Below are 72,089 nucleotides of genomic sequence, written 5' to 3'. Positions count from 1 at the left end.
CGAGTGCTCTATGTAAGAACTCGTACTGGTTCTAGACAGTAACATGCACAACTGTTTGTTAAAGAACAATTAAATACAACGAAAGCAATCGATATAATACTACATAAGTGCAAACCTATTTTCATCATACATAGTATACAAATCATTTGTATTTAAAATGTTATGGATATGTAGGATACATTAAACGACTCGTATAAAGATTATACTACTATAATCACAATTATTATTACTTGAGCTAAGTACACTATATAAACCACTAGGGCATTTAAATTACCCCTGATAATAACTTGCTACTAACGCACCATGGTTTGTATCATGTTAGCCCTATCGAGCCTCATGTTAATCACACAGCCAGGGATGTGTATTGACCCCTCACTCTCTCCCTCCTTTGTCAAAATATCTAGAGCAATGTATGTTCCTGTTCTTCCAACACCAGCACTGAAAGATTAATGACAAATAGTTTGAAATGCGTAAATGCAAATGAGCAAGCCTTATTGTTTCATAGAAATGATGAACAGACTAGAGGAGTGCCATTTTTGTGTAAAATAAATAAATTCCAATGTTGAATGTACTAGTCATGCGTATAATAACAAAACCTTATCAACCGTAGTCAAACGCCCAAAAAATGTTTTATCACAGTTTTGTTTAAATTTGGTTAGCATTTTTATAGGAACCACAATTGACCATATTTATTTTTCAAAATTTCCAAATCTATCTAATCAATGCTGGTGATTTATTTTTCAATTAGAAACAGTTGAATAAGAAAGCCAAAACTAGTGACTAAAATTCACCTTCTGGTCACTGAATTGCAAATATATGTTTATAGAAACAATCTCCACAATGCATTGTTGATTATATAGGTAGAATGTTTTATCTACTGGAACCTTGCCTCATATTGCAACACTGTTGCGTCAAGACGCAAATGCTTTTTGGACAAAACGCTGATATTTTATTCGGTAAATAGACGTTAACATGTATTTTGCTCACTTGATATGGCACTAGTGTTTGAAAATCGGACTCCATTTGCTTTCGGTAATCGAATCGAATCGGACCAAGCATTTCGATTCACTATCGGACAATAATCGAAAGTTCATAATATCAGTAAGGAATACATTCTTTATACATAGTATAATCATGATCATTGAAATGTTTAATGCTTTTTGCAACAGTATGTAAATTTCCATCTTTAATAACTTAACTTAAGCTTTAAACTTGAGTTTTTAAGCAAAAGGTTTTTACATTCACCGCATTTGTGTAAGAGAGTGATCTCCCCTGTTCAAATGAATTCAACGATAATTTACCGGAAAGAAAAATTGATATTTACTCGACTTTTATCACAAAGCAAAAAAAATACGTAGTTTCCGGAAGTAACATTAGCGACAACCACTATCGATTGTCGCCGACATAGAATTGTCAGCGACGATTTATCGATTGTACTCGATAATCATTTCATCACTATATGGCACCATTAAAAGAAATTGAAAATATTGTGTTTTGATCCTATAAAAAAGCGTTTTAAGAATGTACATTCCTTTAAAAAAGTTAAAAAGAGGTCTAATAGACTATTGTATGACCTGTGATCCATTATACTTTAATGTTAATATGTTTGTATACCATCTCAAGCAATTCTGTTTCTATCAACGTTATACGTTTTGCCGTTACACGACGTACCGTCATTATACAGTGTATGACGTTGACGTTACTTCTTTTCTATGATTGATTATTTATATTATTATGAAGGCGTAACGCCAAAACGTTTTGATATATTTCAAGCTCTTGAAAACACGTGACGTGTTCGATTTTTTAAAAATATTAAAAACAAAGACGACATTTGAAGGTCAATGTGATTGTATTTAGAAATCTGAAGAGTTTATGTTATGCGACTTTTATATGCTAACAAAATGCACTAAATGTACCTGCAGTGAACAAGTACAGGACAATCAAATTGGTCAGGTGTGTTCGGAACTCTCTGTCTGAACTCAATTATTCCTGTGACATCATCCGGTATATCTTTGTCTGGCCAGCAGGTAAAATGAAGATGGTGAAGCTGTCTGGTTTCATTTCCCTGTGAAATAGAGCAATGCTTAAAACTAATAATACTTGTTACCCGTAGTTGTGTCATGATAAATTATGAAGGAATTATATGTACCATATATCTTCAAGTACAAATAAATACACCGGCTGTGAAAGCCTGGTTTATTAAATAATTGAAATTCATACAATCATCTTAGTTTAAAACTACTTTTTGCGTACACATTAACATATTCCGTGGTGAAATCATTTTCTGTGTTTAATGTATGTTTGTTATCATAGGACCTACGTTGGATATCAATATTGAAACAAAGAATATATAAACAAACAGTATAAATCTAATCTTTTTTGTGGGGCCTTGATCTACATACCTTTAAAGAATTTACCTTAAGACCGATATAGGGCTTGTTTCTACATCTAGTATTTCAATAAGCATTGAAACAATAACGTCATTTTTGCATTGTTTAGAAAATAAAAATGTTGTTCAATTTAAAGTAATAACTTGAAAATAGTTTTACTAAAAAACATAAACATTAAACAAGAAAGTTTTTATTCCGCCTTAAATACTACACCGATCTCCGATGACCTTGTATTTTATGAAACTGAAGTACACTTTATTGCGTGCCAAATAAACAAGGAAGGTTTTTGAATTCTGAAAATCGTAAACATGAAATAAAACTAAACGAAATAAAAGCAGACGTGCGGTTTATCTGTTCATATGAAATAACCAGGTTAAACTTTAATACGTCTGTTTAAGGTATACGATCGTCCTCACAAAACAAAAAAAACATGATTCAAAGTTAAATATTAAAAAGAAAATAACAAGCGAAAGAGAAGTGTGTTTGACTATCGACGTGTTTTACATGCTTATCCCTTAAAACAAAAACAAATATATTAAAAAAGTGCATAGTACAAATAGAATTCATAAACCAGTTGCTTAAGACGTTTTCGTGACTTTAATGTTGTTGGTACAGTGATCATACCCACATAAATATTTGTAAAGCAATTTAGCTAGTTCATATATTCACATTTACTTCTACAGTTTGCATAAATATATGTGTTCCTCTAAACTAATTCATGGTATTGAAATTAGATTTTTTACAAAATTATATGAGCTTTGCAAGGTTAAATTTAAAGATATTCATCTTTTTTTGCCAGGGTGATATACACAAAAAATGATATACCATTTAGAAATCCATTATCATACATGGGAAGTTAGTTTCTACATCTACAGTAGTTATATTTTGATGTCAAAAATGGTTAAAGCGGCGAATACTGACAAAACATATTGTCCTACAGGAAGTATTCCTTGATTTTAATAAAAACAAACCGCGTTTTGAATATAAGAAAATAATTTTGCAGATTTGTCTATATTAATTATGTGTTATTTAACAACCGAAATATGTCTACAAACAAGTTTGTTATACGTAAAATGTTCCTTTAAAGAAATGTGTTGAATTCTAGTCGTGGTTTTACGTTATGGTATCGTTGAGATATTTTCGAAGAAAGAAAATCTAGTTCTCAAAAAGTGTCGAAATATTCTTTTTTATCTTTGCATTAAATGCCTTCTGATAAAAAAGAAGTTATGTTATTGTAGATATTCTTGGAAACCTCTCGTATCATTATGTTTATTTCCGCCAAAAAAGACAGCACAGCTACTTTCCAATGCCTATGCATTGTTCCAATGATTACAGCAACTAATACAATTTCAAACGGGTTTCATATAACACCATTGCATCTGTACAAATGTATGTGTTGTGAGTGACTGTGAATATCTATAAGTTTGATTTACCATTTTTGTGTACGGTACGCTGTTAACTAATAAAGAAGCAGTCTAACCAAAACTTAAAATTCTAATCACGCGAACATTGAAATTGTGTATGATTTTATCATTTTTAGTGCAAAATTCGATGCGAACAAATAATGCGTCCGCATTTTTGTCATAACTTATGAATTTAATATCACTGTTTATTTGAAATCATAAATCAAATCAGACTTTTTTTCTACAAGCATGACAGTTAAATTGAACAAGGAAATATTTATTTGAAAATTCCTATTTGCATTTAACAACTGCGCCTGTGTTTTATGTCACTAAATGTAATCATAAATACGGTCTCGTGTTAAAGATCGTTTGTTCAAATAAAAGAGGTGTAAACATTGCTCACAAAGTAATCTGTAGACCTTGACAAGGTACATTGTATTGATCATTCCTATACAGATCATGCAGGAAGATATAAGATGAATGCTTGTCATAAAATTTAAAATAGAATACTACCGGTGAACAGAATATTATTCAGTAGATTCAGGGTTTTTCATAAAGACCAATCTGTTTTAGGTACAATATAATGTTAATAGGAAGTTATACGTAATTGAAATAAATTGTTCATATACGTAACAGATTCATCAATAAATGAATGTCTACAAAATGCTATAAAATATGTCATTTAACTAAAGAATATTTAAGACGATAGAAACATATTTGAATCACGACACCTTTGTAATTGTGAATTCTCTCCTCGTAAACTCGGTGTATTCATCCTCGCTCTGGGATAAAACATGGACTTTGCCGTAGTTTTTACTTGTCCCAAGGCCAGGCCAATATTACTCGCACTTGTCTTTCTACAATTGTGTATATAGAACGAGGGTGGGTGTAACACATAAAGTATATCTCATTGATTCTTTCTTATCATAAGACTAAAACGATATGATTGCAAACAATCTACAAATTGTACGTATTGTGAATATAACTGTATTTACCCCATCTTCAACAAGGTTGGTCAGCATGACAATTTCCTCAACTTTCTTTTGCCATATCATCTGCCAAAATGGACTGAAATCCTCGAGCTGCTTTGACATGGGACCTACAAGTATAATTACAACTGAAAATATTTAAAGTATTTATCTTTAATTGTGAGATCGTTTAGATAAGTATCCTCAAATAGTTTATCTTAGTTAGTAATTCTCTGACTACGTTGGTGACATGTTACTATCAATTTGTTTAGCTATTAACAATATCATTATTAAAATAGTTGAAGACGAATGTATTACCTAGTGCTGCAAGGTACGCATGTTGTTTTTTATAACCCTGTAATAAACATATATTGTATGAGTTTAGTACATGTCCATCTCTTTATCAGAAGAATGCTGGTCTGATCGCTATTATAGAAAAACATTTTTCTGTACCTTATTATTTTATAGTAATAATAGTATTTGAAAGCTGTGTCGTCCACTAAATCTTAATTTAACGCTTAATTCCAACATACTACGCTAACTTAGTCTATGAAACTAGCATTTATGTAGTCCGTCTCACGGTCGCGAAGCTTGACCCTTGTATCGTCGTCTGAATAGTCTACAATATATCCAGCAATGTACATTTCCCTGAAGAATATGTGTTTTTCATCAATAAGGGGCATGACTTAAAACTGAAACCAGAGTTTTGAACCTTTCTGTTCTGGTAGTATTTTCTATTGATACGTATGTATATAGTTTCCCAAAAGCCACTACAATACTCCGATAAGTTTTTTTTTAAATATAGACGAATTTAAACTATCATTTCAAATTAATAATGAATAACAATAATCTTAACGTTGATAAGTACTAAAAGAAAAAAAAACATACACGGATATATTTCTTTATATCTATTCCGTTCAATATTTCCTTGCTTTTGGGAGTCGTCGTATGATTTTGTCAAGCCGTATGGAAATTTCTGCAAAACATATTGTACTATCATATCATCTGTCTTTTTTTTCAATTACAGACACTCTTGTTCATTCTACAATTGTATTCACTTCACATTGTTTACAATTAGGAAACCGTACTAAAAAAGGTGGGTAATTATTACTACAAAGAACGGTAAAATGTTTTTACCTCGAATTCTTCTTCAATATCTATGTCATTCATCCCGATCACGTATTTCGTTAAGTTGTTGACAACGACCTTTTGATTATTGATTTTATCAGCGTTGTTGTAATATATACCGCTTTTCTCTTCAAATTTGATTGCAGTTGTTCGAGCTATTTTGTCGTCATCGTCTGAAAGATGTTTATGGTATTATTATAACAGTGGACAGTACACATTTAAATTATTGTAAATTGTACAATTATAGTGTATACTTATTGTTTTCGTCATTTTAACGCATTCCAAATTTGGATTAATAAACACGCACATAAAATAATAACCATTAAAAACATGAAGCATATCTTATGACAATGCAATATGAGATGAAATATAGTGCATTCAAACGTATACCAATTTCAAGCCCATCATCTTCAATAGTTTCGTCTGTCATCACCAGTTCAACGTGTTGTGTTTGTATGTTTACTCTGTGCCCTGCTTCTTGTTTGACGTTCGCTTGAATGATGCCTGAATGATCAGTTCCATTTGATATGTCTTCGTTTAGTTTGTTTCCTTTAAGGCAAATAAATGTTGCTCATACATTAAACATATATTTATGAATATGTAGTTGTCAAAAAATACTTGTTATCACATAACAGGTCATTCATATCTAGGCTGAAACTGTTCTACTGATTTGGTGTCCACTTCTTCTCAAAAGGGTCTTGAGTTCAAGCACCACCAAGGTTCATGATCAAAATGGCCACACATACATACATGGTTTATATTGTCTAACCAGAACCCTGACTCAAAAATGATGTTTAACAGCGTTTAATTGTCTTTATAATGAAGCTAAACAGCAAACGTCAACGTTTGATTATTTTACCAGTTTCAAAGTGGTGCTCGGTTACTGAAGTGTTAGGGTGATTTGCCTGATTGCCACGACTGGACTCCATTATAGTATACACCAACCAAGTTCTTAAATTATGTTTATGAAAATCTTAACTTAAAAACATAAATATGTCTATGATGAGATGAAGTGGTATCACAGATACAACAATATTGCATTACTGTTTTTCTCCACTGTAGCGTAGACAACTGGCTGAGGTGTATATATTTGTTCGACGTGCTGTTCTGCTCCTCGTGGCTTTTTCCAGCATAACTCATTTCTTTGAAATGCAAACATGATAAAAATGATATTAAATCTTAAATAATAATTGTATACTTAGTATATTTTTAGATGAATTATTTTGTTAATTTAAAATATGAATGTCTTAGTTACCAAAGTTGTAAAGTTGTTATAAATTATTATCTGTACATTATAACTTCGTTTGAGATTGATGACAGCAACGACAACAATTACAACTACAAGAACAGCACCAAGTACCCCACCGACAACCACATTAATGTTTGGTTTATCTGTTCCTGTCTGTTCATTCCTTGCTGCTAAATAGATATGTAATTGAACATGTTGAATTTCATCAGGTTAGTCATAATGTATTCTGATTAATTAATACATATGATATAACTCTCGAATAGTTACAAAACATTTAGTTCTTCTTATGACTTTAATTTACAGAAACAATACAGTAAGCGAGGTATGTTATAGGGTGTCTTTATTATCACATTTTCATTCGACTGTATAATTTAAAAAAAAATATAAGAAATGCAATAAGATCACATGATTACCTTAGCGTCTGTGTTTTAAACAAAATAAATGTATGTTTGCCTTATGTTCATTGCTTAAACGAACCTCCTTGTCTTAAAATATATAAATATCAAAATTATATGATATCATAAGATATTGTAGGATATAATTAGCTCTTTACTTAATATGTATTATGGAAGAATAGATCTCAAATGCATTCAAACAACCGTCCCCGTGAGGCCCATCTACACAAACTTCACATGTTTCTCCTGTGTAAAGGTCTCGACACTCACACTTCCCATCGGTTGATGAGCGAGTGCTGGTAAAGCAGCGAATACTACATGTTTTTAAACAGTCTTCACCATACCGGCTTGCAGTACAGTTTTCACATTGTTCCCCACTATAATTGCTCCTGCAGCTGCATGTTCCGTCTTGTGAGCTGCAAGTGTTCCCCTCGCAACCTCGGCTGCATTTCATAGAGCAGTTTGCTCCATACTTCCCAACATCACAAGAGTCACATGAATTTCCAGTAAAATCAGGCTTACATATAGACGATCCGTCAGGATTACATGATGTGTTACTGCAACCAAAAGAACATTTCTGATTACAGTTCTTTTCGCCGTACTGCCCGTCTTTACAAACGTCATATTTATTTCCTGTTTAAAATACTTTGCAATCACACTTTCCATCAGTAGGGGAGCAAGTGTTCTCTAAACAACCAAGACTACATGGTTTTGAACAGTATTACGCGAACCGATCTGCGGTACAGTTTTCCCATTGTTCACCACTATAATATTCACTACAGGTGCATGATCCATCGCTTGAGCTGCAATTATTTCCCTCACAACCTCGGCTACATTGCATTGAGCAATTAACTCCATACTTGCCATCCACACACAAGTCACATGTACTTCCTGTAAAATTAGGCTTACACAAACACGTTCCATCGCTGTAACATGGTTGGCCACCGCAACTAGAAGAGCAATTGCGATCACAGTAAGTTTCAGTACCGTAATATCCGTATTTACAAGAGATACAATCAAAATGGTGGGTACACGAACACGTTGGTCTAAAACATGTATAACCACACACCCAGTTACGTCCCAAAATCCTACTTTGCACTTAACACAAATCGACTGCGTATTGCAATTTTCACAGCGGCCACCATATTTAGTTGGACATGTTTTACAAACCACGAAATTAATTATAAATAATAGTATATACATGACATCCATTGTAGTAATACTTTCATGTTCAAGTAAACCATAAGATATTATTCAAAATAACACACACCTGAAACATTCTTCATTCAGTACCGCGCATTAGATTGTTGCTACTTAAACTGACTATCGAAACCAATAGTTAGCTTAGCTGTAAAGAAACGGAAGTAAAATAATCAGAAATACCAAAAAAACTGAATTCAAAATCAGATATAAATCAGTTGTTTGTTTTGAAGAATAGGATTTACTCAAATATAGTGGTATAAAATGTCTTTATACTTTGGTTTAAAGGTCAACAATTTATAAATTGATATATTTAGAACATCATTATAACAGTCAAAACAGTCAATGGCAAAAAGAAAAAAAGACTGCATATGATTGTATCATCACGTCAAGATTATTCTTGTCACTTTTAATAATGTATCCGTGTGAACAATTGGATAGGGCAGAACACTTTTGTTTAATAAATGGGCATGCCCAACCTGTTTCAGAGAATGTCTCGGCACCTTTCCACCCAGTGCTACGCCAAAGAGTAATAGTATATGCGGAAGTAAGATTTAGGCGTTTAACATTGTCAAAACCATGCAGTATTGCAATTCCAAACTGCGTGTTGTATACTTTACATTTATACAGTACATGGGTGTTTGAACGAGTTCATATCAGTGAGTCTACAACTCATATGTTTGCGACTTATTTTCTTTAAGAATTTGTTGGCCTACGGTACAAAAACCTACTCATATCATCATTATTTTAACGAGAGCCTTAAGAGAGTGTTTTCTTAAGTGTCATTAAAGGTGCGTTTCTGTTAGTGAAGTAGCGAGACCTTAGAGTCACCTACAATCGACCTTAAAAGACAATGTTAGCAAACAACATACGACATATTCGAGTACGTTGGCCGAATATTCAAATATTAAAGCATGTCGTTCAAGAAACAACTATCCTAAACGTGAAATATTTGCTTTAACATTTTTCATTAGTAATGACAGCACTCCATGCAAGCGAAAAAAAGAAGCCTGGATTGATTTTGCGTTTATTTATTTAATGTAAGCCTATCGTACATAATGGAAGGTCTCAAAATGTTTCATAGTACAGGGAGTCATATTATGGTCATTTATAGTATCACTGCTAACAGCTATTTTTCTTTTTGGTCTAGCGTCTCATTTTATACATCCCTTCGCAAATAAAGATAAACGAGACGTTACATGAATAGGTTGTTGAATCCTGTAAGCTCTCCGGATCGATCCTGTCACGATTTTGTGCACAACATAATCCAGGTGTGTGTGTGTGTGTTGTACAATATTATAATGAAATATACGAAAGTAAGTGAAATTATTTTATGCGAATATAACGATGCCAATAGGTACAGGTATGAACCACCCTTAAACTATATTGCCACTTAAACGTCTAAGTGTTCGCAGCCTCTCTATTCACTCAAACAGTACTGTCGTAATATAATAACGTTTTTAACTCTTACACACCAACGGGACACAGGTCCTAAAGCTAGCTGCTTAATACTTATTTATTTGAGCTCAGTCAGTTCCCTCTATATAACCTGTTCTGGGGTCACTTGGGTAAGAAGCAAACAACTATACATGTTGACCACTTGAATTATTACAAATGCATTATGGGCAATGTACATGTTATGTCGGCGTTTTTGTTATAGCATTTTTAAGCCGTATATAAATTTTCATTGCATAATTTAGAAAAAGTTATGATAAGATACCTTTAATGTCGTTTTTTTTTCTTCGTCAAACCTTAGCATATTTACTTCATAATTATTACACAATGTGGGCTTAAAGCAGCATAATATTGTGTAAATCCTAATGAGTTATCTTTAAAGAGTTTTATTTGTGACGAACTATTGTTCCAATAGGTGAACTTTTGCGAATTCAAAGCAAATAATTAAAAATCAAATGAAAATGAAAGAAACAACATACACTTAATATTCATGAAACAATTACAATTTGGCAAATTCTAATCAATTTTGTATTTTATTCAATTTTGTGTAATTTTCCTTGTGTACTTTCGTTTAGCCAATCCGTCATAAAACTTGCATGCATGCTAATAATTGAGGCTAGCAAATCTAGCGGAATGAAGTTTTAAGACGTAATAAAATTATTTCAAAGAAAACAATGTTAAAATGAGAGCTTCTTAGGAGAATTTTGTAAATCAATTTAGTTTACTTGTACACTTTCTACCATTATCTGATTTACAGGTACTTGATTTACCAAGACACACATGTTTTAAGTAGACGCTTAGTAATGATAGGCTTAGGGTTTGATATAAAGCTGTAGACGATGTTACAGTGATGTATGCACTCAATGTGCTTTTAAAAAAATGTATAAACTTTCAGACATGCTAGATCGTCTTCAACTTTATCATTTAAAAAACAAAGAAAGTTTATATATGATTACAAAAGTAAAAACAAACTTGTAGTCTGCACGGAAACAGTCAATACCATTACGTCTACATAGTTTTTATTGCAATTTCATATCCACGCCTCTTTTGTTTTGTTACAAGATTCGTTTAAGCAGCTGAAATGTTTTTGAAAAACATTTTCAGTATTTGCAGTTCGAAGCAGCATGTCATAGAAATATGTTACACATCACTTAAGTTTCGCTAGCGACAGTCCTTGCACTAATGATTTGTTAAACAAATAAATGGTCACAATAAGCTTGATAAAAGCTGAATAGAAATTTACACGACTTTCACAGATATTTTGTGACCTGCCTATATGTATTTTATTGACATTAGGATATAAAAAAGAAAACAAACACACTATTATTCGTGGTCATTAAGTATTTGTTTATCACCGATAGTTGGCTTCCACTACTGTAATACATATTTCTGCTGTGACAAACCAGGAAGTAAATATCAAGGAATTCAGAAGATTTGATTATTGACTTTTAATGTTAAACAATGCGGTTGGGCTAACTAAACAAATAAGTATTTTGGTATGTTAAACTCGTTTTGGAGTGGTACGGTAACCCCCGGCCTTCCTCTTTTCCTTAACCAATGCGTTATCATTAAAACGGAAGTAACATAAGTAGAACTTGTTTTGATAAACATTCCTAAACATAGTATACAGTATTTGTTCAAATATTTGTAAAGATAATTTGATAATTTAGTTTGGGGTTAATAAGAAATGTATTTCGATGAACATAGTAAATGTACTTACATGATAACCTGTATTGTCAATTGCAAAAAGTTTGCCAATTATCAAGTAGGATCGAAGTCATCAATTTAGCATACATTGTATATCATCTAAAGAAAACTTGAGGGAAAAGAGGGTCGGTGTGGAAATCGAACCCACAATCGCCGAATCTCTAGAATAGCGATCTACCATACTGAGTAACCGGGTGGCTGGTTCTTACCCACACAAACCGTACCCCCCCCCCCCCACACACACACACACAGTAACATTGATGTACGTAAACCAGTTTGTCCTGCTCGTGATTTTAACAATGACATTATTTTATAAAGATACTACATTAAGGTACTTGCTTAAATTGTTAACAATGAAGTAGTCACGTGTGACAAAATGTGGACTATACTTGGTTTTTGGATTTACAATTTTTATATGGAAACAGCACAAACATTCAATTATTATGACCAGCAATCGTCATATTGCAACTGCCAGACATTCATCATTAAAATATGAGCATTTTCAATTCGGGAAATATACTAAATTGTGTATAGAATCATCAGACAAGAGGTAAATACAGGATTTGTTCTGACAAAAAAGTTTAAACAATTGATATGAATACGTTTGAGAAAAACTACAGAAACAAGTTTAAAAAATCAACCCGGTTTAATGGCACTGGGTAAACGCCAAAGACATAGAACACAAAAAAAAAATCACAAATAAGAAACATGGAAGAACAGCACAAAACTTCACAAACAGCACAGTGCATATATACTTTATAACAAAAACTAGGTATGTTTATCAAGGATTGTTAGGTACTGCCTTGGAACGATCAGTAAATTATAAATTTACTGGGGGTTTAAACCAGTTTACGTGCACAAACCTCACCCTAATCCCAACAATCGTAAAAGGTAAATCTTATCAAAGCATGTATTACTTGAGGAAACTTAATAAAAAAACAAATTATATTAATAAACGAATAGGTAAACCCCAAGTACTGTTATGATTACTCTAACTCAACTCTATCTGCAGACTGAGGAATACAATTCAGAGCACCTAATGCCTAAAACTTTCAAAGATACGATGCAGTCATTGTTTGAAACTATGAGCATCACACACAGTCTACCTCATAAAATAAAGGTTTAAAATTGTGTGATCACAGAGTTTCATAATAAAAAGCATCATTGTACCAAAACTGTTAACAAATAAAGAAAACATAATTAAAAATAAAAGAAACCTATATTAGCTGATCTTTTTTCCAAATGATAACCTATGAAAAATAATTGAAGAAAATGAGGTCACATGCCAAACACTCCGAGCAAGCCGGAGCATAAATTAAAATGAATATTGTTGCATAACGGTTGCTTGTGTACCATTACTTTTGACATATTGCAATGTAGATTTTGTCACCATCAACTTACACATTGCCTATAGCTGGAACGAAAAACATGATACATATGTATTTCAGGAACAAGAATACCATGATTAACAAGATCGAAAGCTTTACGAATATCTGGAAAAAACAGTTTCAACAATATTGCCACAGTCGACAGCTATCTACCAAAAATCCACTATTATATAAATTAATGTCACTGTGACTGTATGATACTCGGTTCCAGAAAATAAGTGTTTCTTTAAATTAAATTATAGTGCTTCAAAACATAAACACCTTAAACAATAAACTAATAGTGTTTTATGTCTTGACCTGTGTTGTCGTTTCTTGAACGGTGTTGTGATTTCTTCAACTATGATTTCATATTTTGGCTTGTTTTTTAATATCCTCGATGATGTTGTCATTGCCTTATCATCGTGTTTGCGTATGAGTGAGAATCCAGACTTATTGTAAGATTATCCATTGAAATATTTTCGGAATTGTCATTGTCTGTTCCTCCAGCTTGTCCTGTCGTGAAAAGCCTTTTGTAGGTATCACTTCCCTCATTTTCTTTAAAAAGGGTTGCATTTAATATTTCATACGATCCAGATTTGTCTCTTTCATCACCTACGACATTCAAAAGATCTACTGTGGTTCTATTAGGGCTTGCACCTTTCGTCATTTTAACTTGTCCTGCCGAGAACAACCTGGTGTAGATATCTCTGTCATTTTTCTCCATGCGGCTGCTATTTAATGTTTCGTATGGTCCTGGTTGAGTTGCATTTCCGCCTATAACAATTATTAAAACGGCATTCTACTAAAGTGTTAAGTGATAAATCAAAACAGCTTCTAAAATGTTCATCCGAGCTTATTGACGTGATAAATACTGATGTTACTGTTTAGCTATTTTAAGAATTATTGCTAATAAAATATATTTTTTACCAGAAGTTGTAGTCTCTCGCTTGTTTTCATAGTCTTGTGCTTCCTTTCGTGATAATCTGAAGTGTTATTTTAAACAAGTTCGAAGAAATAGGGATGTGGCATTTGCAATTAACAGCATCGAACGTATAAACTTCTTACGATAATTTCAACAATAAAAAAGAAGAAAAATCTACTTTAGGAAAAATAGAGTTAAAAAAAACACTTGATATATCTGCAAATGATAATTTAGGTATATGACCGGACATGATCAATGGAAATCTCATGTGAGCGAATGGCATCAACAAAGTGGGAAATTCAAACGCTTAATATAGCTACATATCATTATTATGACAAACCTTCGTTTGACAAAAACAGTTATAGCTACAGCAGACACTAGCACTACTACACCACCAATAACGCCCCCTGTAAGTGCACCAGTTTTAAAGTTGTCTGTTTCTTCAGGATGATTCTGCTCAGCTAAAATATAGATATAGTTTTAAACGAAAACATTATTGCAATCATTTCGTGATGGTAGCACCTCAGTGAGTTCATTGCGGGAGGTCTTCAAGCAATATTGTGAATCTGATATTTAATAAATGATTTTCATTTTGGTGTTTTACTAAAAAAAGCGAATTATTGCAACTTGATAAACAAACGATGTGAAAGAGTGAACTTATAAAAATATCATTTCACATGTTCTGACATTTTAAGTGTTTGCTTGACTGTAAGCAGCAAAAGAAGTCATACTCGGTGCTAGGTATAACATATGCCATCATAACGTCACAATAAGGAGCATTTTCTCAATTAAATAGCAGGTAGGTCTCATTTTTATTAATAACAAGCATAGAATAAAATGAGCAGTTGTATTTTTGCGTCAACAATTGCATTATATTTCATATTGTGACAACAAAACATTTATAGTTCACTTATTATCTAGTCCAATTTTGGTTGGTGTCTAGCGAGATATATATTTAACTTTAACAAGTTTCCTCTGTGGAAAAGCTATACTGTGATTGATTTCAATCACAAGAGATATAAAAATAACGTTTCATGTTCTTTAGTTTGTCATTTTGCAAATCGCGTATTTAACCTTCATCTTCACTACACTCTTCAGAAAACACGTTATGTTATTAACTTAAGTTTTTTCCTCGTCCAACAATGACACGATAAACATTATCCAAATCGTACAGAAATAAGTGTTATTCTGAGCAACCAATGAGTATTCACAGGGTTTGTTGTAAGCATATACCCGTCGCCGAACCAATCATCAACAACAGCATCATATATATAATCCCCTTAAGTGTCTTTACAATCAGATCCGAAATACAAAATTATTCAGACCTGTTATGTTCTAAGCATTCGTCTCAAAAACCGCTATTAAACAATTTTATGACTCACTTTCCAAATATTGAGTACTTTTTAAACATTGGTGTAATCATGCATTAGAGTTTATGCGTGTCTGATTTCGTTAAGTGCGAGTATGGTAAGGTCTTTAAACCGGGTCTTTGTTAACTTGTTGACTACAAGGATTGTTCCTGTACTTTCCATGTTATATTTTGTTTTATTAAAATTTTGTGTTCCTACATTGTTACATCTATTTCCACTGAATCCAGAAAAACAGATAACTGATAAAGTTGTTTTAAAATCCAGAAGTTCCGTCTTTGCTTCACAAGAGGCATATACATGTTGCCACCAAGTACAGATTGATTTGGATAGGCAAAACCAATTCGGATGAGTACACTCATTGCTAGCACCATAGTTTTAAAATTAAAAACTATAACAATCCTCAATCTTAATAACAAAGGCAAAGTTTATTTCAGCGAAATAAACATGTTTTGATTATGGTTCTTTTTTAAATTTGTAGTTTTCATGAAACAATCAGTAGTTTTTTTAATCAATACAAACGTGTTTTTTTTAATTATATACGTGCGTGCAATATATGATAACCACACATCATAGTTATTGTATTAACAGAATATTTAATTGATACACGATATTACATAGTGTTTATTTCTCTTCAATAGACTTTGGTATTTAACACTCATATATATAAATACATATACTCGTGCTTTTTTTGACGATATGTTTTGACAACAGTATACAACACATTTCAATGACTCACGTCTGTTTGCAATAAATAATAAATATATATTTCTCAAAACGATTGGTTTACTTGTTTATAATAAATTCCTTATTTCATTTTGTAGATTGGAATTTTGGTCTAGTTCCATTATCAATTTGAGATAATGCATTCTGCAATTATTCTGATTTAATGGAAAACATACTTAAAACATATTGTCCCAAGTAATATTTTTATCATTAACTGTACATATGACCTTATCTTAATATAGATACACTACATCAAAGTAATTAAACTTACATTTTAACGTAGTTCATTACAGTATTTTTGTTCTAATGTCGTAGTTCAATATGCCTTTGAGATTGAGCTCAAGCATCAATGCAATACATATACGAGCAATGGAGACAGTCTATGTGGAAATCTGTCTCATCGCAGTGATCTTCCTTTAAATGACGTCAAAACATGTCGCACTTTGTCAATTAAATGCGTAAGTGACATGTAAGATAGTCTCGAAAATCCAATGCAGTATGTTTAACGTGTAAACACACTTTAAGGAGAATTACCATCTCCGCTATGAAGTTTAAACATTTCAAAGTTCAAAATTCTCTCAGTTATTATTTCAAAAGTTGATCGGATCCTAATAAAAGGTAAATTTCATCAATGACAGAAATCAAATTTATTCAAAATGACAACTCTGCCATCAAACATCCTGTCTGAAAAGAACAAGTAGTTTTAATACATTATAGCGTTTACAACTGTGTTTATAAAACAATGTTTTTTGTCGTTGAGCTATGGTAGATAAGGGCTAACGAATCTCGATCTGATGTGATAAAGCAATCCAAGGTCACAAATTCTATGTTAACTTGACATGTATTGTTAAAATAAACATTAGCAATGTATTTTACGGATGCATCTCTGAACACCCCCACAAAGCTTAAAAATAATCGTTTTTGGCATAGACATATATAATCAATAATTTTATTTTATATTAAATGTTGAGTCTTACAGACTCTAATGGGATTTTGTTTTTCACTTATGATATTATAAGAATGTTTTCCTTCATATACAACATTATTCAGACACGTCGAAAGTACGCTTTCATGGCTTTAAAAATCATTTTGTGAACATTAAAAGATTTAAACATTTCTTAAAAGCGGAAAAACCTTTATACACAAAAAGGGTGTGTCATGTGAACTTGTAAGCTGTCACAAGCAGTACAGGTATATTTTAGTGTCAAAATTAAAACATGAATATAGAATACATATACTTTCTGATCTCTGATACAATAAAACATTGTTTGCATATGTGTGTTCCTTATATTTTTGACAGTGAAAAATTTGGTGAAACAGGAAAAGAAATTCATTTGTAAAAATATGTTTATGTTGAGTTTTATTATTTACAATTGCAGATAATACATTGATAATATAAATGGTCTTTAAAGATAACATTATCATCCGTGTTTCAGAAAATACAAATGCACGTTTGCCATATGTTCATTGTTTAAACTCCCTAGTCTTATATCATATTTGAACCAATTTAAACTTATGACATAAGACAGTGTAGGATATATTTAGCTCTTTACTTATTAATGTAATATATTACATGAATAGCAGAACTTACATGCATCCAAACAACCGTCACCGAAACGCCCGTCTAGACAAACGTCACATGTATCTCCGGTGTAAAACTCCCTGCAATCACACTTTCCATCAGTAATTGAGCAAGTATGTTCGAGACAACCCAGACTACATGTTTTTAAACAGTCTTCACCATACTGACTTGAAGTACAGTTTTCACATTGTTCACCACTATAATTTCTCCTGCAGCTGCATGTTCCGTCCAGTGAGCTGCAAGTGTCCCCCTTGCAACCTCGGCTGCAATTCAGAGAACAGTTTGCTCCATACTTGTCAGCAACACATAAATTACATGTATTTCCAATAAAATCAGGCTTACATAGACACGTCCCGTTAGGGTCACATGCTACGCTATCGCATCCAAAAGAGCATTTCTGATGACAGCCATTTTCGCCATACCGCCCGTCTTCACAAACGTCACATGTATCCCCTGTGTAAAGTACTTTGCAATCACACTTTCCATCAGAAGAAGAGCAAGTATTCTCTAAACAACCCAGGCTACATCGTTTTGAACAGTCTTCCCCATACCGGCCTGTGATACATGTTTCACATTTGTCACCACTATAATATTCCCTACAGGTGCATGATCCATCGATTAAACTGCAATTTTTCGCCTCACAACCTCGGCTGCATTGCTTTGAGCAATCAACTCCATACTTGCCGTCAACACACGAGTCACATGAACTTCCAGTAAAAGTAGGCTCACACAAACACGTTCCATCGTTGTTACATGGTTGGCCATTGCAACCAGAAGAGCATTGCCTATCACAGTAACTTTCATTACCATAATATCCGTCTTTACAAGAGAGACAATTAAAATGGTTGGTACACGTACACTCTGGTGTAACACAAGTATAGGAACAATTCAAGGAAATGTTCCAAAATCCCACTTTGCACTCAACACAGATCGACTGCGTATTGCAATTTTCACAGCGGTCACCATATTCAGCTGAACAACTTTTACAAACCACGAAATTCATCAAAAATAATATTATATACATGATAACCATTGGTGTAATAATTTCATGTTCATGTAAATTATAACGATGTTAGATATCACTTCAATTTAACACAGACCTAAACCATTCCTCATTAATAACAGTGCAGTATAATGTGAATACTTAGATTGATAATCGATATGTTTTAGCTGTGAAGAAAAGGAAGTAAAAAAAAATAGAAATATCAAATACCTGACTAATGCTCCCCGATATAAAGTCAGATATAAACCAGTAGGTTTAAAGTAGTAGATTTACCCCTAAAATGTCATTTTACATTGGCTGAATGTTCTACATTTTATGTATTACATCGTTATAAAAGTCTAAACTGTCAACGGCAAAAAGTGAAACACTACAACTTTTAAATACTCCCGATTGTTCTATGCGATATGACAGTCAAATGTTTTTTTTATATAATATTCAGGTAGTACTGAAGTATGTGTTGAAAGAAAACCAGACAGGCAAAACAAAGATGTTGTGCTTTGTGTCATAAAGGTACGTGTACATGTTATGTACTATGTCATAAATGTACGTGTACGTGTTATGCACTATGTCATAAAGGTACGTTTACATGTTATGTACTATGTCATAAAGGTACGTGTACATGTTATGCACTATTTCATAACGATACGTGTACGTGCTGTGCACTATGTCATACAGCTACGTGTACGTGATGTGCATTTGTCATAAATGTACATGTACGTGCTTTGCACTAAGTCATAAAGGGACGTGTACGTGCTGTACATTATGTCATAAATGTACTTGCACGTGCTGTGTACTTTGTCATACAGGTACGTGTACGTACTGTGAACCATGTCATAAAGGTACGTGTATATGTTATGCACTATTTCATAAAGTTACGGATACGTGTTTTGCACTGTGTCATAAATGTACGTGTTTGTTCTGTGTACAATGTCAAAAAGGTACGTGTACGGACTGTGCATTTTGTCATAAATGTACATGTACATGCTGTGCATTATGTCATAAAGGTACGTGTACATGTTGTGCACAATGTCATACATGTACGGATACATGTTTTGTACTGCGTCATAAATGTATGTGTACGTGCTGTTCAATAAGTCATTGATGTACGTGTACATGCTGTTCAATAAGTCATAAAGGTACGTGAATGTGCTGTGATCTAAGTCAAAAAGGTATGTGTACGTCCCGTGCAGTTAGTCATAACGGTACGTGTACGTGCTTTGCACTAAGTCATTAAGGTACGTGTAAGTGCTGTTCACTATATCACAAATGTATGTGTACAGGCTGTGTACTTTATTCTTAAAGGTATGGATACGTGTTGCACTGTGTCATAAATGAACGTTAACGTGCTGTGCACTATGGCATAATTCGTGTACGTACTGTACACTATGGCATAATTCGTGTACGTACTGTGCACTTTTTCATAAAATTACGTGTACATGTTATGCATTCTTTCATAATTTTAGGTACTGATAAGTGTTTTGCACATGTCATGGTGGTACGTGTTCATGTTTTGTACTATTTCATAAAGCTACAAATACGTGTTTCGCTCTGCGTCATAAAGGTATACGTACATGTTATGCACTATGTCATAAAGGCACGTGTATGTGCTGAGTACTATTTCGTAAAGGTCGTGTACGTGTTACGCACTATGTCATAAAATAACATGTACATGTTATGCATTATTTCATAATTTCAGGTACTGATAAGTGTTTTGCACCCTGTCATGATGGTACGTGTACATGTTATGTACTATTTCATAAAGCAACGGATACGTGTTTCGCTCTGCGTCATAAAGGTACGCGTACATGTTATGCACTATTATATAAAGGCACGTGTACGGATACTAGTTTCATACTGTGTCATTAAAATTACTTGTACGTGCTGTGCACTCAGTCAAAAAGGTACGTGTACGTGTTGTGCATTTCGTTATATAGGTAAGTGTGCGTTTTTTTGCACTTTGTCAATCAGGTACGTGTACGTGATGTGTACTTTTTTCATAAGAGTACGTGTATGTGGTGTGCACTAGGTCATAAAGACACGTGTACGTGTTGTGCACTATTTGAAAAAGGTACGCGTACGTGCTGTGCACTATGCCAAAATGATACGTGTACGTGTTGTGCACTATGCTATTTAGATACGTGTACGTATTATTCACTATGGCATACATGTCGAATATGTGTGGTGTTCTGTTTTATATAGGAGCGTGTTCGTGATATTCACTATGACAATAAGGTCCTTTAATTGATGTTCACTTTGTCATACGTGTACGTATTGCTACAATTTTGTGTTTTACGTCATCCAGGTGAGTGTTTTGTTCGATACTAGAATGGCTTAAACGATAATTCGAGAACATGTTTCTTAATACAACTACAAAATGTTTTGTCATACTGTAAAAAAACACAGTTATCTGATATATTATAACAAATGCATTGCAATCAGGGGCGTAGCTGGGCCTATTATGAAGTATAGGCCCACTTGGTAGGGGGGTTTGGGGGATCTCCCCCGAGATTTTTTTAAACTATAGATCCGATATGGTGCGATTTGGCGTGTATCTGGAGCCGTTTTAGTCATCAAAAATAGCTTCATAATGCACTTTACTAAAATTTATTTTTGTCTTACGTGTGATGTACAGTTACAGAACTGAAATACAAAGCTTTGATACTAATTTGTCAAACAAGCTTCAAAATGGAAAATATGTAATGGTTAAACACGCGTGTCCAGTTGGTTTTATTTACGATGATATATCGAGGGTCTTTAAATGAAATTCAAGTTCCCGCATTTGACTAAAGCAAAAGTGTTTATGATTTTATTTATGTCTATCTCAACATCGCGATGAATATGGAGGACGCCAAGTGAGAATAGCCTCTCCGGTCATTGTAGAACGAAGGTATGTCTCGATACGCCTCATGGAACTGAAGGAGCGCTAACATGAGGCGGGTGTGGCAGGCATGGTCAGCAGTATCTGCAGTATAATGTATATGCAGGGATAAGCTGCCTCCGATGTCTTGTTGAGGGTCGCCAGCAATGTCAAAAGCAACATTCACCTGCTATCGCAGAATCCACCTCCTTCCTTCATCGCTGAACTCTTGCTGAGTCTTGGGTAGGTCTGGTTTATAGGCCTCGTAGATCCTGTCCACATTGGCCGGCTGGAAACCTTCAAATTTGGTCGGAATTAACCATTGAGCCTGGAGGCGCTCTGCATTCTTCAGGATACGAGTATCCATTTCTTGAAGCAGGTGGTCAACAAAAACGTAGAAGACGGAAACCTTCCAATACCGACTCGGGTCCTGTACACCATAGTTCGCCCTGTTTCTCTGTCTGGTTGCTTGTCGTGGCACTGTTGGGTAAATCTAGGTAAAACAAAAATATATCATTCGATCGATTTCGTTAATGGTCGAATCGATTAAACCATTCGGTAAAAGAATGCAAGGTACCTAATAGAAGTTTACCGCGTATATCTGAATACGGATCTCATTAAATGTATATCGAAATATCAAAGTAGCTAGCACATTTTTTTTTAAAGTCTGCAGTCTGGCAAAAACACGATGCATTTCGAACTGTTACAAATACGTTTTTATCATTTGTGTTCCGTTGAATTGTTAATTATTGCGTTAAGAAGCTTTGCTATATGCACCAATGGATCAATACATATATTTATCGGCAACCACATGCAATCAACATGCAAATACATGTATTATGTACCTGGTACTCGTCAGCTAAGGTCACAGCTTCCTGATAAAGGGCATGGAAGACAACGCGGTAGGCATTCTTGAATGTACGAAGCGCATCTGCCCTGCTCGTCCACCTTGTTTCACACAAGGTCTTCAACTTTTGTCGGCTTTCCATCGCTTGCTTTGTAACAACGTCTTCTGCCAGCTCATCTGCAAATGCTGTGCACTGTAGACATCATGGTTCTGACGCATAGAAGTTTGGAGCAATGAACCAATGACAGCTTTAGGCAATGCGACTTGCAATGGGTGTAGTTAGTGAGTGGTAATCCGGATGAGTGCTTGAACACAATAGCACTTGTCCACCATGCTTCTGCGCCATCATAACAATGGCCCCGAATGTTCAAAATATCTAAGCCAGAGCCTTGGAGATATTCGAGTATGCATTGTGCCAAATATACTCCCTTTATTGACAAGTGCCAGTGACAAACCCTAAAAACTGTTCACGAACGACATGCTTCTCTTCTACCTTTGAAACAAAACGAAATCAAACAGAAAGTTGTTCCTTTGTTAAACAGTCAGTTGCCTCATCAGCCATGATAGAGAAGAAACCAGACAATTTACAGTCAGATATGATTGTACTGACAACTTGATCGGCGCAGATACCCAACAGTGCGTTTTGAATATCCGACGAAGTGTAATTTGCGTTTCATTGAACATTTGCAAGATAATTTGCAAGAATTTCGTCATTCCTTCCAAGCCTGTTTTAAGTATTTAGACATTTATTAAGCGCTCTCTGACGTCACACCTTTCCCATAATTCTCTGATAGGTGGCTCTGTGTTTAGCGCTTAAATCATTGTTAAGCGCGCCCCCAGCCGAGCGGTTAAGATATTAAATTTGAAGATAAAAGATATTAAATTTGAAAAATGGCGTCTGGTGGTGCGAGATTGAAAATCGCGGTGGGTGTTGAGGGTTCCATCCGCGACCTAGAGGAAAAGGGTGAGCTATTGTCTCGGGAATTGCTAGAACTTACTCCAAGAGCAAAATCGACAAGGAATTCGAACGAATTTGACTTCGACGAACTGCTGAAAGAGAGGGACATTTTACGACGGCAAGTTGAAGAGAAAAGGGCCCATGGAGACGAGAAGCGTCTTTTTAGCGAGATAGATGCGTTGAAACAGCAGCTGGCTTCTAAAGGCGTTTTAGTCTTATGATATCTATTTTACCAAACTGAAAGTATTGCGAATAGTAACTAGATAGCTAGATAATTAACGCGAAAGTTAAATGGTTAACACGAAACAATTCGCAAACACTATCAGGTTATCTTACGGCAGTAATATGCCACCAAAGAATATAGACAAAATAACTGTAAATCTTTTGATATTGTATTAACGGGCATGTATTGACAGATTAATGGACGGAGTAAAGACGGACTGTTGGGTAGATTGGTTTGCGTACGGGTGGATGGAAGAGGGGATGGAGGGAGGAATGAAATCACGACAGGAACGGAGAGATGGGCGGAAGGACAATTGGATGGATATACTAATGGGTCGATGGAAGGATGAACGGACGGATTGTGTTCTTACGAGATGAGACATATATTCTGGGTTCTTGTATTTTTATCTTTTTAATCCCACAATATTTTTTAACCCCACTATCCAGTTGTATGGTTTTATCCAACAATGACAGACTGAACAATTAAATGAAACCCTAAAATCCTATCCCTGACCATAGCCGATTTACGTGTGTACAGACGTATGCATAATTGGATATATGGGTGAACGAACGGACGATCTGACGGACGAACGGAAGGGCAAAGTAACAGTAAAACATAGTACTGAGCAGTATATATTTATACATTTTTCTTGACGGATGAAAAGGTGAATAGGCCATTGTGATAAAAGGAAAGGAGGGATTGATTATTAATGAACTGTAGAACTGTAGTGTAGCGTTATTGTTTACATAAATGGGTGTAAGTTTATTAAACTAAAAAGTAACTACGAACATAATATATCCATACAGCAGGAAAATGCAAAATATAAAATTTTAAGGTTATAATGTAATTCCTTACTACCATTTGTTTAATTATTTTTGTCCGAAATTTCCGAAACTTTTCCATTTAAACATTTGTCACCCACATGCACCTCGATGGAAATTTGAAATCACTGATCAACTTCCACTTCTGTGATAAAGGTCTGAGTTTGAAGTCATCATTCCACGATCCATCGGAATCTCCAGGGTCGGAGTAAGGGGAATACATGTTGAATGACATTCAAAATATACTCCCGCTTCGCAACTTATATTCGTAAACAAAACCGAGTTAAACACACGCTCATTGAAATCATGCGATTGCCGGTTGCTGTAAAAATATTATCGAATCGATTTGTTAAACGGTTCGACTGTCTTCAAAAAAAAGGCACTAAACTTTTTTGAAAAAAACAAACTTAGTCAACCTCGAGTGTTAACTTGAATGTCAAGTAGGCATAAGCTGTCACCCCCCTTACCTTTCAGTTTTTATAGCAGATTTGGACGTTTTGTATTTTTCATTTTTGGAAACGATGTGTAGGCCCGGGCCTACCGTGCCTATTGGAGGTACGCCGATGGCAATGGGAAAAGGAGCTTTAAACTAAACAATAAGCACATATATTTTCCCGCAACATTTACTAATCGCAGTTTCATCTGGGGTGGGGGCGAAAAATGCTACCTTTTTTGCAGTTCGAAGCAGCGAAGCTCAAATGCAATATTAACCTAAATATACAAATTAGGGATACACTTCTTGTATATTACATTTGACAACAGCATTTAAATCAAGAGAACTCAGGCAAAAAGGACACACAAAAATATAAAATGTTTAACAATACAGTATATGTTATGGAATGCACTATTTTCTATAAGCGCTAAGTGGACCTTCTGATGTTCACTTCATCTAACAATGTTGTGCTGTTTAATATGTATGTCGAAAAGATATGAAAAAGACACAACAATAGTGTTGTAAAATAATAACTAAAGATATATGTGCAGAATACTGTAATGTGGTTTTGGAAAAATGCATTTGCATATTTTGATTTCTGGATCCTCTTATAAAATAATCTAGCAGATGGCCTCGCAGCTGCTTCGGTGATTTTTCAATTCACGATTTAGCTGCGTTCAAATGATTAAAAATATTGTTCAAATATGTGGTTGAACCTTTAGAAGTAAATCATAGCATTTCTGTGTTTAAAAATGAAGGAAATGTGTTATCGCATATAATTATTTTACAGATGTTGAATATTTAAAATGGCATCAAAGATTGCAACCAAATGTGTGGAATTGTTCAAATCTCCTTGAACTTTTCGATTTGTTTATATGTTTTGTCAACGATTATCTCAATGGTATGACTTTGTATAAAACAGAACATGTGTAAAAAAACAACATCAAGATGGCGTTCAATATGGCTGCCAAAATGTATTCAAATTCAGAATTTCTTCAAAGGTTTGCATTGGCTGTGTTTTTGTTACATTGAACAATTACCTTAAATGTGAAAGAAATATATTTAGACTTTCTTTGTTAAGTTCGTGATCATAACATTTAAATTGGATATCGATATCGCACTATGGTATTTATCAAACTAGAAGTACGAAGCTTGATTGGAATATGGGACTTTAATCCATGTTCTATTAAGGATTAAGTGTTATTTGTTGAAAGGCTCCATGACTCGTTTCCGTAAATTTGATTGATTTTTTTTAAATCAGCAAAAACATTGAACATGTTTATTTCTAAATTTGTAGTCTGCTCTAAAATAGTGCACCATTTATCGATGACCTTGTTTTTCATTATACGATCGCGTGCGTAAGACATATTTGTTGGACAAAAGAAATTTAAACTCAGTGCAAACTGAAGTTCACTTGAGTTTCTGCATTGAATTGATTCATTCACAGACAACCAAAAAATATTTCGACTTCTGAACATGAATTTAAATGTTCAAAATGTAAACCGACTTAATAAAAGCGGACGGGCGGTTTATCAGTTAAGAAATAAGGTTTTTCATGAGATCAAACCACAATAAGTCTGTTTAAGGAAAATAAATTGTCCACTAAAAACGGCCCTAAGTCAAGTGATGATGCATTACAAATTACTGTATATGTAACCTAAATTTCAATTGATTGTGTAGTTTTTTTCTTTCCAAATGATATCTTGCCATTGTTCCAAACAATGTAAACGGTCTGATTAAACACTCGTGTATTTGATATCTGAAACAAATGTAGTGTGAAAAAATGTTTACAAAATGAAATAAATATATAATTATATTATTTTATCGCGCTTTTGCCAATCTCAACTGGCATCCGATCATTATTTTATTTTTATTTTATTCCTTCGAAATAGCTTAGAAGCCAATGTACCAAAACATTGATAAACTTATTAACAAAGAATTGTCTGGCTTTTGATTGGAATCACTTTTACCGTAGTTAAGTTAACGTTTCTTCTGGGTGTTTTAGTATATTGTCATGAAATTGAGGCTCTTTGACCAGTAAACCAATATTGTTGTTATAGGAAGTGTGCATACGTTATGTGTGTTGTCATTTCTTTACCGATGCTGTCATTTCTTGAGCATCATGTTCGCGTATGAGTGAGGATCCGAACTTATTGTTGGATTATTTATTGAAATATTCTCAGAATTGCCACAGTCCGTATATCCAATTTGTTCCGTCGCTGGCAACGTTCTGTAGTTATCATTGCTGTCATCTTCTTTTAAACGGGTAGCATTCAATGTTTCATAAAGGTTGGATTTGGGTAGATTACCTCCTATCACATTCAACATAATCATAGCACTACTGTCAGTGTTGACACGTTCTGTCATTTCAGCTTGTCCTGTTAAGAACAGCCTTGTGTAGGTATTGTCACTTTCCTCCGTACGGGTGGTATTTAATGCTTCGTATGGTCCGGTTTGAGCTGCTTCCCCTCCTACATCATTTATAAAAAAAGTATTCTTAATAAAAAATATGTTCAACAAATATGTGCACGAAACTTTATCACTTGTTTTGTTAATGTTTCCATGTTTTTCAATTCATTTGACCTAGTACATTATTCGTGGTAATCATTCACGCTTGTTACAAAGTATCGAATGTTTATCACAGTCACATAATTTCAATAAAGCTTTTTGCAACTATGTAGCCAGTTTTTAATCATAGGCATGAGTAAATTGGTATTGGCAAAACTATTGAGACCAGTCAAACTTTTAGATGGGCGGACTAAGCATACTATGTGAGGCTGCACTTAATTATACCGATTACGAACACATTTAGAAAAGGACTTATGCAATTATACAATATGCAGCATACAGTATTCATGGCGTTATCCGCACGCGCTGATGTTAATATTTAACTGATTAATCAAACTACTCGTATTACAGATGAGTGTATTTTATACCAGGATTTGTAGTATTTTGATCGGTGTAATGGCTGTGTGCTTCCACTAGTGCCAATCTGAAACGAATTTGTAGTAAACTTCAAAACAAAATAAATTTTCATTTCAATTTACCAGAAGCAAAAGTATTATTATAGTATGACGATTAAGTTGACGAAACAAGAACAACACAAGTACACTTGCAGTAATATATTACAATGCTTGTTCTGCAAATAATTATTTAGGTCTATATGTTTGTGTCTGAACAGAATCAGTGAAAATTATGTGATACAGAAATCAACTTATCAAAACAGCAATAAAGCGTATAGTGTCAAAATGAACCAGAGAAAAGTATTATTATTGCAACATACCTTCGTCTGACGAAAACAATTAGAGCAACAGCAGCAACGAGGACTACTACAGCACTAATTACTCCCCCCGTTAGAGCTCCAGCAGAAAACTTGTTTGTTTGGTTGACATGAGTCTGTTCCACTGAAATGTAGAAAAATATGTCAATCTTATTAAAACCGAGTAAATACTTTACGGTGTAGGTAGCGTTACGTTTGAAAACAATTACTAAGAATTAGATTTTGATGAATTTTAGTTCATGGTTGGGTTATTGATAAATAACGGACGAGTGGTACAATAACAATATACTGTTTGAAAACGTCAACTGATCAACAAATGATTTAAAGCCATTTAATTCCGTTTACTGTTAACAACACGTATGCCTAAGATGCTGGGTAACACTAAAACATCATTTAGGTAAACGTTTCAATCATAAAGGACATTTTTGTAATATGTTAGTAATTTCAATCATGAAATAAAAGGGACAGTTCTTTAATTGAGTATACGGTTGCAATATTTCCCATTGTGACAACCAAACGTAAATGAAACTTATTACATTTCCATCGTAAAGTATGTTTTTAGTATTGGTCACTTCAACTGATTAAAAGTTCATTTCTCAATCATATTTTTCACGTTTTTCTGCCTTACAAATTTCAGTGAGCACATATTTAAAGTAATTTGAGTAAACACAAATTAAACTGTATTTAACTATAATGTTCTTGTGAATACAGATTTCCATTGTAATTAGGTTTTGACTTACGCAGACAATAATGTTTATATTCATATGCTCAAAATAGCTTTCATTTATTGCTACGGGCAATGGTGTAACCAGGGCTGGTATTCATTATTTGTCTTAATTGTTTTAAGAACGATAAAGATAATCGGATTACGTGTTAATAATTGACCAATGTAGTGAATGAAGTCAATAATATATGACCATAAAAATAACTTAAGTTGAATATTGAATGCAAGCCCAGGGGTATTTTGCAAATCGATATGTACTGTAATTGCATACGTCTATAACATTTATGATAAAAAAGCACGTTGGTACATTTTGTTTCCATGATGACTTCAGGCGCTGATTTAAATAGCAATACATCATGCATATTGTATTGTAAGAACCAAGTAGTAAACACTTTGCAGATAATTACTGTGTATTTCTCACCGAACGTCTGTTTAAACTACACTTTGACGTATAAATATGCTACCACTCCTACCTCGAAGTGTTATTCTTACAGCACATGTAACGTCGAATATTTAAATTAATTATTAATAGATGATACCAAGTACTGTACGGTGTTTTAAATTCCGTATTTGCTTTTGTACTGCAACAGTTGTAGAACATGAAGGTCTTGCCATTGGCATGAACAGAAAACAGTGAGTATACCATTGATATTTGACATTTGTTTCCGTCATATAGGGCTTAAGACATGTTTTTGCAAACTTGGTCACTTATCATATAAATGAATTTTATCGAAACACTGTGAACTGTTTATTGTTTCAGTAAATATTTTTAAAATGATGATCGGATATAAAAGAATAACATCGATGACAAAACTCACTTGTATCCAAACAATGTCCACCGTACTCCCCGTCTACACAAACGTCACATTTATCTCCTGTGTAAAAGTCTCTACAAGCACACTTTCCATCAATAGCAGAGCATCTGTTTTCTAAGCAACCCAGACTACATGTTTTTGAACAGTCTTCCCCATGACGACCATTTATACATTTGTCACATTTTCTACCAGTAAAATTTATGCTGCAGTTGCATGATCCGTCTTTTAAAGTGCAAGTGTTACTCTCACAACCGCGGCTACATTGCAAGATGCACTGTGCTCCATACTTGCCATCTACACACGAATCACATTTATCACCGGTGTAATATTCGTCACAATCACAATGTCCGTCAGTAAAAGAACATGTTCGTGGAAAGCAGCCCAGGCTACATGTTTTTGAACAGTCTTTTCCGTAGTGACCTGCAACGCAATATTCACATAGTTCACCACTATAATTTTTTCGGCATTTGCATGTTCCATTACGCGATTCGCAAACGTTTCCATCACAACCTAGGCTGCATTGCACAGAGCAATTTGCTCCGTACTTTCCATCTACACAAGAGTCACATGTATTTCCAGTAAAGTCATGCTTACACAAACACGTTCCGTCAGAGTTACATGTTTCACCATTGCATCCATTCGAGCATTTTCGATTACAGTTATTTTCTATCCCATAATGTCCGTCCTTACATGAGAGACATTCTTTATAGCTAGTACACGTACACGTTTGTGAAATACAAGTATTTGAACAATTCGAGGCTAAGTTCCAAAATCCTACTTTGCACTGAATACAAATCGACTTCGTATCGCAATTTGAACAGCGGTAATAAACTTCATGTGGACAACTTTCTCCAGCCACGACAGTTATTAAATATAATGCTATATACATACTATCCATTGTGGGAAAATTTGTTTGTGTTCATGCGCAATACAAAGATATAATATATAAATCCAATTTCAACCAGACCCGAACAGTCTTCCTTCCTACCGCACAGTATAATGTTTCTACTTAAATTATATTTTAAACAAATATTTTAGCTGTGACAGACCAGGAAGTAAATTAATCAGAAAAAACAGATAAAACCCAGTACAAATTGAGGTCAATGCTTTACCCCTATGCAGCACTATACTCTTTTATCATACCATGGTTGAAAATTCTACACTTATATACTTTAATATGACAATCAAATACGTCAACACAAACAAAAATAAAACATTTATTGATATTTATTATTGCAAGTTATTCTAGTCACTTTTCATAATCTTTAAGGTTGAACAATTGCGGGAGGGGGGACGGAGGAGGTCTAAAAGCAAATAAGTCATTTGGCATGCCCAATTCAATGTTTTGGCATTACCCCACCTTACCCACCTAATGCTACTTCAAGGGTTAATATTATATATGGAAGTTAACTGAGTAAATATTGAGTCGTTTGACAATTCTTTTGAAAAGCGTTAACAATGATCTTTTTCAATGTTCTACCAAGTTAACGAACTAACACTTATTAGTCATTCTATCCAATGCAGTGGGACTAAATTCGAAAACAGATTGTTAAGATAACGCTTAAGGGACAATTTTACCTTTATTATGTTTTACATGTTTCAAAAATAAATTCAAAGTAGATACATCCGAATTTAAAAGTATGTATGGTTTGTCGATATGTAAGCATATGACTTTGCAATTAAACAAAAAAACAATATATTCTATCAGGAAACGACTTTTTCGAAGAGATTAATTTAAAAACATTGTTGGTTTCATAGCAAAATATGATAATTCTACGAAGATTAGCTTACGGTTTGTAAAAAGGAACAGTTTTACTGCAAGCGACAAACGTAACTGCATACGGGGCTAGGAATAAACTATGACATCAGTAACATGACATTTTAAAAGTTTACTCAGTCTTATTTTTTACATTTACAAACATTGCAATAGAATGGCCAGTTCTTTTTAGTGATAAATTATCTTTTAAATTCCATTCAGTTGACACATATTTAACTGAATTTGAATTCACTTTACTTGGTGAAACAATGACGCGATAAACCTGGTCAAAATAGCAGATATACGAAATGCTTATTTACTTAGTTGCGAACACAACTGTTTTAAAGACATTGCATAAGTATATGCAAACACTCGTCAACGAACCGACCACCCACTCAACCTGCACACAAATCACCTTCTTAATAGTCTTTAAAATTACAATTATCTTTTATTGATTCGCATGCATATTTGACTACATGCTTTAGAACAGTTATGTCTATCTCGGCTTTCAACACCCGCGTTGATTTTTTCACCTCCCTCTTATTCTTTATTGTAATTCCAAAGTTACATTCTCAATGCAACATACGGTATCAGTACTGTAAACAATTTCGATCGACCGGTACGAATATGAAAATATGAAGATTAACGAAGTTTTCAAGATGCCGAACGTTCCTTTTTATCCGGTATTGATAATGCGTATCATGTACATATACAACATACAAATTGCAAAGCACTTGCTATTTAAGGAAACGCAAAACCAAATGCTGGTAATTTATTTAAACACATATTTTATTCATCAGCGTATACACACATAACATAAAGACACACAGAAAACACGACGTGTACAATCTATTAAAGGATAAGAACGAAAGATAAATATATCTTAAAAAGTTATTCTCTAAAATTTAGCAAAAGTACATGACGGAAATTTGTACAGCTTACAATATAGATGACACAATGATATTGATATTGTTGAATTGAATCAAGCGGTAGTGATATGGCTTCATTTACCATTATTAAATATTTAAAGATTAATTTTACTGACGACATTCACAGACAAGTAAATAGCTAAATGTTAAAATTTTTGTGTGATTAACAATTCTATAGTAATCTTAGTTTACTTTAGTCGTTAATTTTGTTTGAAAAAAAGAATAGGAAGGTAAAAGAGGATAAGAGAGAAGAAAGAGGGTAGGGTGGTTTGTTTAAATGAATAGTTTCCAGTGATTATTCTTCACTGAGCCCTAATTGGTAGTGCTGAATATCACATGTTTACAGAAAGGGGACCATCCTGGGTGGGGTAAGTAATAAGTAGTAGGAAGTGACTGCCACTGGCTATCATTTTTTTGTCATTTAAATAAAGAGGTGAACTGCATCGAACAGTGTCTTATTTTGTTCTTCTATATGGGCAGTGTCACCGTAAAGTTAATTGCGAAACGTTACGTCAGTCAAAGCCTCCACAGATTTGAGCAGAAGTCTTCTTTGGGCAGTACAAAGGGGACAGAGAATAATATAATGATACGTTGTTTCCCGAATTCCGCACACACAGAGGGATGAGGGCGCAATATTTTTTAACAAAAAGGTGGTGTGTCAATGAAGTGCATTCATTCCGTAAGCGAGTGTATGACCTGTGATCGACGTTTTCCATAATAAAACAGAGTATTTGGTTTGGAAATTATCAGACTAAAGGTACGCTTTAAAACCAGAAATAGTGTCAAAGTTTTGTGCTTCAGCTGGGAGACTGTTCCATGCTGAGATTGATAAAGGAAGGAATGAATCCATATAAAGTGACGTATGTGTACTAAAGCTAGAGATATTGGATGCGTTTCGAAGTGATGTTGTTAATGTTAGACCGACTGTCTGAGGAACCAAACTTAAAAGATAATCAGGGGAGAGACCATTTTTATTTTGTAAAAGAGTAAACGTTTGTGTTTTTTCACGTTTTGTGCTGGTAATTGTAAACTCAAGTTTCAAACCCTTCTTCGGCCGTTTCTTTCTAGTCTGTTCAAAGTTCTTTTTAACTGGCCTCATTTCGTCATTAACATTTGTTCAGCATTCAAGTTCATTTTACGAAAAATTAAAACGGTTTTTAACTTCCCGTCATTTTAATAATTTAGATATTCAACCTCAATACCGTATAATGCTTGCGTTAGTATCTTAATTAGGAGTTGTTTTTTTGTTCGACATCGCATGACTGACATCATTTATGGACAATATGATATCATCGGGGACTCTCCTTTCGGGTCAGCACATCAAGTGTTGATAATGCAGCTTTTTTCTATGAACCATGAGCAATAGAGTACTTTATGCAAGTCAACGTGATTTAATTAATTGAATCATTGCGGCCACATATGATCTTGCGACGATACCCTAAGACACTTAAAGGTAGTATATACGGTAGCCTCCATACAACCTGAAGGTTGCAAATTAAATTCCTTGTTTTTTTTGGGTACAGCCGAATTTTCAAAACAACCATTTTAACAAAATACCTTTTCAGCATTTTTTTTGTAATTCAATATAGGCAAATATAATAAGGAATATCGTATACAAAGAAAATCATGAGGCAGTTAAAAGAATACCAGAGTATAACATCCTCCTTATTGAAAACCTGTAAGTTGACCTTATATAATGTAATGCCCCCATTGTCAATTCGGTATTATTTATTTCCTTTTTGTGTAGCGCGACACGTTAATATTGCCATAAGTCGGACTGACACCAGGGTCGGCCACTACTGCTATCATTTATATTTCGGAAATGCATACATTGTATCCTTCTTTGTTGAAGCTTCAATTGACACACAGATCCTTTTCTAAACATAAACGGTCCAAAGAGTTCCGTTATTGAACCATTGCATAAATACATACAAAATTATTGAAGGATCTCTGTTTCTGTCTTCAAAAAAATCAAATATAATTTCTTGCAACGAAATATAAATAATGCCAGGTTTCACAACATATTTCAACATACAGTAGAACACCGCTATTTCGAACACCGATAAACCGAATTAACTTCATTGGTAAATATGTTTCAAGGGCATACACCCCCAAGAAGCGGATTGGTAACAATAGCAATTGTAACCATAACATTTGCTTACACATAGCAATACTTAAATGAAAATAATACATTTTAGGGGCACAAGGCAAGTATCCAAGATGCTTCTGCATGGGATTTTGCAATAATAATAAACAAAAATTAAGAATTATTGTCGCTCAACTAGTGTATTTGTATGAACGATATTAAAGTAAGTATTCTATACAAAACTTTTTTTTTATTTTTTGAGAAACTATAAATGATTCATTTTTTAGCAAACCACTTATTTTATATTTTACATGTAATGTAGGCAGAAGCAAATATTTTAGATTTATTTTTTTTCGTTTCAATTGTTAATACATCATATTAAATACATATACTTCCTGATCTCTTATGGCTCATTGTTTGCAAACTTCTTTCTGTATCCCTATCATTTGAAGAGTGAATAGGTTGATGAAACAGGAAGAGAAATGAATTAGTAAATACAAATAAAAGATTTGAACAAACATGAATATTTGAAACGATGTACATTGAAACATTGATTGATGAAATGTTACTCTCCGCCTTTAATCCGCGCTCTTCTAATATCGTCAACTTAAATGAAACATAGAGGAGACTAAAAAAATGATTTTAAAATAATTAAACTGAAAACGGAAAAATACATAGACCAATATATTGCAGACACCTTTCTTTCCCCTAATGGACCTTATATCGCCTGATAATATGAATACCTGTACGTTTATATAATATAATGTATATGAAAATGTTCAATGCTGTGTCTATTACAAACATTTATAACTATTTCTAATACATGATTACTAGTCATATGTCATACAACTATTTGTACATGGAGGTATGCCTCGGTATCTATCCCTCGGCATGTTTCCTTTGAACTTTGAGTCCTAAAACTGTTTCGTAGGGCCGTTATACGTTTTGAAATAATGTGATCCAAGGCGAAAAAGAACAAATCGCACCATGCTGTACTCAATCTTGTACATAAGTTATATGACAGGTTCAAAACTCTTGCTTTCCTCGTCAAGTTAAGTATCCGATACCCTACATATGTGACCTACTTGTAGCATAATTGTTAATGATGAGATGTAGCACATGAGCCCGTAAAATACACCAACATATTAAGCCTGCGTTTCAGACTTAAACCTATTAAAGGCATTTGCAGCTGATTAACAATGAAAAGATCATTCATAGTCAAAAAGATTATATAGTAAGATAAACCTGGGTTTCACATCTGCATTAGAACACTTCACTTTTTATAAAGAAAGGCCATACCTTTCTACCAAAATATTAATATTTACAAACAAACAATAATCTAACACAAATCATGAAAAACAATCAAGTGAAATGCCATAGGGGTAAATTTGCAATGTCAACGTCCTTAAATCCGGACAACTTGTTTAGCAAACAAATCGGTAAACATTGTGATAAAGTAGGCAAACGATAACATTGTCATCCAGTTTTGCAAAATTCATGTCTATCGAAATACAGCGTGTATCGACTCACTTGAATTATATAGGAATATATATTAAGAGTTCACTATAACCGTGATGTCGAACGAATAAATCCCATTATATATCCTACTACGTTCAGGTAGGAAACACGACTTATGCACAAGTATTGGCAATCGTTCTGTATGAATTTGTCCCATTCTTTGAAAAAGTGTCAGTGGATCAGCGTTTCCTCATTTTAAGAAGCATTGAACAAAGTTGTTCTTAAAAAATGGTAATAATAAGAACTCATTCTCATTTTGATTGTTGTCGTTTTCCTGTAGCGTTTTCAATTAGTTTAAGCATCTGGTTCACTTGCTATACTAGTAGTGAAATTCGCATATTGGCTGTATTCAAATGACTTTACGTAGGACAACACGCATTCGTGGCAGAATTCAAACTGTTCCTGGAAATAAATTACAACATTCGTGTAAGCGAGTGTAGGAGTATTTCAAAAAAGGTACCAAGATACATCATAAATACTTGTAGTAGTGATATCCATTAAAAATGGGTAACCTCCTTAAATTCGTTTTTACAGATAATTATTAAAACTTACACTTGCGTTATAATATATCAATAAACTAAATATTTTGTTAAAATGTCAGATTACAGCTGGAAATAAGATTTGGTCTCAGACCCATCCAGCAAACCAGATCAAAGAATGGTAAGTTATGTATTAAACGCTTGCTTTTATATATTAATCATCAATGATAATAAACACTACCTTGCTAGGTATTGCTGATTTCCGTCTCGACCTGACTTTTCTGATTGTGTTAACAACGCTGACTTCCTGGTATATGTCCATCTTTTCCAACAGAATTGAAACAACACAAAACAAGGCGCTTTTGCCCGACCCGTCTCTGCAATGAAATGGCATAAGGCTAGTCAAAGAATATCCTAAATAGTAGTGCTATATTCAAGTATTGATCAATCTTGATGATATCTGATCAGGGTCATTTTAACGGACTGGCAAAATTGCTTTGCAACAATATATTTGTCTTCGTCGTTAAACCTTTTGCCAAGATCGTACTGAGGTGAATATCTGCAATTCGTCTCTCAGTAGTTACCAATGCATAAATACACGCTTTTACGCAGGGTATGTTAAACGTATTACACTGGTAAACCAAAACACTGAAAAGGAGATCTTTAGAGAGCAAACAAAGAGAAAAGTTACGACAGCATTTGTTTCGTTGAGAATCTTCTTTGACATATAAGGTAGTTGAAACATTGCAGACTTATCTCACTGGCTCAAGACTCACCCTGTCGAATTCAACACATCCGAACGTTACCCTCAACAAATCTCAATCATCAAAATAAAGTGTTGAAGAATAGAAATTATAATGTAAAAACACAATAATGCATGTTGAAAAGTATTATTTTTAAGGCGTGTTTAGATACATTTATATGGTAAATGCTGTACTCACAAACAGTGAACGAGAACCGGGCCTCGCGTAGAAGTTTCTCTTAAGGTGGCATCAACGCTTCTGATAAAGTCAAGGAAATCCTTACTCGACTTCGGGACATCACTGGTATTATCCCATGCATTGAATCCAAAGTGAGGCACGGAACGCTGCTATTTAAAATTTAGGTTTTAGACTCAACAAAATGTTGATAATGATGCTGTGTATGTAATCACTCTTAAGTAAAATATCTTAAATATTTTCCAACTTTGCTGCCAAAAAAGGAATAATAGTTACCCCATTAGTTCCATTATGTGTGATCGTTAGAAGTCTTTTTGAACAATAGCCTTTGTTTTCTTTTACCGAACAGCTGACTTGAAACATGCCCTCTTTCAAAATGTGATTGTCAGCAGGATAATAAAATCCGACATTTGGTTTCTGAAACGAAAATCATTACATTACATTTATCATAATATGAAGACGTAATCATAGGACAACAGTATAATTTATTTTATAAATATACATAATTACGTGTTTAAGTGTTGTGTAAATGGAAACACGTTCAATCAATCTTACAACATTATCGTAATTTAAGAAGACAATACTTTTTGTTTGTCTTTAGACGTTTCAAAGCTTACGACACAAGAACAATTTTCCTGGTACAGCAATCTCAAAAAGCCAATCACATTATCCTTCGTAGGACTTTTAACAACCAAGAAGCGATTTCTTGCTTTCAAACTCTGAAAAAAGAAATTACATAATTGGCTGACCGATACTGTCAATAACAATTGAAGACGCATTGCATTACCTATTGATTAGCCCTTTTTATATAGTTTAGTTATTGTAGTCGTCTACTGTTAGTTTACATACACTTGGTATATTATATGCATTCACTAAATAAATAAGGAGTAAATTCTACCCACATCGATGTAAACTGCATTTATATATCCAGAAGCTCCAGGTGTGCTATTAAGTAATAGACAAGGTATGTTGCGATCTGCTGCAATATATTCCATAAAGGCATCTGGAGTATTTAAGGTATTAATTTTGATAAAATTAAAATTTTAACGGCAGATACAGCATCATTTTACGAAAGAAATGTAAAATGATATACAACTAAAATAATAACATTTGTTGCAGAACATCAAAACATCAAAGTACTAGAACTTAAGCATTTTATAACTTGTGCTTCATTATGTAAATATAAATACAAAAGCATCCAAACGTCAGGAAAACGTTATCTCAAAATATTTATAATAAATGAGCGCCAATAAGATTACACATGTAAAAACATAATTGGTACATATCTTTTAGTTAGTAAAAAAAATGATAACGTTACATCATCTTTAATATTGAATTTGACGCCTGCAGGTGACCACTGAAAATAATTATGAGTGTTTATTCTCTTGTCGAGCGATTGTAGTGATCACACACGGACACATTAAGCAACAACATAGTACCTGGTATGTCTGGAAATGGTCGGATATTGCCTTTTATTTCCCTTTTCTCCTCAACGGCATGCATTTCATTATTTGATGTTTTTCCTAAAACGTTTTGCAGCTCCTGCATAATCATATTAGAAGAACTATTTGTATTTTTCTTTGTTATCAGAAACATGTTGAAACGTATACGTATTGGACTAAATCAGGGTAGTAAGCAAAGAAAACGTAAAATAGTTTTATTTACAGGGAATGCATTTGAATATACGATAATGACACTGTTACTAAATATCATATAGAGTAAAAACAACCTATAAACCTGAAACTGTCCATTGATGTCTTCATCGCCCATCTGTTTCATGTATTGGCGAAAATATTTTCCTCTTACTGGTTTGCTGATATCACTCAGCGAACAGACAAGCGCTCGATATAAGAAATCGTACTGGTTCTAAATAGAAACATGCACAACGACTTAGACATTTGTTATACTCAATTAAGTTCACATATATAAACAAAATTCAATCAGATGAAATGTTCATGTTTTTTATAAGTAGAGTGTGTATAATAACTATTAATGAACACACACAAATATTTGGAGGGTGCCGGAAAGAACATTTTAAACAGTAAACAGCGACGATAACACGAAGGGACTAAACAGAACATAAACACGTATGGTTTAGACACTTTCATTAGACGTTAAAAATATGAAAGTGCTACAATCAACACAATTGTCATACCGGTTACTAGTGTGAAGGTAATATTATACATATAAAGTTCAAAAGCAAATACGATAATTATGTTGAAATGTCAACTTCATTGTATAATATATGGTCCGTTCAGCCTCAGCGACACAACTATTATAGACATGTTACACTATATGACAAAAACATAACATCACCTTCTTATATCACAATTATGATTACTGGCACTAAGGGCAATGGCAACATAATTTGAGGACTTCAAAATATATATAATATCATAACGTACCGTGGTCTGTATCATGTTGGCCCTATCGTGTCTCATGTTAATCACACAGCCAGGGATGTGTATTGATCCCTCACTCTCTCCCTCCTTTGTCAAAATATCTAGAGCGATGTATGTTCCAGTTCTTCCAACCCCAGCACTGAATGAGCCAATGACAAATGTTTTGAATGCCGTGAATGCACACGAGATAAGCCAACACTACTGTTTCTATGGCATATAAACAAACACGAATAGGGAAATTTTATTCAAATACATTATTTCATTCACCACTGTGTTTTACTAGTCATACGAATGCTGAAAGCACTGTCGCAACAAACATAGCCTATAAAATACTAACAATATTATTTCATAAAAAAGTGTTTAAATTATTTAAATAAAATAAAAGATATGGAGGCAAAGTTGGCTTGAAACGATTGCATTATGCTACCTATATATGTTAACAATGAGTTTGTCGAATAGGACAAAGTTTACCTGCAGTGAACGAGAACAGGACCATCAAATTCGCTAGGAATGTTCTGGACTCTCTGTCTGAACTCAACGATTCCTGTCACCTCTTCCGGCACACCTTTGTCAGGCCAGAAGGTAAAGTGAAGGTGATGAAGCTCTCTGGTCTCGCGACCCTTTCAATTTTTGCAATTAAGAAGCACTAATAATGCCTGTTACCTTAAGTTCATTGTTTGCATAATGTTCACTTAATGATTGATACAAATGAAATTTATCTTACACAGCTCAAGATAACAAATCAAATTAATAATGCACTGACATTTCAGATGATACGCTTTTGTGATGGTGATAATGATTCTATAAAAATCTCTATAAAGTCGGGGGTTTTGCAATCTTTTGTTAAACTTTAACTTAAGAATTTGAATGTAGGATATGTTTTTACAATATGAACATTGAATAAGGAAGTTTTATTTGAAATCTTTTCAAACGGAAGTTATCTTGACGATGTGTATTGTATCGATTTTGTCCCTCAACAAGGAAAATATATTTCGTTCATATGAATTTTAAACGTAACACAGCTAAATGGAAGTGGATGGGCGGTTTATATGTTCAGAAGAAATGAGGTATTTACTGAAATTAAATGTCAGCCAATATGTCTAAGGTAAAAGACATCTGAACGTGTTGCGTTTGCTCTATTTAGGGTTGTGATTGAATATGATGGTTCTTTCACAAACAGTGCAGAACTGCTAAGCTATAACAAATAATTAACATAATTATATGATCAAAATACTGTTGTTAGTTTCACCTTTGAAATTGTGAATTCCCTCCTTATATAGTCGGCATATTCATCCTCATTTAGACAGGAAACATAATACATTCCATAGTGTTTACTATTTCCAGGATGTGGCCAATATTGCTCGCATTTGTCCTTCTGCAAGGCAATGCAAAATTTATGTTAACGTTTATGGGATTTCGTTGATTCGCAAAAAAAGCCAAAAAAAAAATGTTTTAAATAAAGGGTATTTTATGCCATCTTTGATGAATATCAATGCGATTAAGTCGAGGATTTAAAATATGTAATTTCAAATGAATCTTTAAAGTGTATGTGTTGTGCAAACATCTTACTCCTTTTTCAACAAGGTTGGTCAACATGACAATTTTCTCCACTTTCTCTTGCCAGATCATCTGCCAAAATGGACTGAAATCCCCGAGCTGCTTTGACATGGGACCTATAAGTATACTGTCAGTTTGATAACAGTTTGCATATGTAAGAAGACATGTCCTCAATAATGTATATTAAAATATTTGTAATGCACACTTTAGGCAGTTTTGAGTATCTTTAAAGGACAATATTACCTTCTTGTAAACATATTTTCTCAGTAAGATATCGTCTGATCATGTTGGCGAAAAGTGACTATCAATTGTCTATACTATATATTGTTATGATTCAAAAGTTTGAAATAAATGAAAGCGCATATTTTACCTAGGGCTGCAATGTACGCATGTCGTTTATTATACCCCTGAAATAAACGTATATTGTTTGAGTTACGTCAAGTACCTCTCAATTTTCACCTTCTATGTGAGAAAAACACTGTTAGATTCTGAAGAAAATATTGTAATTTTGTATATGTCATTTAATTAATGTTCAAATTATGCATCGTTCACCTTTTTAAATGAAGGCTTATAGGCAACACATACGAAACACAAATTACGGCTCACTTACATCTATGTGACTAGCATTAATGTAATCTGTCTGACTGTTACGGAGCTTAACCCTTGTGTCGTCGTCTGTAAATAGATACTAATATGTGTCCAATGACAATACACATAAACATTCTCATGATTGATGATTCCATATTTTGATTTATTCATAATAATAAATATTAAAACTAGACTAGTATACACACATATACATCGAAGCATAAACATGGGAAATTTGTAGACATGCAACACGATTACAGGGAGAGATAAACATGTCCAACCAAATGCATTTTTATGTTAATTTTCCTTAACGCCAAATGCTATTAAAAGGCAAACCATACATGGATAAATCCCTTTATATCTGTTTCGTTGAATATGTTCGTGCTTCTGCGACACGGCGTATGGTTTTGTCAATCCATACGGAAATTTCTGCAAGAAAATTGCAACATTCATAACTATGCACTTTGTCTGTCAATTTCTAACAATCTGATTTACTCCACTGTACTATGCATTTGTCGAATGTTTTTAAATTGGAAAAACATGATATAACACATTTAATGAAATATTTCAAGTATGATGGATAGTTTTCAGTGCACAAAAAATGAAGTTTTTTTACCTCAAATTCTTCTTCAATATCTGTGTCAGTTTTTTCAATCACGTATTTCGTTAAGCTGTTAACAGCGACTTTTTGTTTATTTATTGTATCAACATTGTTGCAATATGTACCGCCCTTCTCTTCAAATTTGACTGCTATTGCTCGTGCTTCTTGGTCATCCTCATCTAAAGGATATTTATGGTATTATTAAAACAGTGAAAAATTTAACGCTGTACTATTGTACGTCTTTAACAAATATTTACACACATCAGAAAGCAAACATTTAAAACGTGACAGCAATTCTTTGCACAATGAAATACATTATAAACGATTGTACATTGTAAAGAATACCAACTTCAAGTCCATCATCTTCAGTTGTTTCGTCGGTCATCACCAGTTCAACGTGTTGTGTTCGTATGTTCACTCTGTGTCCTGCTTCTTGTTCAACGTTCTCTTGAACAATGTTTGAATCATCAGTTGCTTTTAAAATGTCCTCGTATAAGTTGTTTCCTTCAAGGTAAATGCAAGATAACATTGCTCATACATGTTTAACACAAAGAATAAGGGATATGTAGTTATCGAAAAATATTACCCGCCAGGTATATCATACGAGAATGTATTCTAATACTTTAGTGTCTTACTCTCACCCCAAAAGTATTGGATTCGAGGCCCACCAAGGCAAGGTCTCACAAAGGCAGGACATCGTCACAAATGTCTACCCAGAACACTGCCTCGAAAATGATGTATATCAGCTTACAGCTGTCTTTACAATCGAGCTAAACTATCAACTTATAAGTTTAGGTTTGACTAGTTTTACCAGTTTCAGCATGGTGCTCTGTAAATGAAGTGTGAGGTGTTTGTGCCTGTCCGCCATAATGACTTGACTCCCTTTGTAGAGCGGGGTCGTGTGTGTGTCCTGTAAAACAACGCATTAAGCACAGGTTTTAAGAATGTGATCAATATATAAAATATCAAACTGGTTTCAAAGAACGACGTTTATTTGTTCTTTGCCAATGTTTTATTGTATACGGCACCATGTAGTGTTTAAAGATATGTTATTGCAAAACTTAAACGTAATTATGTTAATGATGAGTTGAATATTTATTATTAAAAGGACAATATCACATTACTTCTGTTTTGCACTGTAGCGTACACAACTGGCTCAGGTGTTTCTTCGCTCAGTTGTTCATCTCGTGGCTTTTTGCAGCATAACTTATTTCTTTAAAATGCAAACATGAAAAAAGAGGCTTTGACACGATATTACGAATTTAACGGTAACTGCATATATTATCAAGATTAATTATTTTGTTCAATATGCAAGTTTTTAATAGACAAATATGAATGTTTCGTATTTTTTTTTTTTGGAATTATACCTTCGTTTAAGAATGGTGACAGCAAATATAACCGCTGCTGCTACTACAAGAAGAGCACCAATAGCACCACCAATAGTTGCACCATGCTTTAATTTATCTCTCTCTGTCGGAACATTTCGATCAGCTAATTATAAATGTAATAGAACATTTTTGGTTTTATTATCAGGTAAGTCATGATTTATTCTAATTTAATAATACATAGCATATGTCGTTCGAATAGTAAAAAAACATTTAGTTCATCTTATCACTTTAATTAACAGAAACAAACAGTAAACAAGGAATGATATAGGGTGTCTTTATCATCACATTTTTACTTGACCGAATAATAAAAAAGAAATTTAAAAAAATGCAATTGTATGACATGATTTCCGTAGCATCTGTGTACCAAAGAAAATAAATGCATGTTTGTCGTATGTTCACTGTTTAATCGAACCTCCTAGTCTTAATTTAGATAAATATCAATGTAATCTTATAACATAAGACATTGTATGAGATAATTAGCGCTTTTCTTAATATATATTATATAGTATGAAACTCACATGCATTTAAACAGCCGTCACCGTAACGCCCGTCTACACACACTTCACATTTACCTCCTGTGTAAAAGTCTTAACAATCACACTTTCCCTCATTAGAGGAGCAAGTGTCGTCTAAGCATCCAAGACTACAAAGTTTTGAACAGTCGTCTCCATACCGACCTGCAGTACAGTTTTCACATTGGTCACCGTTATAATTTCTCCTGCAGTTGCATGTTCCGTCTGAGGAGCTGCAATTTTTCCCTTCGCAACCTCTGCTGCAATCCATAGAGCAGTTAGCTCCATACTTCCCAACAACACAAGACCTACATGCATCACCAGTAACATCAGGCTTACATATACATGTTCCGTTAGGGTAACATGTTACGCTATTGCAATCAGAAGAACATTTCTGATTACAGTTATTTTCGCCGAACCGCCCGTCTACACAAACATCACAATTGTTTCCTGTGTAAAAGTTTTTGCAATAACACTTTCCATCAACAGCAGAGCATGTATTTTCTAAGCAACCAAGGCTACATTCCTTTGAACAGTCTTCCCCATACCGACCTGCGATACAGTTTTCACATTGTTCACCGCTATAATAGTTACTACAGGTGCATGATCCATCGGTTGAACTGTAATTATTCCCCTCACAACCCCGGCTGCATTGCATTGAGCAATTTGCGCCATATTTGCAGTCTACACACGAGTCACATGCATTTCCAGTAAAATCAGGCTTACATAAACACGTTCCATTGTTGTTACATGGTTTGCCATTGCATCCAGAAGAGCATGTCTTAGTACAGTAAGTTCCAATACCGTAATATCCATCTTTACAAGAGAGACAATCAGAATGGTTGGTACACGTACACGTTGGTTTAAAACATGTATAAGAACAAGCCCCAGTAACGTCCCAAAATCCTACTTTGCACTCATCACAAATCGACTGCTCACTGCAATTTTCACAGCGGTCACCATATTTAGTTGGACAAATTTGACAAACCACAAAATTAATTAAGAATAAGAGCATATACATAATAGCCATTGTTGTAATAATTTCATATTCAAGTAAACAATAACGAAATCAGATATTATTCCTAATTAAAACACACCTGAAACATTCTTTATTATAACCGCGCAGTAGATTTTATTACTAAAACTGACTATCGAAACCAATGTTTTAGCTGTAAAGAAAAGGAAGTAAAATAATCAGAAATACCGAATATCTGAATTCGAAATCAGGTATGAATCAGTAGTTTGTTTTAAAGGAGAGGATTTACTTCTATACATTAGGTATAAATTGTAATTATTTTTGGTTTAAAGGTTTTATTATATAAAATCGTTCTAAAAGTATTAACAGTCAACGACAAAAAAGTAAAAACAAAACATATAATTGTATCATTACGTTAAAATGATTCTAGTCACTTTTAATAATTTTTACGAGTGAAAAATTGGATAGGGCAGACCACTTTTAATTTAGGCATTTAACATTGGCAAAATCATGCAAGGTTGCAATTCCAAACTGCGTGTTGTATATTATACATAGTTACACACTAAATGGATGTTTGAACGAATTCATATCTGTGAGTCTACAACTCACATGTTTGCTACTTATTTTCTTTTGGAAATTGTTGGCCTTCGGTACAAAAACCACCTCTGTTACTTTGATACCCCCCTTAAATGTGGTCGAATAAAAAAGATTTCAAATACACACAGTTTATGCTTACGAAATCCTTGAGAGTGTGTTTACTTAAGTGACATTAAGGGTGCGTTTCAGTTAGCGAAATAGCGAGACCTTAATGTCACCTAAAATCGACCTTAAGAGGCAACGTTTGCAATCAACATACAACATCTTCGAGTACGTTGTCCCAGTGTTAAAACGTGGCGTTCAAGTAACACCAGTTCTACCCATATAAATATTTGTTTAAGCATTTTTCATTAAAAAACAGCACACCAAGCAACAAGCAAGCGACAGATTCAATTAATCGAAGTCTGGATAGGTACTTGGGACTGTTTGTGTATTTATGTTTTGTAAGCCTTCCCCACATAATGAAAGGTCTCGAGTGTACAGGTATTCGTATTGTGGCCATTTAAAGTATCACTGCTAACAGCTTTTACACATTCTTTCACAAATAGATATAAACTATGACATTATATTAACAGAGTAGTGAACTCTGTACGTTCTTTTGATCGATCCTGTCACTAAAACATATTTAGGTTGCTAACATTATAATAATCTTCGGTCAAACTGTATTGCACTACTTTATCGTGTGTCTGGTTTTTATTTTGATGGACTCTTTCTTTGAAGAAATAATCATATTGTCAAAGTGTTAGATCACTCAACTAGTTAAAATTATCACTGGTAACGTCATATAAACTATTCTACAACCAAGCGTTTTGAGTGATTTCTTTTTCTTGTGGCTGCAATTTGTCATTTCAAATAAAGCAATTATAATAATTATTAAATATTCCTTATAACGGGCATTTGTATATTTCTTTTACGGATATCAAATCGGGCAACGTCAGTTTTAATATGTACAATTGTTCAAGTACCTTACCACATTCATAGTCAAATCAACGGTGTTTTTTATCATACCGATGATGTCCTGGTTAAATGTCAGGTACCTTAACACATTCATAGCCATATCAACGGAGCTTTATCATACCGATGACGTCCTGGTCAAATGTCAGGTACCTTAACACATTCATACCCACATCAACGGTGCTTTAATCGTACCGATGACGTCCTGGTCAAAGGTAAGATAACTTTCTTCTGCGCAATTTATTTATTTGTTCAGGCAGCGTAGAACTATTTTAATATGATATCTTTCAACTTCGATATTGTCTGCAGAAAGAACGAGAACACAAGAAACACTCCCATTGGAAATGAGTGCGAGGCAAAGAGTTTATTAATTTTAAGCTTCGTTGTTGAACAGAGAGAAAATACTATGACTCAATACTTCTAAAATGGCGCTTTAGTGCGAGAAATAGCAATCCAATTCGAAAAAAAAAGACGACAAAAAAATACAATAATGCGAACAAAGTTCGTAACATGACATCATCAGCTACACTTAAGTTAATTACATACATGAGAATATGTACAAGGAATATGAATATGAACATGATCTTCGAGGTAAGTAAATTCATCTCTCTAAAATATTCGTTTTTACAAGACGTCCAATCCATAATAATTGCGGCTGTTTTTTTATTTTTTGATCTTAATCTCTACATAGTTACCTTCATTATATTTTTTCTGACCAAAGTTGAAATAAGAGTTGGAGAATCCGAATAAATAAACGCTAATTACATTATATTTTAAAAGTTTCAAAACCTTAAGTATTCCTATCCCAAGGCATATGAGAGTATGCATTACTTCGTATAAGCCATAACTTCCTTATTCAACAATAGAGTTGTTAAGTTTAAACATGTAACTTCAGTATTTGGATATATTTATTGCCTTTTTATTAAATTTCCGATTTCTGTTCTTGGATGAAATAAGGGAAATGAATGCAATGTATCGTCACGCAAGGATATGCTTTTTAATTATCATGCTTTTATTCTTAACAAATTTTAAATACCGTTTGCATTCATTTGAACAACGTTTGAGATTGAAAATTATTGACAATATTTTTTAAACAGTATCAAACAGTGATAAAAATACCATAATGACCCTTAATTTTTCTATCTAAGCTAAAAATTAATAGCTGGATAAAATTTTAAAAAGAATAATGATATTTACACATAACACAGGAGTAAGTGGATATTTCAATATTGTCTGACGTATGTAATATGGCGATAAAAGTTCTCAAGATAACACACCTTAAAGAGGAGTAAGTATATCAGTTGACTTGAAATGGTTGCTTCAGTTGTGTTATTACATTCTGTTTCGATTCCCTCCTTACATGCATTCATATTATCTTTTTATGGCAACATTTTGTGGAAATGCTACATTTCCTTAACGCTCTTGATTGGATTGATTTAATGACGTGTACAGTAAAGGGATGCGATGTCCATTGAACAAGTTACGTAATTGACCCAGCCGTTGTTAAATGGGCCAATTTCAATGGACAAACATTTTTTTCCCTTAAAAGCTATTTTTAATGGTACAATATCCTATACCTATCCTGCAAATAATAAATGATTATTTCAGAAGTACATCAATTTATAAACCAGTGGCATTGTTCATTACGAAAATGTGTTAACAAGGCTCGTGCACATGTGTACCCCGGTACTAGGACACAACAGAACATAAGCAGAAAACACTCGGTATTATGAACAATTGATGAGAAACTTTCATTGGTTTCGCAAGGAACCAATGCGAAAGTATGACTCACACAAATTCATAGACAAGACACTCACACTTATGATAGAGTATTTTGTCGATAGCTCGAATTGCACTCGGTCCGCCTGATTCATTCAAATTCTAGATCAACCACTTTGACCATTCGCCTGCGGAACTAACTGACAATACAGGGTTATTGAGAGTGTTTAATTGTAACTTCTGTGATTTTGTTTGAAGAAGGGTTGATCCCCTGCATATTCATATACATGAGATTTTAGCAACCAATTTTCCAACGGTATATATGAAATGTAATTAAAGGACGTACGTTGGTTGCCGACGAATTGTAGTATATATGAAGTTTTAAGACATACGATTAATGTAGTCGATTGACTTTGGTCTAAATATGATAAATCACAAACATATTTCAAAAGAAAACTTTTTAAATCATTAACCATTTATATTTCAATCAGACTAGGTGATTAGGACATTACTGATGGCCTGTATTTAGTGGCATTACAAATGTATACTAATGGCGTTTTTTATTGTCGTGAAGCATTGATGCCAATCCTTTCTTTTTTTAGTCAAACAGTATATTGATTTGACTCGCCTATTGTGCTGTATTGGACTAATCCGAGTCCAGTTTGCGGACTGTTACACGTACTTAAAATATTTAATTGTGTTTCGCATTTTCGCTTTTAAGTGTACATTATAATCATTGATTGACCATTTGCGAGTAAAATAAACAGACTACCTAACGAAATCGCTAGCCCCGGTGGCGCAATCGGTTAGCGCGCCGTACTTATAGACAGTATAGGATATGGGGAGGCTGTGAGTTTGAGCCTCACCCGGGGCACTGTTTTTGGCTATTTTATGATGAAACATTCCAGGTAAAGTGTTTAGTTGTTAAATACTGACAATCCCGAATACACATGTTTGACTTAAAAATAACCAGCCTACAGTCAACAAAATACCCTACGTAATGTCACTAGCGTATGTTTCATAGTTATATCTGATAATGCTATTGTGTATTTGTATGTAATTTAATCTGTATTTGGCGCACAAATAAGAATATGACATGAGAAGGTTTGTTTATACGGAACTTATTTTAGTAAATAACAAAATAACAAACGCTATTTATTTATAAATTTACGTCAAAGGTTATAACACTAGCTAACTTTAAATATATCCAATGGCAACAGTTCAAACTTACGACGTCAATTATGAATTGATTAAGCAGAACGTGTATCATTACTTTGAACTATTTAAATAGATGACGGAAGTTACAGAACGACAAATGCCCAATATTTTCAAAGGGGTAACAACAATATCATTTGTGAAAGTATGTCAGAGAAGAAAACTATTTTAAGTTCTTCTTTCGTTATAATCTGTTTTAATATAGCATGTATATAAGTGTATGGCATACAATGTTGCAATATTTGATGTATATGCTGAAAAAATATGTTCAAATCTATGTTTACCTAATAAGGAATTCTCGTTTCTATCGCTTTCTTATCGTGTTAATATCATGTTTCGTTTTACGGAACACATTTAGGAACACGAACAGTGAAACAACCTTGAATTTAGGTGGGGTTCGGTTAGGAATAGGCGAAATGTACATTCATGCAAACAATCATAAATGAATTGTTGGCTATTTGGCTCGTCCCTGTAGTTAGTTTTCTGTGTATACATGTATCTAATTTTTAAATGTAGCAAAAAAATAAAACACTTTAAATATGAAATATATTTTCATAATTGGATTAATGGTATTCCTTTTTCTCCTTGTCATAGAGAGGTAAACTTGTGTTATATGTTTTAAGATGTATTTTATTCCGTAAGTGTTTAGAAGACTTCTGGTTATTTTTAAGGGCGTGGAATAACATGCGATTTTTAGAAGGTGGATATGTGTGGGTGCATTATCAATGATACATCGTGTCGACCTCATCGTCGTTCGATATATGAAAACACATTGGCAACAAAGAGCTAGCAATCAAATAACAAGACCTTCGTTCGATCAAAAGAATTCAGAAGTAGGTCGGGGTAAATTTGTGGTGTATTTAAATTGACATTTGATTTGTCTATCACTAAATATAACTTAATGTAATATTATGGCAGCTGTCTCATTACAAAAAACGCAGATGGATGTTGATTTATTTTTCAAGATTTACAAGGCATTGACATCCAACATATATTTGATATATAGATGCATATGCAGTTTGACTTTGTTTTGTTGTTACTTTGTGATTCTGTCGTTTATTTAGGCCTCTCGTGCCTCATAAACAGTGTATTTGATATTTGTGCAACTAGTCCTGGTATAGCCGATCAGAATGAAACAGTTATTATAATATGTGGCTTGGTTTTACAGGACATTATATGAAATCAAAGAATCATATGGGTTAAACGGATGAAATACGCTATGTGGATTTTATGAGTATGATATCACCCGCCCAAATATTTACTTGATGTCTGCATTACATATTTGTACTACTTAAACAGTACTAACCACCAACCAAAGTCTACAGCTACGCAGATATTTGTATATTTACAGTATGATGATACACAAGAGAAGCAATTACTATGGTAGGCCAATTTAGTGGAATAGTAATTATAGTGATTTGCATATTAAGTACAGATATCCTTGCATAAAACATTATGTTATATTGACTTGGCGTAGTTCTATAAATTGAATCTGGCTGTTTCGCTTCTGAATTTCTATGTCTTCAAATGTTGCCACATTGACATATTAAGTATTATCACTTGGAGTCCTCAAAGTTTTCATTTGACCACTTGTGTCAAATCGTATGCAGAGTCTTAGCTTTCAACAAACAACTCTAAGCGTTCCAAAATATTAACGCATTCCTGGTTTAGTTGGTTATTTTAATTCAGTTCATGATCTTTCAAACAAATCATTAACATTATTCGTGTTCCATTATTTTGGAAATTATTTTCTCACGGAAGCACATCGATATTTTTTTTTCGAAATGATTACATCGTTGCCATTTTAAAAGACTTCAGATTTGATTTGGATCGTCACCAAATTTGCTAAAGTTATTACTGAATTGGTTTGGCTGATCTCAACGATTGATATCAGAGAGTCATAATTTGCTAGCGTCATTTCCCTTATTACAATTTCCACTTCTAGAGAAAATGCGTATTTTTGAAAGCGAAAATAGTTCTTAGATTTCATTTTTTATAATTAAATGTGAAATGTATCTCCGAGTGTGGACAAGAGGGTTATCGTTACTAATTATACACATCTTGCACATTCAGTAAAAATAACATTGATGGAAAGAAATATAACTGGTTTCTTGATTTTGATTTGGACAAATGATAAAAAGTGAAATAGAAATAGAAATTCAGTGTATACAATTTATAGATTGACATAAACTAAGTATAACGCATACGTGCATTTTCTCCGATGTTCATTGCAAATTTTCCAAAACAAATGTTGTATGGTAGGCATTTAGTCACAATACACAATTTAATTAAAAAGTTTAGTTTTATAATTATTACCAGGTTAAAACTGTTGCACCTGTCCGCTGTAGGCGGATGTGCGTGCATAGTATAACATTCCGTTACAGACGGAAGTACGTTCATAGTACGTATGTTTACTTGGTTGGTAATATTCAAGTTAGCAAAGCCCGGGCTCCGTGTAAATTTAGAAATTACTGTATATAAAGACCAGTCGACCCCTTCAAGTTGGAGCATGTTTTTTCCTAAAGGGACCTGTTTCGTCTTTAACGATGAATAAGAATGTGATATTGCTTAAACGCAATTGTCAAAATATATCAATTTGTGTTCAATATGATAACCTGATGTTCTTTGACTAGATTAATAAAAATAAAAAAGGTTCAATAGCTACAATGATAATGGGGATATTGGTCGACCAAGTTGAATCTTCGCCGTCATCATCATCATCATCATCATCATCATCATCATCATCATCATCATCATCATCATCATCATCATTTCCTCAAGCGTTTGCAAGGACTATCTTTTTTTTTCTTCAATTGCAGTTCAGATCCTTAAAAACGAAACTACGACTGTGTTTTATCAAGATAAAGCCAATGCCGTGTATGAACACAGGCCCATATGTGTGGACAGAATCACCGGAGATGATGCCGACACCTTGTGTTCTGTAGCTGGACAAGGCGCTGTTATAACTTTTATAAATATTCAATATCTTAAGTGTTCAAATATTACACTTTCCTGTAGGAAATGTGTCTCTTGATATTTATTCAACTGCATGCACGATCTTATCGGCATGTGTCACCCAACACAAAACGAACGGATTGATACTAATTTATACTAAACCGGTCTCTCCAAAAATCGATTCACACTACGTTAGGTACCTAATTGACTGAATTGTGAAGTAATTTAGTGAAATATGTTGATGTTTTATGTGTCTATCCTTGATTTAAATAGGTCTATAAAGGAGATAACGACGCAAAAACAGTCGATTTCTAACGGCCTTGCCCTAAGAAATATGGATATAATTATCGTGACCTAATGCTTGGCGCCGTAAGGTTTCGTATTTTATTATTGAAAACAAAAACTAAGATGTTTTAATCTTTTAGCTTTTGCGTTTAGTAATTTTACGAGCTCTAATATAATGAATGTTATGTTCCCGTTTTAATTTAATAACTGTTTTCCGGTGGGATTGATCTGCCAATTGGAAGGTATGTACTAAGCTTAAATTATTTTTGTTAAAACTGCTACCAGCTTGAATGTTATGTTTCGAGACTAAGCTGAACAAAACGGCAACCGATATTCGATAATCGATTGGTTTTACTTACAGTATGTTGTTCCAACGGAAATCAAGACAACTTGGTTGATACTTTTATTTTCATCCATCATGAGTCGTCACTGCTGAACACTGCCTTGACTTGTATGCCATCTTGCCAGCATACCATTTAATGGTAGAAACATAAAATGCATAAAAATGGACGAATGTTCAATCGAAATTAATATTCAAAATTTGTCCAAAAATGTATGAAGTCTCAGTTTGATATGGAGTATTTATTGAAAGTTGAAACACTGACCACGCTCTCTGCCACCATTTTAAGCGGCAGTCTGCGCCCACACAGTTATTAACCTTAACTAGTTTAATCATTAATAATATTTAAAAATGTGCTCATATAGCAGAGTATAGTTATTTTGTCTGGTGCCTTGAATTTGTAGACTTTGTCAACTGCACAACATGGTTCTGTGACGAATCCACACGCTTCGCCGATCTGAAGGTGCTGTGAAAGTCACGACCAAGAAACTTAAGCAGAGCTTCGTTTCTGTTGGAATGGGGTTTACCTTTGTTTAAGGCAGCATCGGCTGAAGATTTAGTCGCAACACTTTCCTGTACAGTAGCAGTAAGTTTTTCCTCATCTTCACTGGATTTCTGTATTGGTTCCAACATCTTAGCAATATCAGCCAAATATTTCTTATCCCCATCATTTCGATACGAAAACAAAAGCTGTAAAATTTCATCAAAGTTAAGGTTCACAGACTCTGTGGCAATAGTCTTCTCGTTCTCATTCCCGTTTTACCAAAAGGATTCCCTTCATCAACTACAGCATCGGATTCGCTATTTTTTCCACATTTATTTATCCTTTTTGGTATATCTAAAAATTGTATTGATTGTGGTAAATACAATTTGATATATACTTTCGAACACTAACATAGGGAACATTAGTTTACTTTAACGAATCTTGTTCACGTAACAATAAAATCATATTATTAAAAGCATGAATATCAATACATGAGCCACCAAAATTGTGTGGGCAGGTTTACCGATCTTTGCAAGTGAACGGGCTCTTATACATGATGTCAGAAATATTCCTTTTCAAGTATGTGTACTATGTATTAATTTCAGAGTGTAATTTCTGGCTACATTATTGCCTGGTTTTAAAAAAGGAAGAAAATTCGTCTTACACACTGTGCTGTAAAATTTCGTAACTCACAGTGTCCAATCACATTTATGTTTCGATAGTGTTATGGTTATTAAATAATATGTTAACCGAATTTAGATGATTAAAAGACCTTTTTTCAAAAAGTTATGAAATGAAAGAATACAGAAGTAACCAATTCATTTCAATTCAATACTTTATTAGCACAAACATTCAAGTTCATCGATTTTACTTATGGCGGTTATATTTTTGTTACATACATGAGAAAAGCATGACAATATTATGACACACATTATTAACACTATTGATATAATGATAATTCAAGTATAAAACGTAATAATTAATAAGATTTTGCTTGAACGGTGGCTTACCCTAATTATTTACTGCACAATATGTATAAATTGACCTCCTCCACTAATAAGGTATGCGGTCAGGCGTGTTTTGACAACAGCGGGTATGTTAGTAATTAAACGGTTATCGTTGTAAGGCCACTGCTCAGAGCATAATTATTATTTGTTTTAGTTCAATGGTCAGACTTAAAAAGAAGCAAAAACACAGTAGTTTCTAAAGCAAGCAATAAAAACAATACAAGAAGGAAAATACATTTATTCGTTTATGATACTTTTTCGTCTTGAAGTTGAAAGCTATACATATTAAGCAAGTTTAATTTGTGTACTATTCTGCTCAGCAGATAATAACAATTGAAACGTTTGCATTGTGAGCCAACGACAAAAATATCCATCGAACATTCGTTCGTATGTCTCTGTATGAAAGACATACAAGAACAAAATGAAACTCATCTTCAACAACATTCACCTGACACAATATAGATTTACGTCCAGATTGTTCTATATTTCTAAAACAGCCTTCTTCGGTTGCAAGTTTGTGCGCTAAGCATCTTAATCTAGTTAGCAAAATACGATGCTTGTCGTTTTTAATACAATTTAGATAATTGTCGTAACCAAACGTACGCTTAATACTTTAATAAGTTTTTTATTTGGATGACGTTGTTAATAGAGAAAACAAGTATAGGAAATACTGATCATGTAATTTTTTATGACACTGTTTATTAAAGCAATGAAATGTCATTATTGTTCCAAAAATAACTAAAACCCAAACTATTAACAATTGTTTATCTCTAATGACCATGACCCACGAATAGTTTTATTCACTTGACCACAATACACTTCATGCACCAAAGTACCTTAGTGTTGAGTAATAATTTTGCACCAATATTCCAGAATTCGCTCTTTACGTGCAATATCTAAGAGGAACCTTATATAAAGCTCACCATCTACATTAGCGTTAGTGGTTTGAATTCTCATCTTTAATACCTGTTTCAGACATTTTAAATATATTGTTTCCATATTTCTGCTCCATAATTAAATAAAGGCATGATCATGCATGCTGTCAAACAGATTTAAGTTTTACATTTATCCCCAGTAACACAACGTCAAAAAGTGAGTTCACTGAATACATAGCCTTGGATACCTGGTCGGCTGAAGCTTTTTGCGACCGATAAAATTTGTAATTTGAAAATAGCGTGACTCCTAGATATGTAAAGTTTGATACACAATTAAAAAATGTCAATGTTTTGAACTCGAGATCCCAATTTACAAACCATTGCTACAGGGTTTTTATAGATTAACAGTGATATTCCATTTTTTGCAATAATATGAAGCTTTTTTAAGAGTTTTTGTAGGGGGGTAGCAGAATTTTAAAACAAAACAGTGTCATCTGCAAACAACAAAATGAATATATGTAATTTGTTAAGTGACACAGGTTCAGCAGCATCATCATCATATATATGTGAAGACATATCATTTATAAACATAATGAACAGTAGTTAAGACAAGGTTTTCCCCTGTTTAACACCCATAAAACTTTCAAAATAGTTCGAGACATCGCCATTTGAACGAACACATATTTTGACAGACTAATACATAGATTATAACATGTTAACAAATTTTGAAGACGTATTATGTTTGAGGAGCTTAAACCATATTACATTTCTGTAAACTATATCAAACGTCTCTTTAAAGTCTACGAATGCACAATAAAGCTTTTGTCATTGATGGTCTATTACTTTGTTAATACTTGGTTGTAAAACAAAAATGCAATCGACTGTATTTTTATTTTGCCGAAACCCAAATTGACATCGCGTTAGTATATCGTTATCTTCGGTCCATTTTCTTAGACAAGTATCTAACATAAGTGAAAATATTTCAGAAAACATACTAGTAAGCTTTATTCCACTGAAATTATCAACTATATTTTAATCACCTTTGTTAGGAACAGGTATCAAAATGCCTTTTGTCCATGATTAAGGATAAGAACCCGTATTGTATTATATACTTAAAAAGTTTACACATAATCGGTGCTAAAATATGTTTTGACTCAATGAATATATCGGGGGTTAACAGATCAAAACCGGGACTTTTTTACTTCTTTAAACTATTTATAGCCTTAATAACATCATCGACATCAAAATCATAGTCAATCTGATCTATTACTTGATCACCAAACCTGTCATTATTTATAACGTTTTCGGCATCATTATCAGTGAAATATTCAGAATCAGAAAATAAAAATGTCAAATGTTCATATTATGCCTATAAAAAACATCGCTGTAATTATTCTTATATTTAATTTTATTGCATACTTTAAATCACACCTAGCTTATTCGCACGCATCGGTATACCAAGGATACATGCTTTGTCCTAGGGGTATTAAGAGGTGTGTTTTCAAGTATTTTACCATTATTTATATCAGCATTAGATGATACAATATTTGAGACAATTTCATGAAGATGGTTTTCTTCATTTTAAATAAAATTTTCAGCTTTCATATTATCCCATACTAATTTATATATACTAACTGGGTCATTATTTTCATGAATATGATTTAAAATAACGTAATAATTGATCTGTTTTGGCACGTGAGAAGAGCAAGAAAAAACTGTCATGTACTATAAAACTTTATAGCAAAGGAAATAATTCACATGATGTAATAACGTAGTCAATTACACTTTTCCCGGTAAATGCCATAAATGTGAAACGCCCAATATCACCATCGTCCCCGTGCCTACAATTACTATGTACTTTTACATATATCGAGTAATTTAAACTCAGATGAGTTACATATCTTATCTTCACTGGTTCCAATAGGTACATGAATGTTATTGTCGTCTATTTGAGTATCTACCAAATTATCACGTATGTTATCGAAATTATTACTAAGTGACCAGTTTTCCAAAATATATATTGAAATCAAGGCCAATAGTTGTGTATAGTGTCAAATGATCTGAATTTAATATGAGTCAATACTTTCAGCATGTTTTTAAATAACTGACTATTGTGTGTGTTTTTGTTACTGGTTGGAGCTGTTAAATGAGTATAAAGGCCTTTGTCTTGCATTATTTCAATGGATTGTTTTGAATGATAACTATGAAACGTTTCATTGGTTTGGGATTCCCATTTAAAACAAATTGTGAAGTGCTTTAATTGGGTACATATCAAGAAATAATTCCTCTACCAGTTTGATACTCCAATTATGACGAAATACGAGAACGTTTCCAGAAGAAAAAGAATTTCCGTGTTGACCATATTTTGACAGAGGAATAAGAGTACATGTTACCACAGACCTATAAACCATGACCGTGATGTTACCTACAACTCTCAAAGCATGATTTTGGGTATATCCTATGTAGAGGTATGTAATGCTCTTCATTTTTGCTCCAGATTTAAACGAATATTTAATTTTTTCGGTGTTTATTACACCAAAGAGCACGATTCTTAATTGAGTACTGCTTTCACTTATTTCAAGTTTAAACGCATGCACAACAACGTCTTTGGGGAGGCAAGGGCAATGATGAACTTAAATCAGGTGATGTCACTACGCAGAAGTGAATATATGACTGCTTTAGGAAAATATATACAAGATAGGTAGAAAGCTACAACTAGTGGATGCAATTTCGGCGAGCCTGAAATCATCGTGTTTTCAAGACATATTCTATAAACATTCTCTTTTGTGTTTGGATCTACATATGTGTAAAATTCATCTGAAAACAGAATCTGTCGAGACGAATTTACAAACAGAATGTAACTGTTTTTAAATTCGTAGACTTCATTTAATAGTAACTCAATTTGTTCACAAAAAGAAAATCTTGACAGCATGATGTTATATGAATACTCGTAAAGAATTTCTGCAAACACATACATAGAATAAATTGTGTCCTTAATTTCACTTGAATATTGCCTTAAAATATCATTCTCTTGCTGTGTAATAGATGCAATGCCAAATGGTATAACATACGAAGATCCAACACCAAATTGCCCAGAACGTGGAACAAAGTCACAAAACCTGCTGAACGTCTGTGTAACAACAAAGTCTTTGTTATTAACATGAATACGCCACTGGCTGTAAACTAGCCTGTCAGTATCATCCAATACTTCAGCATACGACATCCGCTTGTTTCGTCTGAGTAAAGTGTAGATAAAGTTACTCACTGTTCCGTTTTTACCATAGTAAATTATATCTGAATAAACTGTCCAGAATTTTGCCCATGGCGAATTGAAGTTTACTGGGAAACGTTTCCCCAGGCCGTCAAGTTTGCTGAACACTTGTAAGAATTGATGTTCAGATATCTTAGGAGTCAGTGTAAAGTTGAGACAAATCCTATAATTTGGTACTATAACATCAAGAAATGGTGGTCCACAAGTTCCATCTGGCTTTAATAGTCGAGAGCTAGGACAAAACACAGGCCTGCATACCTAAAATAAACAGAAAGGCATATCGATTCTTTGTAAATAAATAGTACAAACATCATCACATATAAACAACAATCCAAATGCTTTCATCGATTATTAAGAATGACACTTACTTTTGAAAGGTGAAACATTAAGAATGATTTCATATTTATTTCTTTATCTTGTAGTATAGTTTATATATGATATCAAAAATATGTCTCAATGCTGAGTTATAATCATGACTGAATGGGATCGAATTGTTCTATTTTAAGATCGATTGTGCAGAGCACTGAAAGCTGTTATGAATCATATTTCGGGTTTAAACATTTACAAGCATTCATTAGAACTGCATTAAATAGCATCTCAATTATTATGTTGGGTTGATAATCGGATTATTAAAAAGCGTCACAATAAAAAACATACGTTGACAATGCCCCATGTTGTGCACACACGTCTGAAATGTGTGCGTTTGGCACCGGCTTGCATGTTTATCTCCGTTAATGCTGTGTCCTCTAATAGAACTGTAAAGGCATTTGAAGAACCAAATGGTTTTTGGTGCTCGTCATAGGACAGATACGCCTGCTTTGGGTGTCGACATATGCCTTTATCTCCATGACAGGACTTACAAAAAATGTTTCTGTACCAAGAAACCTGATTATAGTAAGCAGTCAGGACAGGCATGAATGGACCGTGTTCACATATATCTATTAATTTCGTTGACGGAAATGATGATGACCCGTTACATGTACTTATTTGTTTTGGAAAACATTGTAGAACTCTTCTTGGTATTTGAAATGTTTTGTTTGGCAGCATGAACTGAACAAAACAAAATGGCTGTTCATCAAAGTTAGTATTTACTAGGGTCAGTATTTCGTCTAACGATTTAGCAGAAGCTCCATGTGTGTACATTTCGCATGTGAAAATAGTTTTAAGATTCACAGAGTCTTGAACATGATGGCATTGTGCACATCGCTCATTCTTGTAGATCAGTTTCCGTTCAGGGGAATATACAGGACTTAGGGTCCCCCATGAAGCTACTGTTTCTTCTCCACATACATAATTAAATTCTCTGGTGTTTGCCTGCAAAAATTATTAATAAAGAATATTCGAATAAAGAAAAAAAGCTTATTTGGATTCTACAATATACTTTAACAAAAAATACTTAACTCCTAGTAAGCCCTTGCGATTCTGCAATATTCCATAGAAAACATATTACTATGGGTAGGTAGAAGGCATTGGGGATACACATCTGTCATGTCACAACCACTGAATAGATATGATATAACCAAAGTGTAAGGTTTTTCAGTATGTTGTTATAATTGAGGATTAATATCATACATGCTATTCCATTTTGAATCATATTTTTTACTTTGATTTGATACGTGAAATCTCAATATAAGTTTGTTTTACCATATCGACAAATTTACGACCTAAGACCATAGTTTTCTTTAATACATATATATATATATGTTTCATGCATTTAAGGTAATACTGTTGCGATGACAAATTAATATACATAATGTTGTCTTGCAAACTAGTTATTGAATGTCGGTTGCAAAAACACCTTCGCACGCAGTTGCTGATATTTTGGGTTAACACTCTCATGGAAATGATATTCAAATTTATTTAAGCTAAATGTTTCTCTATATTGCAAAACCTTTTCTTCTATATAAACATACTGTCAAAAATTTCCAAACATGCGCTCTATTTTGCGTGTACTACCATCATGAGCTTTATTACTGCCGTCTTCAGATATAGCATACTTATATATCTGTCAGAAATTAAAAGTGTCAAATGTTCATATTATGCCTGTGAAAAACATCGCTGCTTTAGGAAAATAGATACAAGATATGTAGAAAGCTACAACTAGTGGATGCAATTTCGGCGAGCCGGAAATCATCGTGTTTTCAAGACATATTCTATAAACATTCTCGTTTGTGTTTGGATCTACATATGTGTAAAATTCATCTGAAAACAGAATCTGTCGAGACGAATTTACAAACAGAATGTAACTGTTTTTAAATTCGTAGACTTCATTTAATAGTAACTCAATTTGTTCACAAAAAGAAAATCTTGACAGCATGATGTTATATGAATACTCGTAAAGAATTTCTGCAAACACATACATAGAATAAATTGTGTCCTTAATTTCACTTGAATATTGCCTTAAAATATCATTCTCTTGCTGTGTAATAGATGCAATGCCAAATGGTATAACATATGAAGATCCAACACCAAATTGCCCAGAACGTGGAACAAAGTCACAAAACCTGCTGAACGTCTGTGTAACAACAAAGTCTTTGTTATTAACATGAATACGCCACTGGGTGTAAACTAGCCTGTCAGTATCAGCCAATACTTCAGCATACGACATCCGCTTGTTTCGTCTGAGTAAAGTGTAGATAAAGTTACTCACTGTTCCGTTTTTACCATAGTAAATTATATCTGAATAAACTGTCCAGAATTTTGCCCATGGCGAATTGAAGTTTACTGGGAAACGTTTCCCCAGGCCGCAAAGTTTGCTGAACACTTGTAAGAATTTATGTTCAGATATCTTAGGAGTCAGTGTAAAGTTGAGACAAATCCTATAATTTGGTACTATAACATCAAGAAATGGTGGTCCACAAGTTCCATCTGGCTTTAATAGTCGAGAGCTGGGACAAAACACAGGCCTGCATATCTAAAATAAACAGAAATGCATATGCATTCTTTATAAATAAATAGTACAAACATTATCACATATAAACAACAATCCAAATGCTTTCATCGATTATTAAGAATGACACTTACTTTTGCAAGGTGAAACGTTAAGAATGATTCCATATATTTATTTCTTTATCTTGTAGTATGGTTTATATATGATATCAAAAATATGTCTCAATGCTGAGTTATAATCATGACTGAATGGGATCGAATTGTTCTATTTTAAGATCGATTGTGCAGAGCACTGAAAGCTGTTATGAATCATATTTCGTGTTTAAACATTTACAAGCATTCATTAGAACTGCATTAAATAACATCTCAATTATTATGTTGGGTTGATAATCGGATTATTAAAAAGCGTCACAATAAAAAACATATGTTGACGATGCCCCATGTTGTGCACACACGTCTGAAATGTGTGCGTTTGGCGCCGACTTGCATGTTTATCCCAGTTAATGCTGTGTCCTCTAATAGAACTGTAAAGGCATTTGAAGACCCAAATGGTTTTTGGTGCTCGTCATAGGACAGATACGCCTGCTTTGGGTGTCGACATATGCCTTTATCTCCATGACAAGACTTACAAAAAATGTTTCTGTACCAAGAAACATGTTTATAGTAAGCCGTCAGGACAGGCATGAATGGACCGTGTTCACATATATCTATTAATTTCGTTGACGGAAATGATGATGACCCGTTACATGTACTTATTTGTTTTGGAAAACATTGTATGACTCTTCTTGGTATTTGAAATGTTTTGTTTGGCAGCATGAACTGAACAAAACAAAATGGCTGTTCATCAAAGTTAGTATTTACTAGGGTCAGTAATTCGTCTAACGATTTAGCAGAAGCTCCATTTGTATACATTTCGCATGTGAAAATAGTTTTAAGATTCACAGAGTCTTGAACATGATGGCATTGTGCACATCGCTCATTCTTGTAGATCAGTTTCCGTTCAGGGGAATATACAGGACTTAGGGTCCCCCATGAAGCTACTGTTTCTTCTCCACATACATAATTAAATTCTCTGGTGTTTGCCTGCAAAAATATATTAATAAAGAATATTCGAATAAAGAAAAAACAGCATATTTGGATTCTACAATATACTTTAACAAAAAATACTTAACTCCTAGTAAGCCTTTGCGATTCTGCAATATTCCATAGAAAACATATTACTATGGGTAGGTAGAAGGCATTGGGGATACACATCTGTCATGTCACAACCATTGAATAGATATGATATAGCCAAAGTGTAAGGTTTTTCAGTATGTTGTTATAATTGAGGATTAATATCATACATGCTATTCCATTTTGAATCATATTTTTTACTTTGATTTGATACGTGAAATCTCAATATAAGTTTGTTTTACCATATCGACAAATTTACGACCTAAGACCATAGTTTTCTTCAATACATATATATATGTTTCATGCATTTAAGGTCATACTGTTGCGATGACAAATTAATATACATAATGTTGTCTTGCAAACTAGTTATGCATGTCGGTTGCAAAAACACGTTCGCACGCAGTTGCTGATATTTTGGGTTAACACTCTCATGGAAATGATATTCAAATTTATTTAAGCTAAATGTTTCTCTATATTGCAAAACTTTTTCTTCTATATAAACATACTGTCAAAACTTTCCAAACATGCGCTCTATTTTGCATGTACTACCATCATGAGCTTTATTACTGCCGTCTTCAGACATAGCATACTTATATATCTGTTATAACCTCATTGTCTCACTAATGCATATAACCAATATACATATCGTATGTATTTATTAATTAAACCAATTGGAAACAAATAATAAACAATTCAGAGTGATACGTTTTTAAATAGTTGTATAACATATTTAAATTCATTCTAAATGCATAGTCACTCTTGGTATATCCAAATTATGAAGCATCCTGGTTAAATTATACTACTGAGCTATTATATATAACATAACTCTTATTCTTATTCAAGGGCATTGTAATTATAAAAGTATTACCATTTAAAAACACACAAGGCACAATACCATGAAGATATAGATCAATACACAGAAGTTGTGTACTATACACGGATTTGGAGAAGAAGTCACTTATAGAAGGCTTAAACTAGGCCCTTAAGCAAAGGCTGAATAGTAACGGACTGTACCCATCTTTATTCATATACAACTATAATTTTAAATATAAAGAACATGATAACTTACAGAAAACATACCAAATTTGTTGGTTTGTTTTGCTTGGCGTTCTGTAGGGAACTTTACGATTTCATTATGATTTAGTTTAAATGTAAAATTATATATTGTATGTATTGCAGATTGACTTCTCTTTACCTTGTTGACATTTTTAACCGCCTAAAATGCATATATCGCAATTACCAAATGCAACAAAACCGAAAGTTACTTTAAGTACAATCTTAATTTAGTGCACACAACGTCATTACAAAATTTGCATATCACGTGTCTCTCTAAATATCTTAAATTATATGTTGCTGTACATAATAATGCTTTGCTTTTCCTTACTAAGACGTTTGGGATTTATTTTTTTATCTGGATATGCATCTGAAAACACTTACTCTATCATTATTTTACTCTAAGATATCGAAATTGCAGAAAAAAAGACATTATAGTATAAAAAGTATATTGGAGGCGAACCAACGTAAAGTCAAGAAAACTACTGAGTTAAAACATCGTCTCAAGTACTAGACCACCATGACTTTCATAACTACGGGATATGTTTTGACAACTTTTGCATACATTGATAACAGCACGACGTGATAGAGTCAAACAACCTATAACGCAACAGCAAAACTATTTACCCTTATATGAAAATTATAGTCTTCAAAACTGATATGTCTTTAAAACTGATATTTGAGCAAATAGCAACACTTGCTGAAGTGTTCAAGCTTTTGGTATCTCGGTTTTAACACTTATGATGATTTGCTACACTTTTTATATAATTATTCCGTCATATTCAAAAAGGTGCATTATATAAAAACATGAGTACCAATCTGCGAATTTCACTAAAAAGCATTGACAATTTTCATTCGAAAATACATGTATTACATTTATTTAAGAAACACAAATTTATTTTTTATATGTGAAATTTAATTTTTATTTTTTTCAATTTTTCTCTAGATATTTCTCCAGTCTATTCCGGCAACTGCACATAAATGGTTTGCAAAACATTATGCTCCGCCCACCTATCGACTTCATCAGCATCTAGTAAGTCAGTGGTCTAGTTTAAATTTTCGTTGGTATTTCCCAAACATTTCTTTTTACTAAAGCAGCGTGTAGACCTCAGGAATTTATTAGACATTATATGAGACTCTATCATAGTTATATATACTCACTTTTATATTTGTCTCATATTATTTTATCCTAACTGGCACTGAGGCTTTAAGTGTTTTGGTTTTATTTTCACTTAACAAACAGGGACAATCCCAATAGTCAACAGTTTCACTTCGCACTAGGCTAACGCCTTAAATACACTGAACTAGAGGAACCGAATTGGACGATATTCTTTTTCGCACTAAATGATATTGCGTATGGAATCCCTAAGCATCATATTTTCACGGAAGTGGACATTGGTTACCTTTTAAATCTTGGTTTTAAATAAATGGAACTAAGAACGAGTTGCCAAAATATCCAATGAACGAATAAGCTTGTGATTAAGCGAATCCCTTTGGGTTTATATTTAATTTTGATTCCTGGTGACCCAATATAATGTTGATATCATTTTGAAATAGTGCTGCTTGCTGATTATATAATTATATATTATATACATGTTAAATAAACTGCTAAAATTACACACTTAAGACAAAGTTATTGAGGTATTTTTTTTTAAAATTTATTACGAAATGAAATCGGAAATTAACATGTCTATTGCACACTATGCCAAGGCCATAACTTCTTGTTTTGTAATACTTTTGTTATTTTAGAATAACTACTACATTTGCAATCTCTGCTTAAAACTTTCCAAATGATACCAGAATAACGTCGTGTAACCAGGCATCTAACTTTCACGAAACAAGAAAGGTTGGAAATAACTTCATTGACTTACGGGACATGTTGTGATCATGTACAGCCCAAACATGTCTTCTTTGTGTTTATTTCCCACTACAGAGGGAGTACACGTCAGATGGTCGGCCTCAGCTCTTTTGCTTGTGTACATTTCATTGACACCGTACACTCTTTTGAACAGCTGCAATCTGTATACAAATGTTTTCTTCATTAAGGTATTAGCCATGTAATACAACTCGGGAAACATCGGGTAACATCGACATATATCGCCACTCGCCGTAACAGATCGCGACGAACATCGGGCGTATTTGGCCTGTACCGGATGTTGCTATTTTTCCCGGCTATTCATAGGTCAATAATGGAATTTCTACATCGTAGGATTTGGAAACATTGTGATGTTTTTCTCATGAATATACGTTTAAAATAAATAAACACTAAAAGTACACGCTGACAGTTGATTACGATACATCTAACAATTTGAGTCATTACAGTAAAACATGGATTATAAGTGAAATATACGCGTAAGAGAACATTTTCTCTCGAAAAAACGAACTGTCAACAATCGGCATGGAACTGGGATATTCGTATCAAAGGGCTCAGAATGTAAGTATCCTTGAGCAGTTTTGTACGTTGATGTGTTCAAAAACGTTTGTTTTTTAATTTATCTTTGGAATTCTTAAATCATTTTTATTAGCTAAACGTTTAGACAGCATGTTCATATTTTACATGTACTGATGTACATGTTACATATTTTTATATGTACTTATGTACATAACTTATGTTTAAGATATGATATGAGTATGTAATCTTTAAATTGATTGTTTTATCTTAGAAAAATATTAGACTTAAAATTTTGTTTAAAAATGATGTGTTTTAATACGGGACCTATTTCTAACATACCACAATACATGTACATACCCGTTATTTGTTTACAAAATGCATATTTTCAAAATTAACCTGTGAAAAAAATGTGTATGTGGTTTGGGGCTTGGTGATGATGATGATGAAGATGATGAATTTTATTGATAAATTTTATAATTTTCTTTATATATATATATATATATATATATATATATATATATATATATCAGCTTGTTGTTGTTGTTTTTTTCAAAATAATGTCGAGAAATATTAAACTGTTTATATTTTATTTTGTATATGTATGGCAGTATAATTATCTGTACTAATTAGTTAGAAAGGCTTTAAAGTACAACTTTTTTCCTTTACAGCACTAAACATTCTTGATGGGTAAAGTACCTGAAGGTGCATGAAAACCAAATCAGCATTGAGTAGTTATCATCTGTGCACACACTACACGTACAAAGCATGGGAACAGACCAAACTTCAAATGTTGAAGAGTGAAGAATTATTGTGAAAAAAATAATTCTTAGAATACCAATGACAAAATAAAACAGATATACATCAAATTACCCACAGAGATTGTTTACATTTTAAAATATTTAAAAAAAAACATTAGTTGAGAACTTTCACTCTGATATTTTTGGAGGCGAGCCCACTTATTGTTCTTGTTTCTTCGCATATTTTAGTTTAAAAGTACACTCATTTGTTTTAAACTCTGCATTTTAATTTAGTATCATAAGTTAAATTTATTTATTTGAAAGAGTACATTTTATGAATAAGTCCAATTAAGCTTTATAAATTTTTACAAGAAAAAGGTTGATTTTTAAGCATTTTATTAGCTATAAAAATGTATGGTAACATGACATTATGTATATTTTCTTCAAAACTGGACGGTAAACTATCATAAATTGTCTTTTAAATTGTTCAATAGATATCATAGATAATATCTAAAATGATTTCAGCAGCTTCCCTTATAGTTAACTATTTTTTATGAATTTTATAAAACTGCTATATATTTTCAAACATCGAAAAACTGCTCTTTTCCGAAGAATCATAAGATCAATCAAAATGATTTTTTTCCATGTGTATCAATAATGTGTTCGTTTGAACTTTAGTTTTCTGTTAACTGAAGTTTATTTTACCAGAAAATGTTGTGTTTATTTCATAATCTCTGATAATGCGAAAAAAAATCAAATATAGATTAAATATTTACTTGTTGCTCTTTGTTGCCCTTGGAGTTTGGGGGTGGGTGTAATGAAACATTAATAACTTTTTTAATTCACGATAAAAAATCTTCAAAATTTGGATAAAAGTCCTATAGTGTACCTTGATTATAACTATGTTGTCGGTTAAAGCTTTTAAAAAAGTGTGTATTACGCGGCTAATACCTTAAGGACCATTTGTTAAATATGACAATTCATTGCCTTCTTTTAAATGACAAATATCTTTAACATATTATGCCTTTAAATATCCATTCAGATTACCTCGGCCGTTTTCAATCGAAAACAACCTCGGATGTATAAGAACGGTTAACAATGTCAGAAACTACCCTTAAAGATGATTGCGTAGCAATTTCGATGTATAAGTTAAACCTAAGGACTATACGTAGAAATATTGACTATTTATGTTATTATTGGCTTCACTGTGAATTAATTTCAACTTCAAAATATTCGTTGAAACACTACAATAAATAAAAACCATTATTTATGTTTACGAACTACTTCTTCTAATGTATTGGCATTTGTGATGGAAAATGGCTGACGAACACCGAATGGAAATATCATGAAGAACTCTTGTACTTATTCTACTTGAACATATCCACTGTACATATTTTAGCCGCACTGAGAATTTTACACATACAATGTTTGTAGGGTACACACTACGATTTTTTGGTTTTAACTCTCTATTGGCAAATTTAGTTGATCAATAACCTTTTAACCATAAAGGACTTCATAGAAAAATTTCTATTTAAGGATTTAGATACGACAAGTTGCATTTTATTGGGGTATGGTATGCAATTGGGCTGTAAAAAATGAAGGAAATTTTAATACTTATATTTATATTCATATATGTACATTTCTGCTTAAATAAATAGATGATTTAAAAGCATTTTCTCTTTTTTTTCCCTGTTGTTCTCAACGGTGAGTAAATTCCTTATTCATGGGTTTAATTTTCTATATTTTCAAAGAAAACATATCTTAACAACGTATTATAACTGTATTGCAGCTCGAAAAATACAACTGGATTCATGGAAAATTAACAATAACAAGAAAACAACAAAAATATCGCCATCTTAGTTCTCATTAAATCTAGCGTTAATACGCGATAGTAACATTTGTAAGTCACGAGTGTTCAAATTGGAGAAAATATCAAGTTATTTTACTTGTTGGGCGATATGTTTAAGAATCAGTTGATGTATGAACCATGTTAGAATACGGTGTTGGTCAAATCACCAAGTACATTGTCATTTCTTTGGAAGTTAACATCGGATGAAACGACAGTGGCGGTGGGTTGAGTAACGTGTTTAGCAATGGGAACTTTCGCGGAAGGAAGACCATAGAACGAGAGAAGATTTAGTGTTGAACTGAGCCCTTTCTTCTGGACTATAATATGTTGTTTCATTTCCTCGATTTCATGTTTTGTCAGATGCTTTGTTTTTAACAAATGGCAATTCCGAAATATGTCGTCATCATTGTCATTTAATATTTTTTCAACTGTTCCATTCATCATGAAATCAAACTATACATTAAAATCAATCAAATTATCGTTGCTCATTTTGTTTTAACTGCTTAACTGCAGATTTTAGTTTTGCAGGTTGCCAATAAATTTACTACGATTTCATTGAAGAAAATAGTTCCGTAGTAAATATGCCCCGCCCATTAGCATTATTGCTCCCAATGGACAGAAGTATCGAACAAATGCACGCGATTTCGATGGAAAATGCCATTGCACTTTATACAGAAATAATGTGAAATTGATTAACAACAACCATCGTTAAGGAATGAAGTGTTAAAGTTAATATTGTGTTTTAGGGTAACTAAATCATTTCCCGTGTAAGTTTATCTCAGAACGCTATGTCATCCTAAACATTTACAAGAGGCAATTTGAAACCGCGTGATAACATGAACAGTCAAACGACGAAGTGTTGATACCCGGGGTGTATTAAAATTTCTTACCTGCACACTTGTTGTCACAGGCGTTAATTTTGAGAATTCTGGATGCATTACAACTTTCTTCCATTCGCTGATGGCATTGTTCTTCTGTCATTACATCGAACCTTTCCAGTGTAAAGCAACTTCTAGAACATAGAATTGCCAGAAACAAATACGAGTAGAAACGACGCATTGTAAATAGTGAATGGATGGAAGTATACGACTAGTTACTCAAGTTTAAATACTGTTAGTCTGGTACCTATGAAATACAATTAATGAAAAGGTAAAACTTATTTGTTTTGTGGTTGTCGAAGGTTGTCATCTAATTGAATAATGAAACCCATATGAACATTATCCAAGACAATTATGGATATAAAAGTGTACATAATTTGATATATGTTAGATATATGTCACTTTGCTATTGTTTATTAGGGTTTTAAGAAAAAAACTTTTGCCGATAATGGCCAGTTTCGACCTAATATATTTTGTTTTCCAGTTTTAACAAATATCATAATCTTTTCAAAGAATGCAAAGTTGTTCAACGTTAGCTGTTTTATGATGTCTATGGAATTTAGCGAATAATATTTCATTTTAAATGTAGTATAAGGCAGAAATAAATTATGTTAATTATGATACAGTTAAATGTCAATAACATTGTTATCAATATAATGGTATAAAAATACAATGGTAATGAGATAAAACAAAATGAATTGTTACCGAGGTAAATTGAATATGAGTCATTAGAAAATGAAAAAAGGCGGATTATCTGTAAGATGATGATACTCCATGCTACAGAATATTGTGTCAAAATTATGGAGGCTATTCGGTGCAAAAAGTCTAGCTGTTTATGTGTGTATTTTATGGTTGTAACATTGATGATTTACCAATGTACATTTTACATGAATGTTTGCTTTTCATACTGTACATTTCCATCTTTCAATGCGTCGATTGGAGTTTTATTCTCATTGCATCTGTTCAACAGAAGTTTCAGACGTGTTTATAGAGTTGTGTATGGTAAACATTGGTCATTCTGAAGCGACCCTTGCCCTTTGGAGCGAAAACTCCCGCGTTATTTTTTCATGCATGGAAAAAGGCTCATTATATCTATTCATTCATGTTCTTAAAATCCCCCATTTGAATGTATATGTCTTTGGGTCACAGTCAGGGGCTAGTCATTCTAAAATGCCTTACAGGCGTGGACGGCAATTTCGAATGACTTAGTCAGGGGCGTACCTGAAGGAAGCCTTTTTGAACTTTACCTCTGTATACTTGTGTATGGTTTTGTCATTTAATATAAAACATATGTCATTAGTTTTTTTTTCTTTATATACTAAATTGTGCGGGAGCTAAAGATGTGTCCCTTCTTCTAAAATATTAAAAAAGGGTTTTCACAGATCCATATTCAAGCATTTTGGACGCCAGGAGTCATTGAAATTATGTGAAAACAACCCTGTTTTTACATGTATGTTCACTATCTTAGTTTTCGAGTTTTATTATAGATTTTGAATTTTAAGCCCTCTATTACAATTGCTGATACTGATTTATACGCACGGGCGTACTGGCGTATGGCTGCGTATGCACCTATCGTGAACATGATAACATTCTAATAGATAGTGGTATTTATCACCAATGACATATTTTGTAACAAAGAGAACAAGTTCTAAGGTTGTATACAATGTTTAAACGTCGCTGTTTCTCTATGGGTTAAAGATTGTTATATTTCTAAACTTACATAGTAAATTACAATACTTTTACACTACGGAATTATATAAAGATATTTTTCAAAACAGAATTCATTCATAAAGGAACGGTAAACTATTCATGTTGATGAATTGTCTACAGAACTTTGCTATTGCTGCAAAAACTAATCTTTCAATC

The 72,089-nt window shown here is 33.3% G+C and overlaps 4 protein-coding genes, 1 long non-coding RNA gene and 1 other non-coding gene across 6 annotated transcripts in view; 1 reads left to right on the top strand and 5 right to left on the bottom strand.

Moving 5' to 3' along the window:
* The window catches only part of LOC128204687 (tyrosine-protein phosphatase non-receptor type 7-like), an 8,214-nt gene extending 423 nt beyond the window's left edge, over window positions 1-7,791 (bottom strand). Inside the window, exons 1-10 of the mRNA XM_052906085.1 lie at window positions 7,692-7,791; window positions 6,934-7,031; window positions 6,280-6,438; window positions 5,899-6,062; window positions 5,080-5,116; window positions 4,789-4,892; window positions 4,525-4,626; window positions 1,917-2,065; window positions 303-438; window positions 1-31 (exon numbers count right to left, since the gene is read on the bottom strand). The exon at window positions 1-31 is cut by the window's left edge and continues 98 nt beyond it. Of these exons, the coding sequence (XP_052762045.1) occupies window positions 1-31; window positions 303-438; window positions 1,917-2,065; window positions 4,525-4,626; window positions 4,789-4,892; window positions 5,080-5,116; window positions 5,899-6,062; window positions 6,280-6,319 (763 nt within the window). The 5' untranslated portion in view covers window positions 6,320-6,438; window positions 6,934-7,031; window positions 7,692-7,791. The remainder of the gene's footprint in view (window positions 32-302; window positions 439-1,916; window positions 2,066-4,524; window positions 4,627-4,788; window positions 4,893-5,079; window positions 5,117-5,898; window positions 6,063-6,279; window positions 6,439-6,933; window positions 7,032-7,691) is intronic.
* Window positions 7,792-12,156: 4,365 nt separating this feature from the next.
* On the bottom strand, window positions 12,157-14,645 carry LOC128206189 (uncharacterized). The gene is made up of 3 exons (XR_008256409.1): window positions 14,525-14,645; window positions 14,190-14,245; window positions 12,157-14,036 (listed from the first exon to the last, which is right to left on the bottom strand). It is a non-coding gene; the product is annotated as an uncharacterized LOC128206189 (long non-coding RNA).
* A 12,305-nt stretch (window positions 14,646-26,950) lies between these two features.
* On the bottom strand, window positions 26,951-30,797 carry LOC128206187 (multiple epidermal growth factor-like domains protein 10). Its single transcript, XM_052908494.1, has 4 exons — window positions 29,824-30,797; window positions 28,285-28,405; window positions 27,938-27,993; window positions 26,951-27,472 (listed from the first exon to the last, which is right to left on the bottom strand). The coding sequence occupies exons 1-4, from the start codon at window positions 30,716-30,718 to the stop codon at window positions 27,108-27,110; spliced, it is 1,437 nt and encodes a 478-aa protein (XP_052764454.1). The 5' UTR covers window positions 30,719-30,797; the 3' UTR covers window positions 26,951-27,107.
* Window positions 30,798-34,787: 3,990 nt separating this feature from the next.
* On the bottom strand, window positions 34,788-41,272 carry LOC128206188 (receptor-type tyrosine-protein phosphatase kappa-like). The gene is made up of 11 exons (XM_052908495.1): window positions 41,178-41,272; window positions 40,400-40,548; window positions 39,932-40,067; window positions 39,264-39,392; window positions 38,966-39,068; window positions 38,429-38,529; window positions 38,111-38,245; window positions 37,803-37,943; window positions 37,530-37,678; window positions 36,830-36,965; window positions 34,788-36,511 (listed from the first exon to the last, which is right to left on the bottom strand). The coding sequence occupies exons 1-11, from the start codon at window positions 41,247-41,249 to the stop codon at window positions 36,404-36,406; spliced, it is 1,359 nt and encodes a 452-aa protein (XP_052764455.1). The 5' UTR covers window positions 41,250-41,272; the 3' UTR covers window positions 34,788-36,403.
* Window positions 41,273-42,281: 1,009 nt separating this feature from the next.
* LOC128204685 (uncharacterized) lies at window positions 42,282-44,862 on the bottom strand. The gene is made up of 7 exons (XM_052906084.1): window positions 44,736-44,862; window positions 44,042-44,165; window positions 43,799-43,887; window positions 43,486-43,584; window positions 43,024-43,178; window positions 42,690-42,853; window positions 42,282-42,502 (listed from the first exon to the last, which is right to left on the bottom strand). The coding sequence occupies exons 1-6, from the start codon at window positions 44,860-44,862 to the stop codon at window positions 42,824-42,826; spliced, it is 624 nt and encodes a 207-aa protein (XP_052762044.1). The 3' UTR covers window positions 42,282-42,502; window positions 42,690-42,823.
* A 4,745-nt stretch (window positions 44,863-49,607) lies between these two features.
* Trnai-uau (transfer RNA isoleucine (anticodon UAU)) lies at window positions 49,608-49,694 on the top strand. The gene is given in 2 exon segments: window positions 49,608-49,645; window positions 49,659-49,694. It is a non-coding gene; the product is annotated as a tRNA-Ile (tRNA).
* Window positions 49,695-72,089: the final 22,395 nt, after the last annotated feature.

This window comes from Mya arenaria, chromosome 10, assembly GCF_026914265.1.
Source record: "Mya arenaria isolate MELC-2E11 chromosome 10, ASM2691426v1".
Taxonomy (NCBI): Eukaryota; Metazoa; Mollusca; class Bivalvia; order Myida; family Myidae; genus Mya; species Mya arenaria.
This window is presented reverse-complemented; position numbering and strand designations above follow the sequence as displayed.

What these genes read in the sequence shown, in the direction of transcription:
- LOC128206187 (XM_052908494.1), bottom strand. Translation starts at nt 30,718, where the DNA reads ATGGATAGTATGTATATAGCATTATATTTAATAACTGTCGTGGCTGGA. An exon ending in ATTGTTTTCGTCAGACGAAG is followed by an intron (nt 27,994 to 28,284) that starts GTATGTTGCAAT and finishes AATTCGTTTCAG; the next exon opens with ATTGGCACTAGTGGAAGCAC. An exon ending in TCAAAATACTACAAATCCTG is followed by an intron (nt 27,473 to 27,937) that starts GTATAAAATACA and finishes TAAATGATGTAG; the next exon opens with GAGGGGAAGCAGCTCAAACC.
- LOC128206188 (XM_052908495.1), bottom strand. Translation starts at nt 41,249, where the DNA reads ATGTATTATGTTTCCTGTCTAAATGAGGATGAATATGCCGACTATATA. An exon ending in ACATCAATGGACAGTTTCAG is followed by an intron (nt 39,069 to 39,263) that starts GTTTATAGGTTG and finishes ATGATTATGCAG; the next exon opens with GAGCTGCAAAACGTTTTAGG. An exon ending in ACCATTTCCAGACATACCAG is followed by an intron (nt 38,530 to 38,965) that starts GTACTATGTTGT and finishes TAAATACTCCAG; the next exon opens with ATGCCTTTATGGAATATATT.
- LOC128204685 (XM_052906084.1), bottom strand. Translation starts at nt 44,862, where the DNA reads ATGGAGCTAACTGCTCTATGGATTGCAGCAGAGGTTGCGAAGGGAAAA. An exon ending in GAAAACTGTACTGCAGGTCG is followed by an intron (nt 44,166 to 44,735) that starts GTATGGAGACGA and finishes ATTTATAATTAG; the next exon opens with CTGATCGAAATGTTCCGACA. An exon ending in GTCACCATTCTTAAACGAAG is followed by an intron (nt 43,888 to 44,041) that starts GTATAATTCCAA and finishes TGCATTTTAAAG; the next exon opens with AAATAAGTTATGCTGCAAAA.